A 52,702-nucleotide genomic window follows, 5' to 3' on the forward strand; every position below is an offset into this window, starting at 1 on the left:
CAAGCAGCAAACCTTTATTTTCACTATGTGTCACATTTTGTGCGTGGGGTAAGATACCAGTCATCTTACATCTGACTCCTCCAACGCACTCAGCGCATGTCTGTTACTGGTTATTGAGTCACTGTTCAAACACTGCCTTCACACCTATGTTCCCAGGATGGACCCAGGACATCTATATTTTATTTCTTGTACTGTTAAAGAAATCCAGAGATGAACTATTCCATGTCTCCATTGAACTGTTGATATAAACATTTATGTTGTTTGATCTGAACATTAAATTAATATTCCTCTATCAAGTGACCTCTGTGTCCTGTTTTATAAAGAAACTTAATTGATCACATAACCTGTTTATAGCATTAGCAGAAATGGTTTTATTTATGAGAATAACCAGCTACCTGAGGTTTCATTTTAAGAATTTGATGGATTTATCTTTTGATGATTTAGAAATCATCCCATCATTATGACTTAAAGAAAAAGAAAAAAGTCTGTACCAAAGAACAAAGTATCTTTACTGAAAATCCATTGATTTTTTTTTTTTAACAAAACAAGGAAAGACCACAGTGCAAAACTTCATCAGGGGCTTGGTGATCTAAGTCCAAATCAGAGTTTCCTTGCTAGTCACAATTTCTTCACTTGCAAAATGGGAATAATACCCATTTCCTGTGCCTTCACTGGAGGCATCACATTGTGAAATGTCATAAGGCAATGAGCCCTTTGAACTTTCATGTATTATGCTCTTTGTATCTCAGCTCTAAGACACATTTCTTTTCACTTCTAAGGTTATTCTGATACCACGGCGCTGGGAGAGGAGCAAAGGTTCATACTTTACAAACTAATCTGTGTTACTTTTCTTTAGATAGCAACATGAACACAAACAGTGAGACACAGTATGCTGTATAACTCAAAGCATTCATTTGAATAGAATCCTCAGAGGGGGAGCATGCTGACTTATTTAGGCATAGTAAACCTTCCATTAAGATCCATATTGACCTAGAAGAAAGGTTAGAAAACAGCTACTACAATGTACCAAAAATTACTTAAAAGAACTGTGGTTGAACTGGAGTCCTGATTTTTTGGGGTTTTGTACTTCTTGATGGCTTCTTTCTTTCTATTAGACCTACCAGGATGTTGGTAAGTAGGGGCCCAAGACTAGACAACCTCAGAACTGTCTTCCCTTCCCCTGAAACTAAAAGGACTGGTAAGAAATACAGGGAGAAACCATCTTCACTGTCAAAAAACCTCACACCACAAACCTGGAGAAATTTCTTCACAATATAATGAAGGCTAGATGAAGTTAAAGTAAATGATTGGAAAAAAAAAATAAATGATCGAAAACTGACTCATAGAAGTATATACTTCCCAACTCATTCAGTGAGCTCAGTATTATTATCCTGACACCAAAGGCCAACAAAGACATCTTAAGAAAATTATATAGTTCAATCTCCCTTATTAACACAGATGCAAAAATCCTCAACTAAATGTAGCAAAACAAATCCAGCAATATATATAAAATATTATATCCATGATCAAGAGGAACTTATCTCCACAGTGTAAGATTGTCCACCATAAAATGATTCAATAACATAATGTACTGTACTATATTACTGGAATACAGGACAAATAGCGCATGATCATCTCAATAGAAGCAGAAAAAGTATTTGACAGAATCCAACATCCTTTCATTGTAAAACTAAGAGCAGAAGGAAACTTCCACAATCTGACAATTAGCATCTGTGGGGAACTCAAAACTAACATCATACTTAATGTTGAAAGACTAAAAGTTTTCACCCTGCTGTCAAGAATAAGACAAGGGGGTCTGCTCGTGAAGAGTCCACTTAACATTGTACTAGTGGTTCTAGCCAGAGCAATTTATAAGCCAGAAAAGAAAATAAAAAGTACCTGAGAGGAAAAAGAAAAACTATCTTTATTTCCAAATGACATGCTTTTGTATATAGGAAATTTCAAATAATCTACTTAAAAATTATTAGAGCTAATAAGCAAATTTAATAAGACTGCAGGTTACAAGATCAACGCAAGACAATTGTATTTCCCTACATTAGCAACCTTGCATTCTTGTGATAAATCCCATTTAGTTATGATGTATAATCTTTTCCTGATAAGATCAGGGACAAGGCACAAAGGCTCATGCTTATCACTATTATTTAATATCCTACTGGAAGTCCTAGCTAATTCAATAAGGAAGAAAAAGGAAATAAATGGTATAAAGATTCACATAAAGATTGAGAAGGAAGAAAAATGATTCTGTTTTCAAACGACTCAAATGTCTATGTAGAAAATTCAAAACAACCAATAAAACCACCAAAACCTCCTGGCACTAATAAACAATTATAGCTACTACAGTCTGTAAGTTTACACAGTTAAAATATAAAATGTGACAGTGTTAATGTATGAGCCCATTACTTCTGAATATAACAGCAATAAGAAATTGAAATTTAAAATAAAGAATACAATGCCATTTACTTAGCCCCCAAATCCTTACTTATACATCTACCAACTTTGTATAACATTAATATGAAAATCTATAAAACTTTGATGAAAGAAATCTAAGAAAATCTAAATAAATGGAGATTCCATGTATATAGGAAGACCCAATATTGTCAAAATGTCAGTTTTTCCCAACTTTACCTATGGATTTAGTGCAGTTCCTATTAAAATTCAATCTTATAGATATTGACGAACTTACTCTAAAGCTATTGTGCCAAAGCAAAAAACCCAGAGTAGCCAGCATTATATTTAAAAAAAAAAAGTCAGGGGACCAACAGTACCCACCTTCAAAACTTACTATACCTAACAGGATAGAGAGTCCAGAAATAGAGCCACACAAACATATAGTCATTGCAGCTCTCCCAAAGATCAAAGTAATTCAATGGAGAATAGTCTATTCAACAAATGGTGCCAGAACAACTGGACTGAACATTCACGTGTAAAAAAAAAATGAATTTAAACACAAACCCTGTATCTTTCACAAGATTTAATTCTAAATGAATCAGAGACCTAAATGTAAAATTCAAAACTATGAAACTCTTTAGAAATAACTCCTTCCTCTAGGTAGGAGAAAATTTAGATGACTTTGGGTTTGGCAGTGGATTTTTAGATATGAACCAAAACACAACCCATGGAAGAAAAATTGATAAGTTGAACTTCACTAAAATTGAAAACTTCTCAGCAAAAGACACTGTTTAAGGAATGAAAAAACAAACCTGAATGAAAATCTTTCCAAAGCACACATCTAATGAAAGAATGGTATCCAAGATACACAAAGAACTCTTAACATCTGACTCTAAGAAACAAGAACTCTTATTTGTTACTGTAGGAATGGCAAATGATGTAGCCACTTTCAGAGACAAAACTAAATATACTTTTACCATATGACAAAGTGATCATGGTCCTTGGTATTTATCCAAATGTGTAAAAAAGTACACACAAAACACCTGCACACAGATGTTTATAATAGCTTTATTCATAACTGGCAAAACTTGGAAACAACCACAGCGTCCTTGAACAGAAGAATGCATAAACTGTGGGTATATACACACAATGAAATCTTGACCCTACTGAAAGTTGCTATCATTAATCATTACAGACTTAGCTTAATGAGCTTGGAAAGTACTTGTAAGTGAAATAAATAAAATTATTGAATTATGCTTAAGTTTATGGGAAATGATTTTATAGTAGAAAATATATGTATAATTTACAATAATTTATTATATTTATAAAATTGTATCTTAGAAATTATATGATAAATAAATTTATACAAATTATTGTCAATAAATTTTAGAATTAACGGTTCATCTTGCTCTTTCCCAATTCTTTATTATAACCAAGATCTACTCCCACTGAAGATAAGAATGGGTTGGGCAAGTAAGCCACAAAATCTTCTCTCCTAAATGGGCAACAGTGAAAGAAAAAATACCTGGCCACTGATTTCCACTTGTTTCCTAGAAGGAAATTACTCTGAACTCAAGCACTGAGAGAGTTTTTTGGATCTCTGTCAAGAACGTATCTCTTATATAACTCCAGTGCCATACAGTAATGTTTATAGAAAATTTTCAGTATTTATTAAATTAACATAGTTTATGTTTTTAACCTTTTGGTCAGCTGAGTTATCATACAGCCTCAGCTAATACAGTTAATTTGAATAAAGAAAAGTCTGCACTAATAAGTATGTTTAAAGACATGAACACTGCTGTTTAAAACTTGTCCTGGAATACTAACAAGCTGAAGAAAACACCTTGCTTTCATGAGTAAGTGGTGATCTCTTATTTCTCTATACTGTAACGTATACCATTTAGTTGCAAGATTCATATAAGCAGGCAGTCTCAAATCACTGCACTTCCATTATAGTATTTCATATTATCCATTTATTTATAGATCATCCTTTCTAACAATATGAAAGAAAACTTCAGCTTAACTAAAGTGATCCAGTTACAGCAATCAGGCAAACCCAGGACTGGGGCAGAGCAAGCAGACCTTCTATAACCACAAACATTAGAAAAATACAATAAAGCAGATAAGACGCTCTTCCTTGCAGCATTTGTTCTCTCCACAACCCTCCAAGTATTTACAACTCTTGCCAGATGTGGAAACTGATGCCATAATCTCTGGGACTTTCCCAAGATTATACAGCCCAAAGTCTGCATTATGGAAGAATTTACTCACGTGGAGCTTTATTTCTCATTCTCATCTACTAATAACTATAGATATTTAAAATCTACTTTGTCAACATAACGATAAACTAATCGCTTCCCCCACCCACCCCTTCAGCGAACGCCTTTTACTCTTAGGGAACAGCAATTTAATTCAAAGAACTGAGGCAGCTTCTCCCAGTTTTCAGAATAATACTGCCCCCTAATGGTAAGCTAAGGCGGCTGTTGTAATGCAGGGTTTCAATTTTCTTTGATCAAAATTCTCAATAGGCCGCTTCCAGAAACTTTTTTCTGTTTAGATTGTGTGTTACGACAAAAAATATATATCAATTTTATCTTGCACGCAGCAATTAAAGTACTTTTTTCGTGCAAACTGAAAGCCTGGATCCAATAAAGAAGGCATTAATTTATTCATTCATTTAGACATCTTTTACCAAGCACCGGTGTGTACTTGCATGTGATGACAAGGTAAATGAGGACATATTACATGTTCAAGGATCGAAGATGCTATTCCTGTACTGGTTGAGAATATAAATAGATACTTCTGAAATGAGTGACCTGAGTTTAGTATATGTGCAGCTGAAGCAAGCACACTGACCTGAGTTTAAATTGAGATCTGCCACTACCCAAATATGTGACCTTGGGCATTCACTTAACTAGAACTGGAATATTAGCACAGTATCAAATACTGTGTGAACTACTAAGCACTGTGCTTGCATAAGGAGCAGGCCTTCATGGTGGGTAGCATTTCCTTAGAGGAAGATGAGCCTCTGGTGAGGAGTTACCCCACCATGACTTTGGAATGAGGGGATTTTGACTTGCTCTCCAAAATCAGGGTAATGTGTGTTGATATATCCTTTTGTGCACTCCTCAAAATGAACCCAAGCTTAGATGAAACTTTACTCAGAGCAAGAATTACCTTTAGCTACAAAAGACTGAAAATAACCTAAATACCATCCATCAGGGACTGGTTAAACTGATCATGGATGGCACATCTATACGGTGACATATAGGAAGCCAGTATAAAAAAGAATGCCAAGTTATATGTACTAAGGTGGAGTGATCTCTAGGGCATTATAAGTAGAAAAACCTAAATGCAGAATGGTAAAGATAATGCATTCCCATTTGTTCAGAAGCGAGCTTATGTATCTACCTGTACCTGATGGTGTATGCACCATCTGGGGAGGAAGGTGTGTCAGTGCACTCCTTACTCTCCACTCCATTCCTCCTCCCTCGATGCCTTCAGAAGTGCAGAGTTAGAAAGTTAACACCCATGGTTCCAAGATGCTTTTGTAGATAATGCTCTGAGATGTAAAACTGAGTTCTTCCGATGACATGTACATTTAGAAGGCAGGAAGGGAAACCCAGCTCCCTGCTTGTTATTTTCAACAAGCAAGTGTTGAAATTGGGAGGTGACTGGTAAAGTGACTCAGCAGTGCAGGGTCCAGCCCTGGCTCCCTGGTGGCAGCAGGAGTGCTTTGCTCTCCAGAGCTGTGCTCCATTTACCCTCCAGTGATTCACAAGGACCTAGTTCCCTGTATTAAGTCTTTTCTGCCTTAGTTTTCCAGAATGATTTGCTCCCTCACTGAACTTTTGCTGTTGTGGACACATAGGCAACTGGTTAATTGCGGGTCAATTTGACAGGGCTCAAGGGTGCCCAGGGAGCTGGGGAAACACTGCTGTGGGTGTACCTGCATGGTCTCTGCAGAGGTTAGCACCTGCGTTAGTAGACCTAGTATGGAAAGCTTGTCCTCACCTACATATGGGTGGCATCATCCAAGTCTGCCAAGGGCCTGGACAGAAACTAAAGACAGGAAGGGTGAATTCACCCTCTTTTCTTGAGCTGGGACGTCTCTCTTCTCCTGTCCCTGGACACTGTAGCTCCTGGTTCTCAGAATGTAGGATTCTGGGACTTAGAAAAGCAGACTTTTCCACTCACAATTCCTTTGTCTTCACAATCAGACCTGGGCCTGGTGAGACAGTCCTGTACTCCCAGCACTATGAGAGGCTGGGGCTGGAAGACAGCAAGTTTAAGCCTAGCCGAGGCAAGTGGGTAACCTAGTGAGATCCTGCCTCAAATAAAAAACATTAAGAAAAAAAGGCTGGGGATATAGTTTAGGGCAAAAGGCCCTCCATTCAATCCCTGGTACTAAATAAATGAATAGCTAACTAACAGAACACACCATTAGCTTTTCTGGCTCTCCGCACTGCAGATGGAAGAATATGGGACTTCTTGTTCTCCAGAATCTTGAAGGTCGCTTTTGTTGGAACTACTGTAGAACTCCTAACCTTTGGAGGAAGTTGGCTGAGATCTGTAAAGAATAAAGATTTCCTATCATATATCCTACCCTTTGTACAATCAGGAAATTTTGTTATGTGTACATTTTACAAGGGGCAGTTGTACGTGTACCAGTATGGAACTATAGCTATGGTGTATTATTAAAATTTTAAAGCAATGTGAACAATATATATATATTTCAACTGCATTGGATAAAGTCTTTACATAGATTAAATATTTACAAGTATACAGATATGCAGACACATAAATGTACGTCTGTAAATGTTCCAGAGAAGGAAACCGATTGGCTGGGAAAAGGAATGAAAACAATCATCACCACCCACTTTCTACTTTAGAGTCCTATGCCCAGAACATATGTTGCTATTTCAAAAGTATTAAAAATCGCATGTGCTTTAAGTGTAATTTATTTTTCCCAAGATACAGGCCCCTTATTGGTGATCAGTGGGAGGAGGAAGGACTAAAGTTACTCTGGTAGCTTAGGCAGAACACACAAGAGTGGGAAGAGCTCAGTATCCTGGGATCTTGAAACTCAGAGAAAAGCTGGATAAACCTTCCAGCTTCACTTGTTTTTAGTAACTTGACTTTGAAAATAATTTAAGGAGCCAAATAAAAGATAGATGACAGCAAACAGGAAGATAGCCTGTGGCTGTTGACTGAAAGGGAATCCGGGGATTGAGACGACAGGAGGAAGGGGAGAAGGGAAAGTAAAAAGGACCAAGACGCAATGGGTATTTGTAACAATTATCTGTGTTGAATGTATTTATCATGCATCACAAAATATATGAATAACAAAGGAAAGAAAAATCTAAGTGAGATAAATTGGACACAGAAGGCTAAATATTACATGATTTCTCTTATATGAAAGACAAAAATAGAAATAATTCAAAGGGCAAAATAAAAGAGAGATGGTAAAAACCAGGGAGGCAGATGCTGAGGCGATGGGAAAGGGGTCTGCGGATGGAGGGAGAGGAAGGGGAGGGTGGGGGGAGTGACAATGATCGACTCCGATATGTGTATCTTCCAGTTCCGCAGGATGAATGGCATTACCCTGTATTACAAATGTATGCTAATAAAAAAATAAAGCCAATCACTAATTGAGAAGGTCACATAGCTGAGCACAGTACTCTGAGTCTCCCACTAGCCTTGCTGCTGCTAACACTTCTGACAGGGAGGTTATTACTTTGGAAGGACTTGAAGGTCGCTTTTGTTGGAACCACCAACTCTGCACACAGGCCTGCACAGCTGTCTGATGATGGGTGACCTTTTGGTATGAGACGTCTGGAAACTCTGCTCTCATCTCCTTTGCACAACTCATTTCAGTGATTGGCACAGTGCAAGGCAGGCAAAATGGGCCTCGTTCGGCAAAAATTTGCTTTCTTCCATCCCCGGAAGCCACTGGGAATGACTGGTCTGTAGTCTCAACTGTCCTGGTCCCTAATCCCTCCAAAATTTATGATCCCTCTCGGGGAAGACTTCGTTTTTATTTCACTCTTCCTTCCACTGGTTCTCCTGGCCAGAGCAAAGGTGATGACCAAATTGGGTTCATGTCCAGGGCTGGGCTTTTCACCACCCATTGTGGTTTCAAACGCAGAAACTTCTTCCCTTCTCCCAAACTCTCCCTTCCCCTTCACATCAAAGACAGCCACTAGTTACAAAACTTAAATGTCAAATGCACTGACTGAAGCATAGATGTGCAAAAATAAAAGTAAATGAGAAGCGTTCCTCTTTTGGTTAATGAAGGGGGAGGGAAGGAGAAGGGGCATGAGGATTCTGTAAGCCTTAAGTGTCCTTCCAAAGGAGACAATGGCAGCCACCGAAGGCAGAGGAGCATCAACGAGGAGATCCAGGGAAATGAAGCAAGTCAGCGGGGGCCTGAGTGTGGCTGGAACTCACCCTGTCTGCTTGTATTGTGCCTCTAGAATCTCAGTGTAGATGAGCAGCTGCCCCCATTCTCCTTAGGGAGGTTGGCTTAGCATCTCTAGTTAAGGAAGAGAGGGGTGAGATCTTCTAAGGGATGGTGATAGCTGTCCTCGGCATGAGAAGCTTCAAAAGATCTCATCCACCAGTGTTACCACAGCCCCGCACTTGGCAGGCAGAGCTTGTTTGTTGAATGAACAAACAGCATGTTAGTGCATTACATGAGCTTAATGGCACTTGATCATTCCCAACACTCTCCAGGTGGTGGGGTGGGCCTCCAGCCCGCCCAGGGGAGTTGCAGAGTACTGAGCAGCTGCCCATGCTACGGCACTCTCCCCTGAGGGCTCACAGGGAGCTGGGGAAAAAACCAGTGTACCAGGGCCAGGCAGTAGGGCTGGAAGGATCAAGCCATGGGAGGAACTTATGAGCAACAAATCAGTGAGAGGAAGAAAACCCTGAGCCAGGTCTGGGATGCTCAGAGCCAGGGACCAGACGTCAGGGGCAGAGGAGTCACAGCCATGTGATGGTTCATTTGGCTGTCAGCTTGACTGGAATAAGAGGTCCGAGACTGCTGTAAAGCATTACTTCTGAGTATGTCTGGGAGGGTGTTTCTGAAAGACAAGGACATTTCCATCCATGAGCCAAAGATGTGCCCTCACCAGTGCTGGCAGGCACCTTCCAATGAGCCAGGACCCAGACAGGACAAAAGAACACGAGAACAGTACATTCTCCCTCCTCTTCAGGAGCCTGAGACACTCTCCGTCTTCTACTCTTGGACCTCAAAATTGCAGGTTCTCCAGCCTTCAGACTGCAGGACTTACACCAGTAGCCACTGAGTTCTTAGGAGCTGGGTCTCCGACTGAGAGTTACACTGTTGGCTTTCCTGTTCCTGCATCCTTTGGTCTTGATCTGACCCCCACTACCAGCTTCCCCGGTTCTCCAGCTTGCAAGCACCATACCGTGGGACTCCTTGGCCTCCATAATTATATGAGCCATTCCCTCAATTCTCCCACAGACAGACATAGAATACAGATGAATATACATACATGTAGATATGGATAGCCTATTGGTTCTGTTTCTCTGGAGAACCCTTACCACACCCAGGAAGGACCAGGGCCAGCAGCCACGTGGGTTGACAGATTAAGTGGTGGCCAAGTGAGTGCTTCAGACCAAATAAAAGAAGCGGACTCGGGCCCCAACCATGAAGAGATCAACAGAATCCAAAGATCTTGGGTTTTGTTCTACAGAAACTTCTACAATGAGCTTTATCTGTGCTGTCCAGTATGGTAACCACCAGCCATATGTGGTTGTTGAGCACTCAAAATGTGGGGAGTATGACTAAGGAACTTAAGTGTTAGTCTTAATTTTAACTTAAATAGCCACCAGGGGCTGTTGTATCAGACAGCATAGATTAGGGTCTGAAAAAAACATGGGGCCTAAGTAGGGAGGGACTCTAGTAACACCTAGTTGAGACAGCTCAGGACACTAACCTGTGCCACATTAAGTAACCTGAAATATGTATGTGATGTGACCCAGCAGGAATCCCTGGGCCTGGCTCTCCTAGGTTAGAACAGAGTAGCCAGGTCTTTGAGAACTGTATGCATGGAAATTGAGGAAAATGAACAGAGGTAAACACAGTTAAGGAACAAATGTCCATAGCAAAAAGAAGTAAAGAAAAGCTCTGAATCAGCCTCAAAACCCTCAAAGAACAAATTTCCAACCAAGGAAGCCATCATTTGTATCCCGGAGGCTCCCTCGGCTCAGGTGAAGGACAGGAGGATTAGTTGCTTTGTCTATGTCACAGCACTCCATTCAGTTCCCATGTCCTTCTGCCTCCCTAACCCTATGGCAGTCTCAAGAGAGGGATTGCACCAATGAGCTGACCACGCTGGCCATGATGGGGAGGGTGGATGGAAGGACTGCCACACTGGAGGCAACCAGGAAGGACACTACCATGGTCCAGACACCAATCAGAGTGGTAATGGGACTGGAGAAATGAAGACACCAAGGCGCACAGTTGGGGACATGTTGGAGACTGTCTGGATATGGGGAGGAGGAGGGAGAGATGAGGGATGAGGCAATCTCCCCTAGTGGTAAACGGTCCAGGGACACAGAGGCAAAGGGTTTTTGGAGCTGGAGGACCAAAGTGGTAGGAAGAGAGTGTATAGTCTAGAACCTTGCACAGATTGCCTGGATCTGGGTCCTGGTTTTGTCCCTTATTAACTGGATGCCTCTGAGTGAACTTGGGTGAACTTCACCTGTTTTTCCACTATGAAGTACTACCCACCCCTCTTATCTGCAACATCTGTGCAGCAAGTGTAAGGAAGGATACTGAGTTTCACAGATCTGAAAAGGTCTCGCCTCTCCCCTTCCCTCACACACAGCGCCTGCCTTAGAACGATCAGGGCCCATGTCATAATGTCCTCCAGCCCTCTTTATGCCAGAAGACAGACCCTAGGTTATGCCTCACCCCCTAGGCTATATAGCCTCTCTTTTGGTGCCACTTCTGTCCGTCTCTAGTTTCTGAAACCCTCTGCCTCCGCCCTCTGGGTCTCAGGCTTAGCCATCAATAATGTCCTGTGTAGCCTCAATCTCGTTAACATTCTGAAATCCCTACCTAAAACTTGCTTCTCTGCTGAGGATGCTGCTTTCTCTGCGGTTCTAATGCTAATGCTGTCCCGGTTCTAATGCTAATGCTGTACAACTTTGTACAACTTTGTACAACTGCCCTAACGAAGAGTGAGCGTTCCTTGATGTTGTTTTCAAACCACTTTCCCTCCATCCTGAGAAAGCCTCACTGTTGAATCTCACGCCATCTGACTGTATGCCTACCCATCTCACCGCAAGGCTACAGGAACCTCACTGCCCATCATTTCCCACCCGTCCCAGCTCCTGGCTGCCGGGCACTACCTCAAACAGCTCTGCTGCCTTAACAGTCAGTTTTCTCACCAACAGCTTTCATGTCTCTAGCTCACTACCTCTAGCATGCAAATCGCAACTCTTGAACCCTACACTGACTAACAATTCACTGGCCCAGCTGATATTACTGTTGATTCCCTTGGACCTCGCTTTCCCTTGGACCTCGTTTCCATACTTAGACAACAGACTCCATGGTCCACCATTATACCCACTCACATGACTCCAAGCACCACATTTGTCCCTTCCTCAATTATTTTGCATTCACCCACGAAAAACCTCAGCAGCAGTTAAATTATCTCAGCCTATTTCAGCGCTGCATCTTCAGGGCTGAACAGAGAAAAACAGACAATCCTGCTGAATGGCCTTGCATGCCACTAAGCAACATGGGCCCTCGATGTTACTGGTACTCGTGTTTCCTTTTCTAGGCCCGTTAGCTTGTCCAATCATCATAGAAGCTGTAAAGAGGAATATTCCACGTACTTTTACAGCTATTAACCTAATTCTCACAACTACCCTGACGTATAAAACGGTACAATAACTTCCCCCAAATCACAGTTATTAAGTGGTCAAGGCAGGATTCAAATAAAGGCAAATGGCTCCAAAATCTGACACTTGACTTTGCTATATTTCCTACCTCCCGTCCTCGCCTCACATCTCCAAACCTCCACCTCTTCTTTTGACCTTTAGTTGGTTACTTTTTTCCAGCTTTGTAAAGAACTTCCACAAACTCCAACTGCCTTTGTGCCTGCACATTCTGCCTTTCCTCTGAACTGTGTCCAGCTACTCCCCTATTTAAGCCACTTTTTCCAGTCAGGCCCTTGGCCCCATCCCCTCTGCCAGGGATAATGCTCCAGGAATTGACCCCGCTGGCCTACGTCATCACTTTTCCCTCTGCAGGATTACCCCTAGTGGCACAGTCTGTGGGTTCCAAATTAAACCTCAAATAAAATGAATCTTAAAAACAAGTATGCTAAGCAGCCAGTCTCCTACAAAACCTACCTTCTGTTCTATTTGAATAAAATCCCAGGAAATGCAGGTGAAACTACCAATCTATGACGAAAGCATATCAATAATTGCCTGAAGTGAAGGGAAGGATTGCCAAGAGGCAGGAGGAAACTTTCGACTAGTGTCAGACCTGTTGCATGGGTATATACCTCAAAACATCAAATGGGACACTTTCAATGTTTTATAGCATTCCAATTACACCTCATTAAACCCAACTCCATCCCTCTACGTTACCCAGTTTTTCTGCTCCCATTTACAGAACCCCCTCCCTGAAGTCTATTTACAATCTTTCCAGTTTTTCCCCATTCTTTGATTCTTTTTATCTCACTACACTCCATTCCCCTGTGCCAGGCTTGCTATACTGGCCAGCATGCATCTGCACGCAGCTCAAGATGAAAAGGCTTGGCTCCTTTAAGTACCTTCTGAGGTCTTCCCAACCTATCCTTTTAAAAACTACAACCCACCTACCATCCTTAACATTTCCCAACTCGCCACGCTTCCCCACCACTTGATTCACATAATTCAGCATCATCTGACCTATTACATATTTTGGTTACTAAACATCTCCTTAGTAGTTATTAGAGTATCAGTTCCAAGAAAGCAGGTCTTACTCTCTATTGTGCTCAATGCTAGAACCTCATTTCTCTGGATTCAAATGTGTGTGTCTCAGTAATACCAGGATGAAGTATTTTCTGCTATTTGGTTGTAAGTAGGAGAAACTCCCATTCACTTACACAGGAACAATTTATTAGAGGATTCCAAAGAATACTACGGACCCCTGAAGGGCAGAGAGAAGTCCATGCAGGATTAGGGAAATAGTCAACAAGAAGTAAAATGCTTTCAGTCTCCTTTAGTCTGATTTGCTGAGGCAGAATGATCTTTGTGTTTTCTCTGCATGTAGCTTTCATTCTTCTCTACTTTCCCTGATAAGGAATTCCATTATAAATCGCAATTACAAATCCCTGCTTAGAGAAAACCTGAGTCAGATGTCTCACCCTCGGCCTGGTTTAGTTAACTATGGCCAAGGGAACAGGCATACAGACATCTACTTACCAGCAATGTCTTCTAAGGTTCAAGAAGCTACTGGGTTCATACATAAGACTATTTATAGCTCACTCCAAAAGTTAAGCATTTTAAACCTTTCCTGAAGTTTTTAAGTATAACTTAGAAAAGAACTACATTTTAATAAACACTTCCAAGGGAGCCTTTAATTAATGTCTGCTGGTATTCAATGTAAATGTTGAACAAACTAAATTGCTTCCAAAGGTCTCATGTACAATTCAAATTCCTTTAAAAAATTTAATAGCATTTACATTTACAAAATCTGATTCTTTTAAACAGCACTTCGAATGCCTGACCCAACACAAAACTTTCCCAGGTGCTTAACTCTTATCAACATAATACATCAAAAGTATAATGACTTCGAAGTTCTCCAAAATATTTTCTGCACATTTAATAACATTATAAAATACTTTCCAACTGAAAATCACAAGTCTAAAACTCTACTAGGAATTAGAATCTTAAGGCCAATGTTACATAATTGATATTGTACTATATCAAATATGTTAAGGTCCTTCAAATAACAAATACTAGTCTCAAGGAGTATAAAAATTACTCCTGAACACAAAGATACTAACTATAGGAACTGTCTCCTAATCTTTCAAAAAAGTTATAATCACTACCTATTTAAGAACTGCAGATCCTGATGAGATTTCATTAAAAGAAATGAGCACTTCAGGTCCCAGGAGACTGGACCAATGCTGGAACCAGGAACCCCAGTTTGGGGCTTCCAGGGCAAATTTAACTGCTTTAATTACTTCAATGTTAAGTAAGAATTACTCCAACCTTAGGAGGCTGTGGTGAAAATCACATGAAATACAGTGGACCCTTGACTTAGGAACTCACTGCGTTCCCCGGGGCTGGTTGGAACTCAGGTTGTCAATTGAAGGCTCAGGCTCCTCTACAGCCTTCAGAGTCTCTCTCCTGTGTACAGGCGGATCTCAGTGTCCTTACAGAGACACTGGCCCAGGGTTTCTCAACTAAGCCCATACAGGAAAGGGTGCTGTAATGTTCCTTCCAGAGCGCCTTAAGGGTTAAATCTGTATCTGAGACCATCCAGAAGCACAAGTGGCCAGCATTTGGGTCGTAATTCAAGATTTGGTCATAAGTTACAAATAAAATTCCTGTCATAACCCAAGCTATTCATAGCGCAGGCCAGTCGTAACTCAAGGGTCTGCTGTAATGGAGGAGAAACTCTGACATTACCCAACTCATAGTAGCTACAATTTTAGCTAAAATTTCAACTTCTCATTTTTTACTAGTATACAAATTATAAGCATAATTACAAAGTTAATTCTTTTTTTAAAAAGTTCTTAAGTAAAAACATTTAAAATAAATTAACTCTTCTCAACTCCCAAATACAGCATCTGACCTGACCAATCTCACTGAGGGAGGCACTCCTGGCTACTTACAAGCTGCTGTGCAGCATGACTGCTTTTATCAATTCAGAGGGAAACTATCCACACTCATGACCACATGTTCTTATTAGAACACACATCTCACTTCTTTCTGCTGCAAGAAAATCGGAATTTATAGAACTGAAAGTAGGCAAGGAGATTTCCACTATAATATTCTTCCTCTCAGGATTCTTCTGGACACACTGTAGCAGCAATGCCCACACTGCTGAGTGAGATGAGGATGGCGAAGGTGAAAGAGCAACTGTGAATCAGTGCGCGAGGAGTCAGCAGCCACTGACAGGCCATGAGGAAGTGATACATCACAGAAAGCCAAGATAAAAATAAGAACCTTTATAAAACACATGGTTCACATCGAACTTGCAAAAACACAACTTCAAAGCAAGCTGTTCTGGTTTGAGGTTCTGAACAAGATAATTATGAAGAACCAAAGAAAAAAATCTACATACAGATCAAAGAAAACAGTTTTTTGGATGATTAGGTAGCTATGAACTCCAAATACACGTGCATTGGGCTGAAAAGGTACGTAGTAGAGGAGAAATGACAAATCTGTCTCAATCACCGACCTGAAGGATGGGGAAAACTTGGTAAAAAGGCAGCATACGGAAAGCAAGGGAAGACAGTGGTCCAATTGGGTCTATCTGTCGACCGTGCCAATAAGGAGGAGGTCAACATTAAGGAAACGGAAAGGAAAACCTGGAGGGGAAAGCACAATTCACAGGCATCCAATCTGGTTTAACAATTTTTTTTTTTTTTTTTTTTTTTTTCCCCAGTACCAGGAATTGAACTCACGACCTTGCACTTGCCAGGCAGGCACTGTGCCACTGAGCTAAATCCCCAGCCCCCAATCTGCTTTATATCCTAGATATCATCCAGCCTCAGTGACTCGGAGCTGAGCAGCTGATGAGCTACACACTGGGAATACAGTCCCGCACCAGCTGAAGGAGAGCACAGGTCCAAATCAGCAATGCCATCGAGGATGGAGACCAGTGAAGCAGGAGCCTGGGAATCCCAAGTGCACTGACCGAAAAAGTCTTCTTCCTGTTGTCATGTTTTTGCTGTTTTCTATGCTAGAAATAACAAAACAAACAAAACCCCCACACAGGGGTTGCTCTGGCAGGACTCCCAGTTGGAACCCTGTCCAGAGGCTCCCTACCTGAACCCCCACTCGAATGCCTACCCAGCTGCTGACAGAGAACTGTGCTGGACTAAATCAACATTAACTCATCCAAGGTAGGTAGACACTGGAACCAAGATAAATACCACCTTCCAGCTGAGGACGGCACACCATAATTCCACTACACGGAAAGCCGTGTTTTAACACAGGTACTTAGTTTCCAGTCACAGTCATCCCAGTCTCTTCTATAAAATCGCTTCTGTGACAGTCCTTTTAAATGTGTCCAAGAGAGTCTCTTTCCAATAATTAGTAGTCAAATCTATTCTAAACTAGGAGTTCTTTTTGTCTTACTGAGCAGGTACTATGATTCCATCTTCTTCTCTAGAAATTCAGCAGATCTAGGTTCCAACACAGAAGTGCTTTCTTTCCTTGTCATGGTAGCAAAAAGCATGTCCATCATCCCCAAGGTTTCTAGGAGTTCCCTTTGGTAATCAATCTCTTTTTCTACAAGTCCTTGAAGTACTAAAAACTTTTTATCCACTACAGGTGACTGACCAATCACAGGCAGATATATGTCTAAAAAGAGAGAAAATATGACAGCTAGCAATCTATGTAATAAGTGAAAAACAACAGTTAGAAAAAGTACAAAAGTGTTAAATATAAAGAGATTCAAAATCTATACTTATTTAATGATTAATAGAAAACATAACAATTCTCCCAAATAAATGCATTTCAAAAAGAAGAAAAACTAAAAATAGAAGATCTTAGTTTCATTTTTCTATTAAAAACTATTCTTGGTTATACAGATATTAATGGGAAAATTTAAATTTTATGATGCTAATGCTACTGATTAAAGTTAGGCCACTGTAAGCATTTTACTCCACTGTAAACTGCCCTGATTTTACTGCTTTCTTTATGAAAATCTTCATTGCAGAATTGACTGAAAGAAACTTTAATACTTAATTTCCAATTTGATTTTGTTATCTGACACCTCTACTTTTTGATGTAGTGTGAATTGAACCCAGGAGTCCATGGATGCTAGGCAGATGCTCCAACACTGAGCCACACCCCTCATCCTGATGCCTCCACTTCTACAAGCATGTTAGCTTTTTCAAGTTTTAACGATTACTTACCAATAATTATTTCAGCAGCATTGATCAAAACAGGTGCAAATCTTGGCTGAGACAGATTCCTACAAAATAAAAATTTTGTTTAATGAAATTTGCAAACGCATTGTTCTACCAGTTCTCAAAAAGATCAAACTAAAAATGTCTCTCATTGGGTGATAAAGGACTTGAGATGCAAAGTACAGGTTTCACCAACATAAAACATACCTTATCAAAAAATTCAGAACACGACTAATTTCCTTCTCATCCCGACCTGCAAGTGCATTTGCAAGCACTCCTCTTCGATTTAGCTCCTTTATGATGGAAACTGTAACTTCTGGTGTCTTTATTATACAACTAGGCTAGAAAAATTTTCAAAGTCAACAGGAGCAGAAAACAGCATAAAGAAAAGTATCACTCTCTCTCACGAAATTACCAGTTCCAAGTCACGACAATGCATACACCAAATACTAAGCCAATTCTTTAAAAAATGCTTTTCACTCACCTCAAGGACTCTATCAAGTGCTTTAGAGATCCTAAAATTTTTCAGATCCCTGTCATATAACTCCAGATATTTCCTCGTTGGTTTGTTGATCAAAATGTCATCCTGTATTGAGAAGTAAATTTATAGAGGAGGAAAATCAGTATCTACGAAGTTCCATTCAAAACAAATTTTCTCATAATGGAGTGATACTTTAAAAACTCAGGGTGCCTCTATACTACATCACAGATAATGCTCATATGCCCATACTCTAGATCAATTCAAAATGGAATAATATGCCACATTAATGTTCTTTTACTCTTTCACAATTTTTAATTTACACAGTTGCCTCAAAACTGAGCAAAACTCACTTATTTAAACTTTTTACACATCATGCAGTGTGATTTCACATAAAAAGAAATAAAACAAGAATGAGAAACAGAGACTTAGACTTAATATCTGAGGCTATCCCGAATGAAATCCTAAATAATTCAAAATTTCTTTGTATCTCAATCTTCTCAAATGCCAAGAACAGACTTTACTGGCTGGGTTGTTTAGAAGATTAAATCAGATACTGTGTGAAAGACTGTTGTGAATGTGGTAAAGCACTGTATTTTCATGTTATAATTCAGGGTAATAAATAAAGTGGCCCTTGTTCCCCACTATTCTTCCATAATGGCCTCACGCTAGCAATCTGGAGCCAATTTTGAAGCACCAAAAAGAGAAATAAAGTTAAATATCATGTGTACTGTACTACTCAGTAATGTGCAAAGATGAATGGCTACTCTAAGAAATGTCACCTTTTAAACAAATACGAGCAACACTCACCCGTTGCTTCATGTAATTTTTCCCTTTAATAAAGGTTCGGTATGCAGGCCTCCTTCTCCTTGGAAGAGAATCCTTCTTTGTTTCAGATTTCCGATGTTTAACACTTAGAATTCCATTGGTCATTCCAACCACTATCGTCTCATCTTCATGCTAGCAATTAGAAAAATAAGTCTATTCCTAACCACGGCTTACTTACTTCAACATGACATTTTTGTTGTACCCATGCAATCACTCATATATACTTTGCTTAACAATGATCTATACAAAATGCTACAGTGAAGTCTTTTTTTCCCTCTAGGATACCATTATGTTGGCAGAAGTTATTATACTTGTAAAAGTACCCCTGGCAAAATCTGTGTAGTGATACACAGTTAACGGCATCTTGAGAATGTTTCAGAATATTTTTTCTCCATTCTCTTATTTAAAAAGGACTATACAATGACATGATCTTCTATAATCTTGTCCCCCCCAAAAACATTTTTTGATTAATTTTTTTCCTCTCCCAATTCAGATTTCTATAACATATTTAAATATCCACCTGCACAAATGTAGCTCCCTGTGAAACATGATAGTACAGCTTCTAGAAAGAACAGTCCATGAGGGAGCGACTTCATTTTGTTACTCCTTCCTCAGTCCATCTGTGTGCGTGCGCACAGGCGTGTTCAGAGAGCCAACCTGCCTTTCCTAAGTAACGTAACACCCTTGAGTTAAATTTGTTGGTTACTACAAGTCCCACTCCAGCAACCGTCTTAACTCAGACAGCTAATTTAAATCCAAAGATAAACCCTAAACTTCCATTTTACGTTCACTTAACAGACAAGGTTGGTGGCAACTTTAGAAAGGACTACAAGTACTTAGCAGGTACTGACACTAAGGAAATGCTGATGCTTTTGGATCTGGCAGCCTCTCCAACCTGCAGGTCACATAGCCTACTGCCAGGATGAATTCCAAAATGTCTCGTGGTGCTGTTTGAATCTTTCTGCTGTGCTGCAATGTTGTCAATAAATTAGGGACAATAAAAAAAATAAAATAAAAGTACTTACTGAAAGCGCAAGACTCAAAATTGAAGCTGCATAATCAAAACTGTGGACTACTTTGTAGGAAGTTGTGCTATATACTTTCACCTTCCTAATAAAAAGAAAATTCTGTCAAAAATCATTTGCAGATTCTATTTTTAACATGAAAGGAAAGAAAAACAATAATGTAATATTATGAAGTACCTTATCACTAAACCCCTTGGAAACTGTATTACAGAACCAGATTTGAATAAAGACTTTGACGAGCCACTTATACCAAAACCAAAGGATAGACCAGGAACCACTGCCATGTGAAGATAAAACTTGGAAGGAAGAAAAGCGTCAATGAATGTACACTGCGAGTCAAGAGAACAAGGTCTCAAGCTCAGCGCTGCAGGTCCTTTGCTATGTTGTGCAGGGCTTTTCTGTGCACTGCAGGACATTTTAGCAGCTTCCCTGGCCTCTACCCCAGCACAGCAGTAGTGTCAACCCCAAAGCTGTCAAAGCCAAAAATGTCTGCAAGTATTGTGAAGCTTCCCTGGGGACAAAAATAACTCCAGGTTAAGAGTGACTATAAAGAGAGCCAGTTTATACTTCATGTGTTAAGGAGACATCTAAAAAGTCCAAGTGCCAAATTGCACAGAAACACTATTTCAGAAAATTGTATATATTTACATAATACATTCCTTTGGACTAAATGTTTTCTAACTTTTAAAATATTTACACTTTTTTTTTTTTCTGGTACTGGGAATCGAACGCACGACCTTGTGCTTGCCAGGCAGGCACTGTGCTGCTAAGCTAAATCCCTAGCCCCTATACTTTTTAACATACCTGATAAAAACTAAGACCCTTACTAACAGCGGACAAAAAACAAAAAGAAAATATGGAAATAAAATGATTAACAACTGATGAATACAAGTAAGTAGATTCTACAACCACGCCATAGTGCTAGACACATGTGGCTTTTGAACCCTTGAAAGATGGCTAATGAAAATGACCAACTATGCTGCTATTTGCTAGTTTTGCTGCTGCTGCTGGTGCTGCTACTTTGCTGACTGCTGCCTGCCCTTCCGTACCATGGACTTTTCTCCTCTGCAGTGCCCCTCTGCCATGCCAGTCCTATTTTGGAGCCAGATGACTAGAGACTGAAACCTCTACAAACTGTGAGCTGAATAAACCCTTCCTCCCTTTAAAAACAAAAAAAGGAAAAAGGAAAAGAGGAAAATGAACAACTAAATTATTTTAATTAATTTAAAAACTGAAGTAGTAATCATAAAATACTGTATCATAGTTTATGTTTCAGATGCTTAATTCACTTCTAGTATCTCAATAATTTTACAATGGTTATATACTGAAATATTCTATATTACATATTTTATTGTTGTATTACATATTGCACAGAGTAAAATATATTACTAAAAGTAATTTTATCTAGTTGGTCTTTTTTTTAAACCTTTTTTAATGTGGCCACTAAAACACTTAAAATTACTTATATAGCCCACACTATATTTCTGTGGGAAGCACTGCTTTAGAATATAACAAGTGGAGGGCTGGGGATTTAGTTCAGTGGCACAGCGCCTGCCTGGCAAGTGCGAGGTCATGAGTTCGATTTCCGATACCAGAAAAAAGAAAACCAAAAAAAAGAACATAACAAGTGGAATACTAAGTATTTAAAATAGTAACATCTCGACTCTATTAACATATGGAAATGTTCACATGAAAGTTTTAAATTTCAGAGACTCTAAACTAGAATATATTATACATAAGTATGTATTTTTTCTTGAGTATACGCAAAATAAAAATTTCAAAACAACAGAATATTTAATCACCAAATATTGCTAAAGAAACTTATTTTCTCAAACAGTAAACACCTAAACACCGACAATGAACAAAGAAAATTAAAATGCTAACCTATCCAGCGAGCCAGAAAGTAACCTTTGTCCAGAGCTGCTCAGACATAAACATGTCACAGTTTTGTGATGATTTTTCAAAGATACAAGCAACTGTCCTCCTTTTAACATGTCCCAGACTTTAACATAACGACCTCCTATAAAAAGAAATAACATTAGTTTGATATTCCACCCATATATTCAGAATTTTAAAGACCTAAAAAGTATTCTTTACTGACATGCCACAGATCAAAGGTAAAGTGAGGGATTTCAGAGCCCGACTGGTTTGAATCTTGGCTCTACCACTTACTGTGTGACTGATAGTATAGCAACAGTGCCTACTTTACAGAACTATTCAGATGATTAAATAATTTATTTTAAGTGCAAATAACTGCCTAGCAAAAATAAAAAGTGTAATGAAAAAACATTTCAAGGAAATTCTAATAAAATCATTGCTTAAAAGAAATTCTGAATAAACATGGAAATGAATACTGTAGATCTTGTTTCCTAAATATTTTGTGAATCCCAACAAAACTGGTGAACTTTCCTATACTTTTACTCTAAGAATTAAAAACGTCCTTCCTTAACAATATTTTAATCCAATGATTTTAAAAGAATTTTTAAGTTCAGCATCTTCTTTCAACAAAATATCAAGCAGTCCAGTAGAGAACGAAGGACAACGGGGCAGGGTGGATGAAGAGTGAGGCTGCTGGGCCCTGGACTCTGACCAGGAAACAGAGGGAAGGAGTCATGACCACCGTCTTCCCCCACCCCTGTGGCGGCCTTGGCCAGCAAGTACCGTCTGCCATCACGGATAAGCTCCAACCTTTCTCATTTTCAAGGTCTAGAAACACTGACCAAGGTCACACAACTAAATAGTGGCACAGTAGAGATTAACATACAGGTTTCTGCTCTCTTTGTTCAACATGGCTTTATTTCCATTTCTCAAAATAACAGCATGCAAAACAGATGCACCTAACAATATCAACTCAAACAGGTGTTGGGCAAAGAGTATAAAACAGGACAAGCCTATAGACTATACATACCATCATGTATATGTTAGCAAGCATATGCAATACCTACACATTCTTCTCATGCCAACACATTTTTACTTTACTAACAAATGAGAAAAACCAAGTAATTTGTGCATGATTACGAAAATGTATTGTGCTAAAATTAACTAAAAAACTCTTGTTCCAACTGGATAAAAAATTTATCAAGCTCTTTTCTGAGCCCCCCCCCCATTATCTCCTCCTCTAATACTACCAGCTATTTACTGGGGAAGAACATATACTCAAGAGTCACAAAGAAAGAGGTAAGTCTAGATCTAAAAGAACCTGTTGCAAAGGCAGCTAGAGATTTCTTAGGAGAGTGGTGGCGAACCTACAGCATGTGCACAGCAGCAGCCTGTTTGTATCACTGAAAGCTCAAGGGTTTGCCATCACTGTCTTAGGAATAAGAGTACACAGTATAGCGGTCAAATTGCACAGGGTTAAGCACATAATGTAAGATCTCAAGTTCTGAGATTTCAGACTTGCCACTTAACAATTTGTTCTGAACTAATTGGAAATGTTGATTTATTCTCTTAGTTGTAAAATGAGGAGAAAATTAACTGTCTGGGGCATTAGAGGTAATATGTATACAATGGCAGGGTGCTGTACTGGGCATGGTGGTACAGCCCTGTAATCCCAGCATGCAGGTGGCTGATGAAAGGAGTTCACAAACTCAAAGCCAACATGGGCTACTCAGCAAGTCACAGGCTGGCTTGAAGTACAGAGAGGTCTTGTTTCAAAAGCCTCCCCAACTTCAAACACAAGCTCCTGGCTCAGTCAGGTACTCAATATACTCAATAAATGACAACTATTTGCTTGTCCCACTATCAACTGTTTGCACAACAACTTAGATATGTAATTCAAACGCATACTGATGAATCATAAATAGTAACTGGCAACAAAAAATTTGATTCAGGATCAACAATATTGGTAACAGTTACTTACCTGAAGACACCAGAAGACCTCCAGAGGGAAAAAGCAGGACACTCTCCACTGGCTGCCCATGCTCAACAGAGAGAACACTCTTAGTTGTTCGCGCATCAAACATCTTCACAGTATGATCATAAGACCCTGAAAAGTCAATTTTTGTATTACAGTACATGAATCTGGCTGTTTAAAACAACAAAAACCCTAAGTGTGTATATATCCAAACACAAATTTTTAAAAAAGAAAAATTTTAGATGGAATTTAACAGTGCTTCCAATTTCTTTGCTACAAAGAATTTTCATTTGTTTGTTTGTTTGTTTGTTGCTATCCTGGGGATCATACTCGGCCTGGCACATATAGTAGGCAAGGGTTCTACTACTAAGTTACAGCCCCAGCCCTACTATTACTGAAGAAGCACTAGCCAATACTATACAGAATCTAACTTGTTTTTCATCTAAAATTATTCCTATCTGAAAACTACAGTCACTGTAGGGTCATGTGTGAACCTTTGTACAGGCGCCCGGAAAAACTTACAGGCACTGCAGCGCCCAAGCTGCTAGAGCCTTACTGAAAGCCAGGGTACTAAACCCACTGTGTCTGGACAGTCTGCTATGTTTTCAAGACAGCCTGTTATCTCCAAACACATTCACAGAACAGTTAAAACCACCAAAAGAAAACGAAAACAAAGAACAATGGCATCACAAATACAAACCTATCCTTATTTGTGTATGTGAGCTATGACCCCAGTGCTATTAAAAATAAACAAACAAAAAAACAAACAAACCTCTTGATCCCAAAAGAATCCCATAGCAATTAAGTGGAAAGAATTCACCAACCTGTTACAAAGAGATCTGGGTTCAGTTTGCTAGCACATCCACACCTTACATAATCAGAATGTTCTCTGAATGTCAGAATTTCTTTGGAGTTTGGTATATCCCATAATTTAACAGTATAATCATCAGCCCCAGAGATTACATGGTATTTATCAGCTGTAAAATCTACTGTATGAACTGCTCTGAAAAATCAAGTGGCAATATATTAAAAAGCAAGAAAAAAATTAATTTCTTGTATCTTCTAACATAACATGCTTTTTACCTAAATTTTAAAAATTGCTCAGTTTCAGAAAATATTTACAAAAATAAAAGAAAACCTTTAAAGTAGGTACTTGCTCCTAAGGCAATTTGAAAATGTAATGCCACTGTACTATTAAGTTAGTACAAACACTAAGCATAGTCTTAAATTGTATTTTCCACTATGTTAATAACTCTTAGGCTCTTAAGGAAAATGAATGTTCTAAATATAGGAGCAAAGGTATTTTTTTTTTTAAATTTTAAAAAAGTCTTTTAGAAACTCTAAAAAGACTTGTCACCAAGTAAGAACATGTTAGGTAAATTTTTATTATGTTTTCAGTATTTCACTGATTCAGAACATTTTGATAGTATAGAATAGAAAATGTACTTCTGAGATTTTTAAATCAATATATTTCAATAAGGACACTGGTAATCCTGAATAAGTTACAGCATAAAATTATGACAGTCATTCAATTTATCAAAGGGCAAAATACTCCAAGTCCAAGAAGAAAACTTCAATAGGAGAGCCTCAACATAGCCCTGGCCCGAGTACACACACCAGTAGCTGGGAGGCTGCCTCTGCACCAGTGACTGGCAAACTCATCTGGCTCACAGACCCTCCGGGAAGTTAACGAATGCCACAAACACCTCCCCATCTAAGCACGTATTTCCTAAAATACTACACACATTCTAGAGAACTCATGAGCCCCAGGAACTGAACCATCAAACTCAAGTTAAATTATGTTGTCTTGGAACAACCAGGAAATAAAATATAAACTGGTATGTAATTTTCACAGAACTACCATGATTTTACTGAAACACCAGAGACAGACCTTTCAACAAAACAGAATCACATAAAAAAGCAACTCTTACTTTGTGTGACCTTCAAACTGCCTGAGGGGAGCCCTCCCACTTATATCAAAGAGCTGAACTGCACCGTCTTCACTACCAGCCACAAGCAATCTACCATCTTGTCGGAAAGTAGCACAGTACGCTGTGTCTTTAAATCGGGAAAAAGTTTTGATAGGTTCTTGGGAGTATCTGCCATAAATGTGAATCTGTAAGATAAGAAATAGCGTTTCATCAAATTGCTCAAGATCAGTAGTAAATTATATACATTAAAATTTCAAAAAATTATCATCGTACTTACTCTTGAAGAAGCGGTGACAGCATAGTTATATGGAGGCTGAGGGGAAAAATCTACTTTTGACACTGCGCCAAATTCTTTAATCTGAACAGGGGTCTTAAATGAAAAAGAATGCAGAGTATTAACAAAGATACAACCAGGAAGGCCTGTTTAAACATTATATAATTTCTCATAGCTCATTTCTTTTTGTTCATAGTAACATTTATTAAGTTTACATTCCACAGACATACAAAAGCAGCAAAAAAGGTCCCTGTCCCATCACCCACCCTATTCCTGTTGCCATTAAAGTTAATATACATGTGGCTAGAAAAACCATACATTATGCCTTCCTCAGCTGTGAGTTTACTGCAGTACCCGCAACAGTTATGCCTATACCAGGACACATTTAACTATGTTTTAAAATGAACATGAGGGGTGGGATTTAGCTCAGTAGCACAGCACCTGCCTGGCAAGCGCAAGGTCGCGAGTTCGATTCCAGGTACCGGAAAAAAAAAAAACCCCAAAAAATGAACATGAGCAGGATCACACCACGCAGGCAGCTCTATCTTTTCATTTTTTCACTAAGTGACCCATCTTAGCTGACTTTTCATATTAGCAATAGATTTAACACCCCTGAGAAGGGCAACACCAGTTACTAGACTAGCCCACTCGTAATAAATGGACACAAGTTTTTTGAGAACTCTTGTACGACATGTAATACTTCAATAAAATCTTTACACAATATTTTGGCAAACGTCTGGGAGTATATTCACTGAGTGTGTTTCAAGCTGCGAGATTACAAAGCCAAAAAGCATTTTTAAAGTCATAATAAATCTCAAAGTATCCTCTAAAAAATATGCACCAACCTCCCTCCCCCAACTGGCAATAACAACCAAAACTTTTCATTTGTGCCAGTGGATGAAAACAGTTCCTGACTTATTGTCTTAATTTGCATTTCTAAATTGGAGTAATACTAAGCTGTTTCAATATATTTACTGAATATTTATACTTCTTATTCCATACACATCCTAACCTCACGCTTTTTGTAGTTTTCCATTTAGCCTTTTTATTTTTGTTTTTGTGGTACTAGAGATAGAACTCAGGGAGTTCACACCTTGTCAATGACATCCCTGGCCCTTTTTTTTTTTTTTTGGCTTTTTCTCCGGTACTGGGAACCGAACTCACGACCTTGCACTTGCCAGGCAGGCGCTTTTGCTGCTGAGCTAAATCCCCAGTCCCCCTGGCCCTTTTTAAAAAATTTTTTGAGACAGGGTTTTTCTAAGTCACTAAGTTGCCCAATCTGAGCTTGAACTTATAACCCTCTTGCCTTAGCCTCCCAGAGTACTGAAATTATAGGTGCTTACCACCATACCTGGCTTAGTCTTTCAGTTTTTAAAAAAGTCATCTGTAAGCCTTATTACAATGAGAACGTACAAACAAAACAAATTTCATAGCGCTTTTTCTTTAAGAAAAACAAGAAGGGGGCTGGGCATATAGCTCAGTGGCATAAGTACCTGCCTGGCAGGCACAAGGTCCTGAGTTCCATTCCTAGTACCAAAAAAAAAGAAAAAGAAATCTTCTTGCACATGAGATTAAAATTCTAAAATCTAAATCATTTGGCACTGATTAGTTGTGCGTTCTATGCTAAGTACTTGTGTGGCTAAAATGATTAAGCAGTGCAGACTTTTATATAAAATTCCAAGGAAGTTGGGCATGGTGGTGCACACCTGTAATTTCAGCACTCAGGAGGATCGCCATGAGTTTGAAGGCAGCCTGGGCTTCATGGTGAGACCGTGTGTCAAAAAAATCCCCCAAAACCTAAAATTTCAAGAAAACAAAGCTGTCTGCCTAAACTATTAGCTGCTCAGTTTTTACTTAATATTTCTTTGTTTTTTTGAGACAGTCTCGCAATGCAGTTCAAGCTGATGGCAATCCTTCCATCTCAGCCTCCCAAGTGCTGGGATTACAGGCATGCACCACCACGCTTTGGTTTATATTTCTGTTAAGCACATTCCAAGTATAACAAACGCTAGACAAACTGGCATAAATAAATAAATGCATATATTCCCTCCTTCATCCTTGCTTCCCATGCTTACCTTATAGTTGTTCCAGTACAGAGTATCTTGGGTGATTTTTTCACCAAGTACAGGATATGTCTGAATAGCTGCAGGCTTATAACCAGCCATGATTTCATACAGTTGCACTAATGCCCAAGAGTCAATAATTTGGAGTTGATATTAAAAATAAATCTGAAAAAGAATATATTTTTAAAGATAAATCATTTATAAACTTGTACACATAGGTATGATTTTTTTTTTTTTAACTCTGCTTTCTTTTTGAAGACTGTGTGGAAATTTGTAGACTAGTGACCAATAACTCTTTTAAAGAGACCATCTAAACAAAACAGGAAGGGCTATCATGATGTGTATAGTCTGGCCAGGTTGGACACTTCAGAATAAATCCAACTCACACTTCCAGCAATCAAACCAGAGAAAAACACACTGGCTTACAATGCTAATTTTTTGACAATAGCAAATATTAAGATAAAACTACAAACACACTAGGTATTTGTCTATTATTCCAGTTCTTGGGAGGTGGAGAGGAGGATCACCATGAATTCAAGGAATGTCTAGACTATACAGCGAGATCCTGTCTCAAAGACAAACAAACTTAACAGGTATAAAAATATAGTGTACATTCTTGACTTCCTAAAAATGCCAAGAAGAAAGAAAAAGAAAGTAATTCTATTATACAGCTTAAAATTTAAAAGCTTAAAGTGAAACTGGAAAGTAATGTTCTGACACAGAAGCTTAATTTTGAAAGGTTTAAACAACAGCAAAGAAAGTCAGAATAAAGCAATTCCACATTAAAGTGACAAAATAGAATAAAAATTAATTAGACTAACTACAAAAACCAAAGATAAAACTTTTAACTTTAATATGTCATTAAGGCAAAACATCTTTCCAGAATTATTCAACTGCAGCTGAGATCCAATTTTACCAGGTGAATGACTTCAGTGGTGTTGCTGTTTACCTATTGAGAAAGCCTAAAAATACGTCATCAGTAACACTAAAACAAGTAAGTGTGACTTTTTTTTCTTTTTTGGGGGGACAGGGTATCTCACTATGAAGTCCAGGCTGGCCTTAAACTTGTGATCCTCCTGCTTCAGCCTCCGGAGTACTGAGATTACAGGCAATGATCCACCATGCCCAGCAGGTGTGATACATCTCAAAGGCTATTTTGACAAAAACACAACAATCGATGACTAAAAACGGGGGACCCCTTCCATTTGTTCAAGCACCTACAATGTGTAGAACACAGTTCTACCCACTAAGGATGCAATGATAAGAAGCCCTCACATATCCCATCTTCTCCATTTTGGCTAGTGCCGGCTCGGGCTAGGAATCTAGACTCAGCCTGGACTTGTCCTTCCTGCTTTCCTAACAGCAGGATAGCCCATGAGATCTGCCAACCCTACCTCCCAAATCTTTGTTCACGTCACCAAATCAGGCTCACCCCTGGCTCCACCGCCCCAATTCAGGTCTCCCATCTACTGACACTGTAACATCTCCTTGATTCTCTCACCCGCCTCCCAAACGGTCACCATGAGCCTTTGCTCCAAACCCTACATAGCCAGGAAATCGAGTTCCAGCTCCACACATGGGTCAGGTAAGATCGGCTCGGATCTGCTTAGCCTTCCAGCTCCACCTCGTTTGTTTGTTTGTTTTGTTTTTTTTAAAACAAGGTCTCCCTATGTAGTTCGGGTTGGCCTTGAACTCGCTATGTAACGCAGGCTGGCCTCCAACTCACTGCAATGCTCCTGCCTCTGCCTCCCAAGTGCAGAGATTACAGACATGCGCCACCACATCCAGCCTCTGCCTCTTGTTCTTACCAAGTTTACTGTTGACACACCATCCTCACTCTTACCTCAATGCCTCTACCCTCTGTATTCTTCACCACGACTGCCCTCTCTCTATCTGCTTTCTGCTTAACGTTTAAGGGCTCCTTTCAGGAATGAGACTGTCCTACAAGAGCCCTCAGAGGTTCTATCCTGTCTCCTACGATCCTATTTACTCCGAATACTTCTGTCAACGCATATAATCACCCTGCATGGTGATCATTTCTTTTGCCTGTTAAACCGAACAATTCATAGCTAGGAGATTTTTTACAAAGTGCTCAAATCAAATGCCGCCTGTGCAAAGAAGGAAAAGGAGGCGTGACACAGTACTAAAAGCAGGGGGAAAGAAATGAGGTTAAAAAACGAAGAGGAGGAAAACCATCTGACTGTGGCCAGTGCCTAAGACACTGGTTTTAAGCGATTTAACTGGCACTACGGCTTTACTAAAGCCACGAGGAATGTACAGAAGACCAAGAGCTCAGAAAAGGAAGACTTTTAATTCTACCTGGGACGAGCGTGCCATTTCTGAGCCCTGGAGTACTCGTTTGTGAGCGGCGCCAAGGCGGGGGTTGGAAAGGAGAAAATAGAGGGCCATTGGAAACTGAGAAGCTAGGAAGGCACTGATGGAATTCGGCGGATTACTCCGGGCGCTGAAGACGGTAGACAAGAGAGTGCGGCACTACAGAGCGAGACCTGGATGGACGACACACTGCAGGGACCCTGCGCGGCGCACGGCCGAGCGCAGGCATCTACAGCGGGGCCGCAGCACGCCACCAACCACGGCGGCTGGAGAAAGGCGGGCTGCCTCCCGCGGTAGCTGCCTCACGTACCTCCGCGTGGCCCCGGGTCCGCCGACGCACACTGGCTCCAAGAACAACTTCTTGCACTTCGGCTACCCCCACACCATGCCGGTGTGAACCACCTAAGCAAGATCACGCGGAACCGCCAGCGGCCCGGAACACACGGCCGCGAGAATGGCGCGCCGAGATGACGTTTCGCACAGGCCGGCGATTAAGTAACACGCAAGCCCTCAAGGCTCACGCAACCCGGAAGACGCCATGAAGGGCGGGTTGGGGGTGCGGCCGGGAGGAGGGGTAACCGCCGGAAAAGGCTGGGGTGTTGCTCTAGTGACCCAGAGCTGTCACCTGAGATGACCCGGTCTCTGTAGCGTTCAAGCAGGTGCACCGCGGAGCGTAAAGGCAGCTAAAAAACAAAAACAACAACAAAAAGCCCCCAGAAATCCTGGAAATCCTCTGGGCTGCTGCGATCTGGAACCTTTTTTTGCCAGCAGGCGAAAGAAGAAATCGGAAGTGACGTTGCAGCCAAAACAAGCCCGGGCTTGAGGTCTGTGCGGAGTCTGGGCCCGTGACCGCCCGGGGAAAGGCCGGCCGCTCCAGGGCCTGAAGGCGGCAGCGAGGCGCCTCCCGCCGCGCCCCCTGAGCCCGCCGGTGGCGACGCCGGGACACCTGTCGCGTGTGGGGCCTCATTCATTTCCGCAGCGCCTTGCTCTCCCTGTAGGACAAGCTCAGGGTCAGGAAGAACCAGGGCGCTCCTGTTGGTGGCTCCCACCGGCGCCTGGCCGGGTCGCTCCCTTACTGGGGACACCCTCCGTGACTGAGCTCTGGCTGACAGATCGAGGTGAGCCTGGCTACCCCTGGCCTGCCCGAGTCTTTTTCTCACCGCCTCCTCTTCTTCCCCTTCATCTCCTAGTCTTCAAGAATTTGCTTCCAAATCAACTTTGCTTCTCCTCTCCAGGGTTGTGCGGAGATACACCTTCCTCCCCCAAGCACCTGAGCTGTTGTCTCAAAGACTGGTGATTTCATCTAAAAAGCCCGATTTATAACAGAGCTGTTCAGGGTTTTAGGGCTGCCTATTTCAGCACCTTCATTTTGTAATTGAATCTCATGAAACGTATTTATGTGTCCAGGGTTCCACAGCTAATTAGTAGGTGTTGAAAGTGGAAAACTAGATTAATCAGCAAATGTTAGAAAAGAATGTATAAAAATGTCAAAGCCCTACGGGGCACCTGGTAGGACCAAGGGCAGTTGTGTGTGCAATGATTAATAACAGTAGTGTATCCTAGGGTCTTGACTTAGCGTTTAATTTTTCAAGAGATTGGAGAATGTTAAAATAGAGCCAGGTAGAGAATGCTGAGAGAGCCCAGGGGAGTGGCCCTTACCCCCCCGGTGGGTATGAGAATGGAGGAAACTAAACCCCACTTATGTAAACATAACATGTTTTTAAAAATGAACTTCACGTGGGAGGTTGAAGTTTTAACATGAAAATTTATTTTCATTGGTAGCCAGATCTTTTGGTAATGGTGTGGTGACCAAAATTCATTAGAATGTAGTAATAGAGATTATAAAGGTTCTATATTTCACTTATTCTTTTCCAGGACCCTGAGAAGTTTATAGTGGTAACCCAGTTTTACAAATAAGACTGAGGCTTGGAGAGGTTCAGTAACTTGTACTAATAGATGGAGATGGTGAAGCTTGTATTCATAGGCAGGTTTCTCTACCTCTGGACACTGTTTGCTTTCTGTTATATATAGGTTCTTTAAGAGCACTGTTCGGATGCTTGATTGAAAATGACTTTTTTTAAAATTTTATCTGAGTTGGTATACTTTTAATTATCTAATATTTTTCTTTCAGATTTTTAATATCCAAATTCTGAGAGTATACTGGATATTGCTCTTATAATTCCAAGAGGAAATCATGAAGAAATGTTTTAATTACTGAAAATTATAGTTGAAATCATGGCTACATCATCGAACCTGGATACAGCCCAGCTGATAGTGGAAGAATGTCCCAGCAGTTATGGTCTCTCTGGCATGCCAGACATTAAAATAGAACATCCACTGGACCCAAATTCAGAGGAAGGATCAGCTCAGGGTGTTGCCATGGGGATGAAATTCATACTGCCCAACCGCTTTGATATGAATGTGTGTTCTCGATTTGTGAAGTCCTTAAATGAAGAGGATAGTAAAAATATTCAAGATCAAGTTAATTCTGACCTGGAGGTGGCGTCTGTCCTATTTAAAGGTTGAAAGTTATGGTATAAATATCTGCCTTTGCTTTTGTTTCTTTGAATGGGGTTCTTTTGTCGTTGCTTTGGTTCACTTTTGGGTTTGGTTTTGTTTCTGTTCTTTTTTGTCTTTTTTTTTTTTTCTTTTTCCATCAGGAGATTTGGAGTTTAGAAACCAGAATTAAGTAATTTCATATTATATAACATCTATTTAAAAGGAAATACATGACTTTAAAAAATTTCCTGCCTATTCTTTATTTACAAATTTTCTAATGAATACAATTTTCATTGTATCTTTTAAAAATCATAGGAGAAAAAAATTCCTTGTTCTTTTTTAAAATGAATTAGCCTTTTTTGTGAAATGAATTAACTTGATATTCCCTGTTCATGAATGTTTCATGTGTGTTGGTTTCAAATGCGTTAATTTAGTAGTCTATCAACATACTCTAGATTTACTTTTATAATGATCTATTGAATAATAAAACTAATCGCTTAGAATAAAATTGTTCAAGATTAATAGTTTTCTTTCTGGAACTTTCACTTTGGTAGAATAGACTTCTGTGACCAAAAAAATTTAGTATCACTGGGTAAACAATTATACATTAAAGCTATTACACTACATACGTTGACATCTTCTATTGAAATTCTTTGTCATTAAAATATTGTTTTAATGGATTTAAATTTATTTTGCTTAGCTGAATGCAATATCCATACATCTCCTTCTCCTGGAATTCAAGTAAGACATGTCTACACACCCTCTACCACAAAGCACTTCTCACCCATAAAACAGTCAACTACTTTAACCAACAAACACAGAGGAAATGAGGTCTCTACCACACCTCTGTTAGCAAATTGTAAGTATGTGCTACTAATGTCTTAAAATGTTGTTACTAGTAGAGTAGTTTCAAGAGTTTGGCTTTGAAATACTATTTTCAGGAAATGCATATTCTTTTGAAAAATGATGTCCTCATACTTTTAGTAACTTAAAACTTTTTTATGTATCATTATATACTTAAAGGATTCATGTTTCCTCTGTTGAGAACAAATACAGCTTGAAATATTAATTATTAAAAGCTTTATACCTTTGCTTCTAAAACAGTAATTAATTGCTGGGCACGGTGGCACACACCTGTAATCCCAGCATTCAGGGATCTGAGGCAAGAGGATCACCACAGGTTCAAGGCCAGCCTGGGCTACATAGTGAGTTCAAAGCCAGCCTAAGCTACAGAGTGAGATCCAGTCTCAAAATAAATAAAAAATAAAAACAATAATTGTGAACTTTTTGTAAATTAAGATGTTGTCATTGTATTGTTTCTTAGTACAAAATTTCATATTTTACTTATAAACAAGATCAGTAATCAACAAATTATTTTCTGGGACAAGGTGGATGATTTCTATTATTGTATTTGAATATAGTAGTTTCAATACAAATGACCTCTTTTAAAACTTGGAATCTGTAATTTTTAAGCATATATGGTCATTGTAGAGGAAATAAAGTTTTTCTATTTAAATTAAAAATATTTTATGCAGAATAGGTACATAAATGAGAGATAAACAGCAATTTGATGTTAGTTACTGTATTTGAAAGTATAATGTAAATGTACCTATATTCCAAAGCCCTGTGAAATCTTTCTTTTTACATTGGACATACCAAACCCCTTTTGATTTCTGAATCACATGCTGTAGCAGCTGAAAGAAGAGTGTCCCTCTAGAACCTTTCTCTACCTGTTGGCCTGTTCTGGCTTATTTAAATCCTCCCAGTTGCTTTTCTTTGTGTATTAAGCTACATAACCATATTACTGAAGTCAATGATCCAAGCAACACTAAGGTTTTTTAGAAGAGCTCTCAAACAACAGTACCTTTGTGGCATTACTCTAAAATAGAGATTCAACTTAGCATATTCCAGCCATAGAACGTCTCAGCTGAAAAGGAATAAATAGGTACAGATCATCTGGTTCACGTTCTTCATATTACAAACAGCTGTTTCATAAGTTCTCCAAGACCACGTGGCTGGTTAGCCACAGTTAGGCCTGTCCTCTAGAATTTACTCTCAAAAAAAATTAAGAATCTACTCTCAAGGCAAGTTTCTGTTTATTACTTCACTCTTTCTAATGTGAAGAAAAACTCATGGGCTCTTAAAATGAAAATATTTAGGATTTCTAAAAAGCTAGACATGGTGCCACACCCTTGTAGTCCCAGCTGCCTGGGAGGCTGAGGTGGGAGGGCTCCCTGCTCAGGAGTTTGAGGCCACCCTCGGCAACAAGGTGAAATGTTGTCTCAAAAAAACAAATGTTGTCTCAAAAACCCGAAAAACACTTCAATGGACTCAATCAGTAAGAAGACAAAAGAATGTCTTTGTCTCTTTCAGACCTGTCTTCTTCATAAGTTTGGATACAGAGATAACATTTGTAAAATGAAGTGTGTAAGGCGTTTCTTTGGAATAAAATAGTTTTGTTGAAAATAACAGTTTGCGGATGTCAAACAACAGTACATCAGTAAACATGCAAAAGTCATTCTCGGGTACGAACAGGTACCTGTAATGTTAGAATATACTTTAGCTTAGATTTTTTAAATGAAAAATTGAGTTCTTATTTTGGGAAAGAAATTTGCCCCCGAACATGAACTGTGGGCAGGTGAGCACGGCAGATGGCAAGCAGCGTTTTCTGGTGTTGTTTCAGCCCTGTCCGTGCACCAGCTGGCAGCTCAGGGAGAGATGCTCTACCTGGCTACTCGCATTGAACAAGGTAACAGTCTGGTTTTAAATGTTTTATTTAAAATACATTCAGTAGGATTTAATAGGTTTGTTTTATTTTAATATAAGAAAGAATGAAGACAAAAATGATTGCATAGTATCACTGGGGCAATAACCCAACGGATAGTGAAAAAAATTAAGTAACATAAAGTATAAAAGTTATAGTTTCCATTTCCACCCTAGCCTTCTCGCTAAAAGTAAGAATTACTTCTTACATTTTCAGAATTTTTTCTAAAGAACATTACTATTTTATTTTGGATTATGTGTGAGAATGTGTGCTTTTCATTATTTGCATATGCAGACATTGTACACGCTATGTTATTATCTTAGTTTTTTTCAATTTATGGGTTGGAAAGGTTTTCATAAATATATTTTCTTTTCATGTATAATTTAAAAATTTTTATATCTTTGCATTGTATTACATATGTGTATTCTAAATTTTTGCTATTAAATGACAGTATTATTGGCATTCTTTTAAAATATATCCATTGAATAATTTTGCACAAATAGAATTGCTGAATCAATGGATATATGATTGTTTTTTGTTTGTTTGGTCCTGGGGATTGAGCTCAGGGCCTCAAACCTACCAGGAGGCATTCTACCCCTGAGCTACACCCCCAGCCCTGAATTTTTATTTTTGTATATATGACCAATGCTTGTCCTTGCTCTAGAATTAGTTTCTATTTCCTCTAACACATAATAGTATCGGAGCTTAATCTTCGCTAAGCTATGGGTGAAGAATGAAATCTCACAGTAATTTCTCTATATTTTTAAAATTATCATCTTGAGTTTCTTTTTATGGGAACTGCCTGCCATATATTTATGTACATGAACTGTTATCTAAATTAAAGAAATTAGCTTAGTGTTGTTTATGTTGCATATAGTTTTTCCTAATTTTGACATTTTTCTTTTGATTTATTTTATGATTTTTCAAACAGGGCTTAACATTTTTAGGTGGCAATTAATTTTTTTCTTTGGGACTTTTGAGTTTCATATCTTACCTAGCAAGGATTTCCCACTCATAAATTTATCTGTTCTTTTTCAAGAATTTCTGTAGTTTCCTTTTTTACATTTTAGTCTTTGATTCATATGGAATATGTTTTGTTATAATAAGGTAAAGATTGAGCAAAAGATTGCTTTTATTTTTAGTCTTTAAAAAGTTAGATATTTCCCAGGCATGGTGGTGCATGCCTATAATCCTAGTATGTGGGACGCTGAGGCAAGAGGGTCGCCACAAGTTCAGGACCACCCTTGGCTACATATGGAGTTTAAGGCCAACCTCAACTACATAACGAGACCATGTCTCAAAAAAAAAAAAGTTAGGTATTTGTCCCACCAGTGTTTATTGAATTCCAGATTCCAGAGGGGCATCATCAATGAGTTTTGTTTTCTAAATCATGTTATTTTTATAAGAAAGGCTTACTTAACCATTATCTTTCTGTTTGTATGTCATTATTCAGATATTTAATTCTCAGTCTGCTAAATTCACAGAAAAAGTTGTAGCACTTATAACTAGTATAGGTAATGAAATGAGGTTCAAGGCAGAATTTCATGGTACTGTATTGCAGTTATTCTATCTTAGTATTACGTTAAACTATACAAATGAGGGAAGTTCATGGGCAGGGATATTAGCTATGAAGTAGAAGGTTGCATTAGTAAGATTGTGAAGTCTGTATAATAATATACATTTATATAATGCTCAGGGCTGTTATGTAATCTCATTTTTATTGTGATCCTCCCAACTAGACATAGAGGTAAGCAGGACATTGTGTATGTTTGAGAAATAAGTGAGCTGCCCAAGTCACCGTGCTAGAAAGCAACAGAGCCAGGATTCAAACTCTGCTTTCCGGATTCTGAGACCAGTGTTCTGTTGACTGCCTTGTATTTAGCAAAAGTCATGCCTGGTAGCTTATCTTCCTTCCTCTCTCCCTCCCTTCCTTCCTTCCTTCCTCCCTTCCTCCCATTCTTTCCTTTCTTCACTTACATGTGGTGTTGAGGATTGAAACCAAGGCTTCAGGCATGCTGGGCACACCACTGAGCTGCGCTGATCCCCCAGCATTGGAGGGTTATACTTTATAAAGAATACACTGTATGAACCCAGCTATGTACACTGAGGCACATTTTAACACATTTGCACTGCAAATTACAACAACACGTAATAGGACCTCAGCAAACAAAAGTCAGCACAAAATGAGCTTCACTGACTAATGTAATCAACTTTTTAGAAACACGAGTAATTCCATAGTGATATTAATATATGGTTATTAAGTTATGGTATTAATATGTGGTTATTAAATTAGATCACAAAAATTGCTTTTCTTTTAAATAGAAAATGTTATCAATCACACGGATGAAGAAGGATTTACTCCTCTGATGTGGGCTGCAGCACACGGGCAAATAGCTGTGGTAGAGTTTCTCCTTCAGAATGTAAGGAAAATGCCTCAGAAACTGTATTATGTATAGTTACTTCAATTCAGCTAAGTCTTACAAAGTTTTTACATCTCTAGCTAGCTAGATATAATGATGAAGGGTACAACAAAATATGTCAGTGCTTTTCATATTTTCATGGAACTTAGCTCTAGTTGGAAAGGCAATGCTAATCATACACGAAACAGTGAATAATTTAATATTCAGCCCCCCTACACCCCCCCGCAAGCACAACAGGAACAAAAATACTGTCGGCCCTGTAGGCGAAAGTTTTTTGGAGCAGCTGTACTCAACCCCAGAGTGAAAGGATGGTTAGGAATGAGAGAGCTAGAGGGAGGAAGGAAGGCATTCAGACAATCCTGGTAATAGCAGCACCATGAGTAAAAGTTTCCGTTTCCATACTAACCCAGAACTTTATCTGACTTTAGTATTGAGTTGTAATTAGTATCAGCAGAAATAACACTATTCTTGTTCAAATTAACTGAAAGCCTTTTATTTTCACTTCTCACACAGGGTGCTGATCCCCAACTTTTAGGAAAAGGTCGAGAAAGTGCACTGTCCCTGGCCTGCAGTAAAGGCTACACGGACATCGTGAAAATGCTGCTCGACTGTGGAGTAGATGTAAATGAGTATGACTGGGTGAGTCTCTGATTCCAAATTTCAAATCACTAAAACAAATACTAGAATTTATTTGATTCAGGGGAAACCATAAATTTTATTAAGCACCTGGGAGGACAAAAAATACTCAGAAAAACAAGTTAATATCATAAACTCCATTATGCTATTTAAGGATTCTTTACAAAACATTAAAATCTTTTTAAACTACTCGTATGCCCAAGACTTAGTAAAACATATACCCAATTTTTAGTAAAACTTTCCACAGTAGCATTTAGTTGACTCTTGCTCACACTGGAAAATCTAAATCACTTTGACTTTTGCAGAATGGAGGGACACCTTTGCTGTATGCTGTGCATGGAAATCATGTGAAGTGTGTAAAGATGCTTTTAGGTAAGCAGAAGAAATGAAAATTATGTAGAAAATGCCATAGAGGGTTTTTCTTTCACGACTTGGCCTCCCTTGGTATTAGGAGCGCCACAAACTACTGTGGAAGACGTTAACTCCACTCCTGAGGCCAGCGTGAGCTGCCACCCAAAGCCTGTGAGAAGTATCCCGTCACAGCGCCACATCTGGAGTGGGAGCTTCCGTCCTTGCTGCTTTTGTTTGGGGCCACACTGGAATCCTCTAGCGTGTTACAAGTCCACGTGTCATTCTGCACGAGCTTTGTCTTTGCTTATGAGTTTCAGCCACTCGAGCCCTCTTTGAAGTCTTTCCTCCAGCTCACTAAAGCAGATTCTGTGCACTCCATGCATACTGAGTGCTTTTTGAAAATCCAGAAAATGCCCTCCAAATTGGCTGCAAATCTGTCTAGCTATTTAAATATGAGCCAGGAATAGACAAACATATCCACATTTTCCTTTCCTTATATGGATTTTTCTATTTTGATGTAGAAAATGGAGCTGACCCAACAATTGAAACAGACTCTGGGTACAATTCTATGGATTTAGCTGTAGCCCTGGGCTATAGAAGTGGTAAGTATTTTAGAACTCTCAGGTTTCATTTCTTTAAAGCTCTATAAATAGTTTAAGCCAGTTACCCAAAATATTTTCATCACTTGTAATCAAAAAGTATTGCATGTTACCTAATTCCTGACATACACTTTCATCTGTGAGCAAAGTAAGCAAATTCCTACAAAGTCAAGAAATGAGTTTGTTTACTGTGCTTTTCACTGATCCAAATAATTAATTACTAGAAGATTGGTGCACACCTACTTACAAGATTAATATGTGTATAGTAGATTATTTATAGAGCAACCTTATTCCTGGATTCTTCAGTTTAAAAATGATAAAAACTTAGGCGCAGAAAGTCCGGTAATGTGGACAGCTACTAAGTCGGTGACCACCTGAGGTTTAAGCATTACATTGCATTATTGCCCTCCAATTATAAATGTCTTCTACTTAGAAATAACTTTATTTTAGAAATACAGTGGGGATCAGTTGGATTTGATAGTTTTTTTAAGTTTGTAAACAGTATCCTGAGATCTTCCTTATACGTCTGTTTAGTTCAACAGGTTATCGAGTCACATTTGTTGAAGCTGCTTCAAAATATCAAGGAGTGACCCAGTCCTTAGAAAATGTCATCTGTCCTCTGTTCACTTTCTGATCCTTATAATGATAGTTTTGTTTACTTTTAAATTTTTACCTCAGTTGCAATATTTTCTGATTTTTAATAAGTTTTAATAAATATTCTTCTAAGTAATTCACTTTATAATAAAAATTTGTTTTTTTATAAATGTTTTACTGTATATTTTAAATTATAAATTAATGTTTTATGGCATGTAAATTTTTATGGTACAGATAGTTATCTGTCTTTGTATCAAGTGCTGTAATTTGACACTTTCAGAAAATTTTTCCCCACTCACCCTATCTTCTCTTGTAGTAACTCATGGACTTTACATAGAGTTTGCTATAAATCCATAGGGAAAAATGTTATTGTGTAATTAAAAGTGCACAGTGTGATTGTTTACAAAGTGGTGTTATAAATAAAGTACTTTTTTCTGTTGGTTTGCATTCTAGTTACTTTTAATTATATAAGATTATTACAAATTTCTTAGGATTTCTAGTTTAACCTTTCTGTACTGCCCGTCAGTCTACAAAGATTTATTGATTTTCATTTCTAAAAGTATTAGAATATTTTTCTATTATAAATAAGGTTCTTACAAGAAAAAACCCTCCATGAAAGAGAAGTCAACTCTTCAGTACAAGCAAGATGCTCTTTAATTCTGCTGAAAGAGCACTATCAACTCATTTGATCAAACTCTAGAACGGAGAGCCATGGGAGAGAAGTTGATTTGACCGTGGTGTGGGGAACTTCACTGAGTGAAATAATTTCATCTGGAGAATGGATGTTATAGGAGTTATGATATTTTGGTTGTAAACCACTAGTCTTGATCTGCCTAGTTTAAGTGAAGAGGAATTAATGGAAAGACGCAGAAAGGAAGGGAAAGCTGAGGAAGCAGACAGTTCCAGAAAACAAACTAGACTAGGGAATCTCAGCCAGGAAGGCACAGCCAGTCATATTAGATACTGCTATTGTAATGCTGAGTTTTAAACCATTGTTTGTCACTCTGCTCAAGATTTAAGTTCCCCGGAGGCAGAACTTACTTGTGATGGGATGTAAGTGTCCCACTGCAAGGAGATGGAGGGAGAAGGGGACAACTATTAACAACCCACCATTGCCCCGCAGACCACATGGGATTCTTTTACCTAAGAGAAGAAAACAATAGATGAGTTTGTGTAAACAGTACTAATGTTTCACCCAATAAGACAAACTTTAAACATTTTCTAACAAGGTTGATGGATTTACCTAACACCATTCACCCTTCCATTTGCTTCCTTTTCTTATTAATAGTATGCATCTGTGATCTGTTCTCACTTATACAGCAGCAAAATCCATTGCTCCATTGGGGCACATCATTGAGTATTGCTTCAACCACATTCTCAACTGAAGAACAACCAACTAGTCTTGAGGTTGAATTTAAAATACAGTAAGTCCCCAGCTTACAGATATTTGAGTTGGGAACATACGAACAGACCGTGCATCATGATCATTCTTAGGTGCAAGCAAATCACAGAAGTAGTTCATGTGTCTGCCAGACACAGTGGTGCGCAGTATGCTGACTACAGTGCAATAGTGTATAGTAGTACAGTGCTCAGTCAGAGCCCAGGATGTCTGGAAGCAAAAGAAGGCAGTGGTAATATAGAGGGTTTTTTTTTTAAGCTTTATATTGTAGATTTGTGTCAAAGACATATAAGACTCACTTTTTCAGACTTAGAAACATTCTTCCAGAATCAAATTTATCCATAAGTTGGGGACTTACTTCATATTTAAAAGCCGGTCATAAAATTCCTCTTAAAAATCAAGTACCTCTTAGATTATGTTAGTCACACAAATATTTATTTGAGGTTTCTGCACCATACACTGCTTGATGCAAGGGTAAAATGCTCAGCAAATGCACACAGTTCTGCCATCGAGATACTCAGTGCTTAGTACTGAGATTCATTACCTCATTGCCATCGAGTGATGTATATTAACCATAGTTTTCAAAAGCTTACAAACCTTTCTCAAGAAAATACAAAGTGAACACCTATCAAGGACTTTCTCACTAATTAGTGAGGAAACCAGAATTGATGTCAAAACATTTTAAGAGCATTCAAAAAGTTCAGTATGTTAGTGTACGATTTCAGTAACATGCAAATCTGTTTAAACATTCAACAGGACCATAAACCATAATCTTTCATGTTTTCTTTTATATGGGATAGAAATTATTTACATCTCTACAGAAACCAATGGTAACATGAGACTTCACTAAATCTGAGACCTTTAATTGATAATAAACAGTGAGTTGAACTAAATGCAGTACTTTCCCCCAGATTAGTGGCTCTTCCATTTTCTCAGAGGTGCCTTAGAGTCATCTGAAGAGCTTGTTAAAGTGCAGACCACTTGGCCCTGCCCGGAGTATCTGGCTGGTCTCTCTGGGGTGGGACCTGAGAATTTTCCATTATAGTAAGTTTTCAAATGACCCAGAGTCCTTGTTCTGATTTTCCTTTGGCCTTCTGAAGGCCAATGATGGCAGCGAAAAGATGTACCTCTTTTGGCTCTTTCCCAAGTTTCAGATAATTATTCTGATAGTCTCCTGCCTTAGAATCACAAATAACATTCAAAGTTATTCTTGATCAGTCTTGTCAGGTTTGACTTGATTATTTACTTATATCCATGTAGCAATTTAACTATATCTAAGCCTCAAGTTTTCTATGCAAATCTAGAGGCTTACATTACTGAGGAACTGCTAAGACAAAAAGTTACCTTCTATTCAGTAATTTTCACAATAAATCTCCAACTTTTTGTTGTTTTTTTTGAAACAGGATCTTGCTATGTATTTCAGGCTGGCCTTACACTCACTGTGTAGCCCAGGATGGCCTCAAAATTTGTGGAGAAGGACATTCTTTATCTTTCAATGTATTACCTGTTTGGGACTTCAGGCCTGACCAAGCCATATGATTGTTTGATTCTGGAGGAAGTCTAGCAAAAGCATTGGTGTAAAAGGAAATGATAGTAGGACCTGTGTCCCTGTGGAAAGCCGCTGGGACACTAGATGCTTTGCTGAGATATGCCTGAAGGAATGATAACATGATGGCTAACTAAGCCAAGTCTCATTCCTGTGATAACTGAGTTGTGTTGTCCTCGCCAATCCTGTTAATTATTCCTCCCATCTGCTCTGCTGCTGCTTTTTGTTTGTAGCCCAATAAAAAGCTAGAGAGCATGGTAATCAAGGCTTCAGTCTGAGAGGCTGCAAACCCCCTGATCCCATAACTGTCTCTCTCTGGTTTTCCTTTTCATCTGTGGGCACCTCATTCTCAGGACCTGTCACCCCAGACAGAAACGGAGTACATACACCAACAGAAATTTGTGGTGATCCTCCTGCTTCCACTTTCTGAATGCTGAGATTACAGGCATATACCACCACACTTGGCAATCTCAGACTTTTAAAAGCCTGTATTATTTACTCTTCTACCCAAAGGCTCAGGGCCTATAGCCAGTATTTTTTCTTACTAGATTTCACTTACAGTACCAAAACAACAGTGTAAATTCCTCCTTTCTTGAGGTCTTCAAAATTTTCTAATTCCCCTAGGTTTTTAGTAAACGTGGGGCCTGGAGGCAGACATCGAGGCAAGCGTAGGAAGTAGGGTTTATAGACATAAAGACATTCCTTCTTAATAAGAAAGTCTTGTGCCTGGTTAACAGCATCATTCATCCCTTTGAGCATGACTTTGGCCCAATTATATCTTCGAAAAATAAGGACAAATTCTTCTTACACCTATGCAAAGAACAGTTTTGTCCTGAAAGGGGATTCACTAAAATGTATTTGTCTCTGAATTTTGAGGATGAAAATCAGATGCCACTTTAAAATGTTTCATTTAGTTTACTTATCCATTGTCTATTAAACTGAGGATCAGGGATAGCTTAAAATGGAAGAGAAAGGGTGTTTCTTCATGTATTCATAATAATAAAACATTAAAAATACTATAATATTCCACACAAATAACCATAATATATTAGTCAGTTTTCTCATTGCTGGGACACCCACTACTCACAATTTAAAGAAGAGGTTTAATTTAGCTCACAGTTTAAGAGGCTTTGGTATATGGTTAATAAGCTCCACACAAGAACATCATGGCAGAAAGGCATGGCAAAGCAAAGCTGCTTAGTTTATGGGACCCAGGAAGCACAGCAAGAAACAGCAAAGGAAAGGGAGGAGCAAGGGATCAGATAGTACCCACGGTCACACCTTCATGATCCACCCAGACACATCCCACCTCTTGTCGACATGACATTTAAACATATCTCCTTAATCTCAAAACAAATACAAGATCGTAATTTCTCCTAACATTATACAATTATCTGTGTACAACCAGAAATGTAATCATCCCTTCCCCTAAAGTCTCAACACTTTCAGCATTTTTCAAAAATCAAAGTCAGGGCCAGGGATATAGCTCAGCATCATAGTACCTTGTTTGGCAAGCACAAGGTGCTGAGTTCGATTCCCAGTACCCCACCCAAAAAAATCAAAGTCAAAAGTTTCCTCTGAGATTCAAAGCAGAACTGTGAATCTCTGTAAAAATCAAGAACAAGTTACATAATCCCAAGGTACAATAGCACAGAGTGAACATTACCTTTCCCCAGAAGAGAAATGGGGTATAGAAAACAACTGGACCAAAGCAAGCCTAAAACCTGGCAGGGTAAGCATTAAGTCACATAGCTCCAGATCGGACCTCCAGGCACATAATGGTAAAACATGAGTTTCAAAAGGTAGCCTCATCCCAATGACCTTGCTGGTTGCAGCCAACATGGCCTCTTTCTTGCACTGACTTGTTCATATCCTGCAGCTTTGCTAGGGAGACACTCCATGTTCCTGGCATCTCCAACTTTCTGGGGTCTCCACTGCACCCTTGGCTTAATTCCCACAGCTTCACAAATTGTCCTTTCAGAGTCTCCTTGCCTGGAAGGCCAGGTCTTTCTTTAAAATCTGGGTGGAAGCCTCCCTGACCCCACAATTCTTGCATTCTGCCTGTTAGTAAAATAACATTGTGCAGATAATCCCAAGATCTGCTGTTAGTGGAAGCAGTAACTGGCCTCTTTAGATGATGGCTACAGCTGCTTGTTAGTGCCTGGGTGGATGAGCACAGTGAAATAAATCATGAGAAACTAACTCCCTATGCAGCCCTTCTCGAACAGGTCTGGGGACTCACTTCTCAAATGAAAGGTTAGCACTTTTTCATTCTTGAGCCTATAATGGGGTCCTGCTGATTTCTGGGATGCTCTCAAGGCATTTTTCTTCTTATCACTGTATAAAGTACTGGGGTTTTCTGTTTTTTGTTTTGGTTTTATAAGACAGGGTCTTGCTATGTAGTTTAGGCTGCTCTTGAGCTCATTATGTAGCCCAGCCCACTCTTGAACTCATGACAGTCCTGCTACTTCAACCTCCTAAGTGCTGGAATTACAAGCATGTGTCACCATACCCAGCCTAGTACTTGGTCTCTTAATGGCATTAATCTCTTTAGCAGCCATACCTCCTTTGGCTCTCTCTTTACACATGGCTCCTTCTGGGCCAAAATTTAAGTTTTTCAAATTTCTCTGTTCTGATTTTTGCCTCCATGTCTCACTATAAACCTGGCTAAAAGAATCCAGAAGTATCCATGCCACAGCTTGAATGTTGAGCTGCCTTTAAGTTTCCTCCACCAGATCAATTAGTCTACCATCCTTAATCGCAGTTTGCCACAAAGTCTCATGACATGGGCAAAATATAAAGTCTTTTGCCAGATTGTAACACACATGGCCTCTTCTCTAATTGCCAAGGAAGTCCTCATTCCCAAATGAAACCTCCTAAGCCTGGTCTTTAGTATCTATAGCCCACTGGTATTCTGATCTTCTGAGCCCCAACCAGAATCACCCACTGGGCTGTGCTTACAGCATTTTAAGGCTTTTCCTGCTTGCATCTCCAAACTTTTCCAAATTCCACATCCAAACCAGTTCCACAGGCTTCTAAACCACGTGGTCATGTACAGTCACAGACACAACTCCACTTCCCAGTACCAATTTCCTGTATTAGTCAACTTTTCTGTTGTTAGGCCACAATAATACCAAATACCCATAATTTAAAGGAGAGATTTAATTTAGGTCATGATTTCAGGAGGTTGAGTGCATGGTCAACAGGCTCCAAGGCAGAAGTGTCTTGGTGGAAGGATCCTCCACAATCCACCTTCACATACCAGAAGTGCACTTCACCAATACCCTGGGAAACTGACATAAACAAGCTTAACTGCCACACAGAGTAATCTTTTTCTTCATCAGTTCATTCCGTTTTCTTGTGTAATTAAGTCTTATTTCCTGACTGGGATCAAGAACGGAGCTACCATAAAGTATATTTGAACTGAAAATAATCTTTGGAATCTTGAGATCCAGAAATTCTAACTCAGTCTACTGTACAGCCTGAAGGACAGCAGTCAAGAAGCTTGTATCCAGGGATCTACCATTTACAGACAGCAATAACACAGTAATAAGAGTATCTGGAACATCTTTCTAGGTGTTAGAGGCTCTGATCTTAGACAGATATCCAATAAAAGCAGAAATGACAGACTGAATGACTAACTTCATACAACAATAAAATCAGAAACAAGAACACTATTCTTTTTTGTGGCACTCTATGTAAGTATTTCATTAAAGTTAATATTTTAGGACATATGCCTGCAAGGACATATTATAGGCATTAGGGTATTAATAAATCTTTAAGGCTTTTCCATAAAATGTACAACATTTGAAAAGTTTATATCAGTAGCACTATACCCATACAAATTTAACCTCAGGAAACCTAAAATTCTTTTCTGATTTGACAGATTTTCCCATGCTGTTCTTTCTGTAATATTGAGCTAATTAAGAAGTATGGAAAACATCAAACAAATCTGCTTGTTTCCAGCCTTGTTCTTTTTATATAGTGAAATGATAAATCTTTGTAATTTTCCAAGGGCTCTCTGGGAAGTCCCAAAGATAGTTGTAGGTATATAAGACATCCTGGAAAAACAGTATTTGCTTTCTAAATTTAGAATCTGATCCTGGGAGAAAAAATCAAGTTACCAGAGAAGATTTGGACACTATTTAAATAGTCGCCTAGGTACTTAGAAACAGCAGTTCTTACCTATTTCACCAAAATAATAGTAAAATATTTGTAGATAGACATACCTTTAGCAGGCAGAACAACCAGACCACTGAGACTCAGGACAGCTGGCCACCAAGCTCCCAAGTGCACACACACCTTTGCAGGGCAGAGTAATCAGTGAGACCAGCAATGTGGAAGTATCTAAAGCAGCAGCAAGGAGCCAGAAGTTAGGCTCTGGAGAACACCACCAACAGAAGACCAGCTCCACATCCAGAGGCCAAAATCAGCTCCATACCCAGTACAATTCCCACGGCAAATTTGGCTGGAGTAAACAGCACATTTCTGGGATCTGACATGGACAATCACAGATTTATAAACACCAGAGGTATTTTACTGCTTTTATTCTCCCTTGTTTGGCTGATTGGCTCTCCTTTTCCTGTCTGGTTGGATATTGTCTTGTTCTGTTTTGTATCCTGTGGTTATTTTTGTTTTGGGTTTTTTCTTTCTCTTCTCTTTTTCTGGTCTCCTTTTTTCTTTCTTTTCTTCTTTTTTTCATTCTCCTCTGTCTTCTTTCTTCTTCCACTGTTTAGGTTTCTTACCTTTCTTGTTTGTTTTCTTCTGCTGACCTTTTCTCTCATTCCACAACTACTTCTTGAATTTAAACTTTCAAGTGAGTAAACATTGTCTCTTCTCTTTCTGACTACTCCTTTGCATTCTATTTCATTTTTTTCTTCCTGTGTCCCCCAGTTTCCCAAAATGCAGATGATCATCCTTTGACCACCAGCCTTAACTCTACTATATTTGACCTCATTCATCCTATCTCCTACCCATCTTAACACCCCTGACCCCCACAGAAGGGTAAAATCACTGCATTAAGGGAAAAATTACTGCATACAAGTACATGATATATGTTTGGTTTTGTTGTATAACTTTAGAGTTTGCTCCTGTGGCCAGAGGTGGCAGGTTAATGGTTATGATAATTTGTCAGTAGTTAAGCTGTACTCGAAACTATTATTACTAACTGTACTACTTTAGCCAGGATGCCATACATGTTATAATCAGTTTTTCACCTTGTATGATAACACTGTGATTTAATGGAGTCATAATCATCACCACAGCCCAGTACCAAAGGATTGGGTGCTGAGCCAAATAGTAATAGGCATCTTTTACAAATTGGGCAGTTAGGCTCTTGGGACAGCTATAAAGAACCACCTACATCTAGAGGACATCACTAAAGCATAGACATTTCCTAGGGAAGCCTCAATACTAGTGATAAAGCTATATATCATAAGAAATCAGCCAGCATCAATATAGAAAACAAAATAAAATAAAAAAGAGAAAGTAGAAAATGACGAGATGCAGAAACAAAATGCAACCTCAGACCACCAGTCCACCTAGGACAAACCTGGAGCGCAATGAGACAGGCAAAATTTGGAGTCAAGCACTGGACCATTCTGAAATGATAGGAACAGAAGGGAAAAAACAAGTGGACAAGGCTAGAGAGAAAATAATCTCTCAGGTACAAAAAGAAATGATGCTTAAAATCAGAGATATTAGAGGAGTTACAGATAAAAGAATAGATGAGCTTAGAAAAATGATGGAAACAAGAAATGCCCAACATAAGACAGAAATGGAATCCATGAAACAGATCTGAACAAAAATCCAAGAGATTAAAACCTCCACTGAAAGTATATGCAACAGATTGAATGAAGGAGCGGACAGAATATCAGATCCTGAAGACAGAATTGCAGCTAGTGATCACAAAATACTTTCATCTTAAAAATAGCAAGAGACCATAAAAAATCAATCCAGCAGCTACAAAATGAAGTAAAGAAGAATAACATAAGATTGATTGGGGTCAGTGAGAAAGCTGGAGACAACGCAAATGCCATAAGAAAAAAACTCTTCACAGAAGTAATACCAGAAAACTTCCCAAGCATGGATAAAGAATTTGATATACAAATAAATGACGCATATAGAACTCCAAACAGCCATGACAAAATAAAACTACACCAAGATATATAATAGTCAAGGTTCCAAAAATTCAGTACAAGAACAGAATATTAAAAGCTGTTAGAAAAAAGAAACAGGTCACCTATCAAGGAAAACACATAGGAATCATGGCACACTTCTTAACACAAACCCTGAAGTCACAAAGAACTTGGAGTGAAGTATTTCAAGTTCTGAAAGAAAACCATTTCCAGTCCAGACTGATGTACCCTGCAAAACTATCTTTCAAAAAGAATGAAGAAATAAGATACTTCCATGACAAAGAACAACTGACAAAATTCATGACCACAAAAACAACCCTACAAAGTGTCCTGAAAGATATTCTACACAGATATAAAAATGACCACAATTCCAAGAACAACAACAGAAAGAAACCACCAGGCTGGGCAAGCAATTAAACAGAGGGGAAAAGCAGGGAAATAATAGCAGGAAAATATCATGACAAAGATAACCAATACATAGTATTTATCACCATCAAGGTGATAAATTCACCAGTCAAAAGAAACGGACTGGCAGAATGGATCAAGAAACAAGCTCCAACAATATACTGTATACAAGAAACACACTTAACTCTAAAAGAAATTCATAGACTGAAAGTTAAAGTGTGGGAAACAATCCTCCATGCAACAGGAACCCAGAAAAAAAGCAAGGGTAGATATTCCGTTTTCAGACAATGTGAACTTCAAACCAAAAATGATCAAAAGTTTTAAATTATTTAAGGATTTTGAAAATTAAGTCAAAACTGGCAAACTATAAAGTATTACTGGTAATATTGGAAGCTTGTTCAAAACCATGATTCAGGCTAGGAATATAGCTCAGCTGCACAAGCACCTGCCTGGCAAGTGCAAGGTCCTGAATTCAATTCCTGGCACGAAAAAAATTATCACTGTTCAATTTAGTTGCATACAAAGTCAAGATTTTGTAATCTTCAGCATAGCAGTATTTATCTTATTTGATCACAAATTTGGTCTAAGAAATTTGGTTTAAGAAATACAAATTAGCCTTTTTCTGAGATTAAAAACCCTAAATTTTAATTTAACAAATTAAATGTATTTGTATCATGCTCTGTCACAATAAATTCAGAGCAAACAGCTATTGTTTTGGAAAGTAAAACTATTAAAGTAGGCTGATTCACTTAAAAACTCACCTTCACTATGTGAACTTGGACTCATAAAATGTTTCTGAGACAGTGGTTTCTAAAAAACAACTATCTTTCTCAAAAGACTAGCACATTTGAAGTACTAGAGGTTCATCCTCTATGTTTTACATTTGGAAAACATTTGTTTATTGAATAACTGTTTGAAAGATCATCTCTAAAAGTCGATCATACCAATGCTCTTTCAATGTAAGCAATATTATAATCTAGTTCATTAATACATTCTAGAGGTAGGAAATATTTCATACTTACAAAATGAAAGGTAAAGGCCTTTCTTAATTACAGATATGAAGAGACCTTGTGAGCTTATAGCTTTAGATCTACAAATTTACCCACATGTCAAAAATTCAGTTATATTCCTCTCTACTAAGTATAAAATTCTTAATTGATTTGAGGTTGTATATAGACAAATGGGCCAAGCAAAGGAAACTATTTTTTAAAAACCACTAATAAATAGGATTTTCTGTCATTTCTCACCCAACAGAGAACAGGTCTCCCACTATTCATCCAGCAGAAATCACCAAATAGATCATAAAAGCAAATCTCAGTCATTGCTGTAGCCAATATAATATAATTTATTCAATGTGCAAGCCAGAAACAAAAACAAATGCTGGAATGGGAGAAAGGGAGAGGTATCTAGGGCCAGGGAAAGCTAAAGTCCTGTTCCTACCCAGGACTCCTTCAGAGGTCAAAGATGAGCAGGCAAATGAGGGTTATCCCTGGAAACATTCCAATGCAGGACCTTTGAAAGTAATCAGATATAATTTTCAAAAGGGTACAAGACATGACACTGTTGTACAAATAAATACATGACAAGCTTTTGTTCAGTTTGTTCCTTGGTGGAAGTAACACTGGGAGATGAAAACTGGCTCCAAGAGCATCTAGAAAGCTGAGAAGTTTTAGCTATGTGAAGACAGGGTTGTGGGGTTGTACACAAACCTAGCTAATGTGCAAGGGAACATAAATCTTCTGTGGGTCATTTCCACAGAAGAGAAATTGCTTCTTTATCAGACAAAAATCTCTAAATTAACATGTAACCTCACTAAGTCTACAGCCTTTAATAAATACTGAATCAAATCCCATTTCTCCAGCCGTCTGGTGGCTTTGTCCCATGTGACATTGAAAGGACGTGTCACCATGACTTGTGAGTACTTCAGGGAAGTCAGGCTAGGCTAAAGTAATCAGGCTCAGAATTGATCTCTCTTCTTTCATCACCTGGGAGGTAAACTAATACAGGTGTCCTGCAGTGTTGGTGACAACACTTTTTTCACAACACCCTACTGATGAGATGGCACAATTTATGCCATGGTCACCCAGTGACTTACTATGTAGCCCAGGCTGGTCTTGAACTCATAGTGATCCTCCTGCTTCAGCCTCATGAGTGCTGAGATTGCAGGCATGCATCACCATACCCAGCAGTTAACTGTTTTAATATTCTTTATCTTTATGAAATATTGTTAACACGGATACATGTAAAAGCTTTTAGGGAAATTGTAACAGACGATTTTAACCACTTAGCTATAAAGATTTTAATACTTTTTAGCTTTGACAATGCCTTTAGAGTGGCTTTTAGCCTTCTGAGTTTTAGAAAACACTTGATAAAATTTCATCTCTTACCTTTTTATCTTTATACATACCAAAAAATTAAAGCTTTAAGCTCTTTCACTAAAAATACCGGCCAAACCTATACAGATTATGTGTATATAATTTTGCAAATTATATCACTGAATATTTATATTTAGAGTAGGAGACACTGAATGTATTCATATCTCTTAAGAGATTTGCTGCATGACAAGATGTTTATAAACATGATAGTTTTAAAGTGGACAACAATAAAACAAAAAACAAGACAAACTCTGGCTATCATAAATTCTAAGTTAAATGTTCTCTCTGTGGAGTTCTTAAGCTTTTTTCTGTGGCAGATCTTCTGTTTACACATTTAATGAGAGCTTCAAAAGTTTACCATCTAGTTCTTTGTAGTGGACACCACTGATAAAAATTCAAAGTAGATGCAGTAACTTTTCCCATTTTTTTTGGTTAGAAATTTTTACTACGTGTATGTGTTGGTTTTGTAATAAGAATAATCAAAACATGAGAAAAGACTATATGGGATTGACACATTTTAAGTGCTCACAGAGACAAGGAGTACAACCATTTAAAGAAAAGAAGTTCAATCCAAAGGGAATTATGTAATATGTTCTTCGATTAAAGTGAACTTCGAAGGGTTATTTTGTCTTGTTTTTTTTTTTTTTTTTTTTTTTTTTTTTTTTT

The 52,702-nt window shown here is 38.8% G+C and overlaps 2 protein-coding genes across 4 annotated transcripts; one reads left to right on the forward strand and one right to left on the reverse strand.

Annotated features, from left to right (window-relative positions):
- Positions 1–13,987: 13,987 nt before the first annotated feature.
- Positions 13,988–30,765, reverse strand: Utp15 (UTP15, U3 small nucleolar ribonucleoprotein, homolog (S. cerevisiae)). Of its 2 annotated transcripts, none has more exons than XM_005386071.2 (13): positions 30,622–30,765; positions 27,990–28,142; positions 25,918–26,010; positions 25,641–25,825; positions 24,534–24,712; positions 23,716–23,841; positions 21,741–21,876; positions 19,857–19,941; positions 18,814–18,963; positions 18,010–18,111; positions 17,733–17,866; positions 17,532–17,590; positions 13,988–16,974 (listed from the first exon to the last, which is right to left on the reverse strand). In XM_005386071.2, the coding sequence occupies exons 2-13, from the start codon at positions 28,077–28,079 to the stop codon at positions 16,760–16,762; spliced, it is 1,554 nt and encodes a 517-aa protein (XP_005386128.1). In that variant the 5' UTR covers positions 28,080–28,142; positions 30,622–30,765; the 3' UTR covers positions 13,988–16,759. The 2 variants fall into 2 exon arrangements, with proteins under 2 accessions (XP_005386128.1, XP_013370323.1); XM_013514869.1 differs by lacking the exon at positions 30,622–30,765 and adding an exon at positions 30,297–30,481.
- A 134-nt stretch (positions 30,766–30,899) lies between these two features.
- Ankra2 (ankyrin repeat, family A (RFXANK-like), 2) lies at positions 30,900–40,303 on the forward strand. 2 transcript variants are annotated; one of them, XM_005386069.2, is made up of 9 exons: positions 30,900–31,429; positions 32,443–32,832; positions 33,511–33,669; positions 35,494–35,559; positions 37,897–37,994; positions 38,508–38,633; positions 38,936–39,002; positions 39,503–39,583; positions 40,115–40,303. In XM_005386069.2, exons 2-9 carry the CDS (start codon positions 32,547–32,549, stop codon positions 40,168–40,170), a joined length of 939 nt encoding a protein of 312 aa, XP_005386126.1. In that variant the 5' UTR covers positions 30,900–31,429; positions 32,443–32,546; the 3' UTR covers positions 40,171–40,303. The 2 variants fall into 2 exon arrangements, with proteins under 2 accessions (XP_005386126.1, XP_005386127.1); XM_005386070.2 differs by lacking the exon at positions 30,900–31,429 and having other exon boundaries at positions 32,670–32,845.
- Positions 40,304–52,702: the final 12,399 nt, after the last annotated feature.

Source organism: Chinchilla lanigera, unplaced genomic scaffold, assembly GCF_000276665.1.
Source record: "Chinchilla lanigera isolate Chin_1 unplaced genomic scaffold, ChiLan1.0 scaffold00024, whole genome shotgun sequence".
Classification (NCBI taxonomy): Eukaryota; Metazoa; Chordata; class Mammalia; order Rodentia; family Chinchillidae; genus Chinchilla; species Chinchilla lanigera.

Bases quoted from the DNA above. Each gene is read 5' to 3' on its own strand.
- Ankra2 (XM_005386069.2), top strand. From the start codon at position 32,547: ATGGCTACATCATCGAACCTGGATACAGCCCAGCTGATAGTGGAAGAA. The intron at 33,670-35,493 runs GTAAGTATGTGC...GTGTTGTTTCAG, and splicing joins CACACCTCTGTTAGCAAATT to CCCTGTCCGTGCACCAGCTG. The intron at 37,995-38,507 runs GTAAGGAAAATG...CTTCTCACACAG, and splicing joins TAGAGTTTCTCCTTCAGAAT to GGTGCTGATCCCCAACTTTT.
- Utp15 (XM_005386071.2), bottom strand. From the start codon at position 28,079: ATGGCTGGTTATAAGCCTGCAGCTATTCAGACATATCCTGTACTTGGT. The intron at 26,011-27,989 runs GTAAGCATGGGA...TTTTCATTTAAG, and splicing joins TGTACTGGAACAACTATAAG to ACCCCTGTTCAGATTAAAGA. The intron at 18,112-18,813 runs GTGAGTGTTGCT...TTCTCAATACAG, and splicing joins AAAATTACATGAAGCAACGG to GATGACATTTTGATCAACAA.